This window comes from Artemia franciscana, chromosome 14, assembly GCF_032884065.1.
Source record: "Artemia franciscana chromosome 14, ASM3288406v1, whole genome shotgun sequence".
Taxonomy (NCBI): Eukaryota; Metazoa; Arthropoda; class Branchiopoda; order Anostraca; family Artemiidae; genus Artemia; species Artemia franciscana.
In genome coordinates, this window is record NC_088876.1 from 27,230,481 (window position 1) to 27,291,428 (window position 60,948).

General features: G+C 34.6%; 1 protein-coding gene across 1 annotated transcript; it reads right to left on the bottom strand.

The window, feature by feature from the left end:
• Positions 1–6,522: 6,522 nt before the first annotated feature.
• On the bottom strand, positions 6,523–59,985 carry LOC136035520 (cell division cycle protein 20 homolog). Its single transcript, XM_065717361.1, has 11 exons — positions 59,833–59,985; positions 40,654–40,787; positions 35,878–35,951; positions 33,419–33,565; positions 31,257–31,386; positions 27,859–28,055; positions 25,007–25,186; positions 18,123–18,244; positions 9,246–9,393; positions 8,260–8,361; positions 6,523–6,940 (listed from the first exon to the last, which is right to left on the bottom strand). The coding sequence occupies exons 1-11, from the start codon at positions 59,916–59,918 to the stop codon at positions 6,749–6,751; spliced, it is 1,512 nt and encodes a 503-aa protein (XP_065573433.1). The 5' UTR covers positions 59,919–59,985; the 3' UTR covers positions 6,523–6,748.
• Positions 59,986–60,948: the final 963 nt, after the last annotated feature.

Here is a 60,948-nt window from a genome sequence, read left to right on the forward strand (position 1 = left end):
CATTGTTCGGCCAGTGTTGAGCGCGGTTACTTACTGTCTCGAAGGATCCTCAGTGAGCAGAGTGCATCCATGAATGACCACACATTGAATTTCAAGCTTTTTGTTGCTGAGGGGTTGCGTCGAGTTTGTGGAATTGCTTAAAAGGGTTGTGTTGCTGAAGATTTTATAAAGCTTACCATGTCAGCGCGGAAGAGTTATGAAAAATATCTGGAACGGGAGAAAGAATTGGAAAAAAAAGGCGAAAAAGAACGGCACAAGTGGAAAAAAGAAGAACAGCAGCAGCAATCTCTGAGTGTCGACGAACAAAGAAATTATAAAGACTCTTGAGAAGACTTTGAAAGGGAAAAAAGAAGCATTCGGGACTAAGGAAAAAGCAATTGATCAGATGCTTCAATAAGCGAGAAGTCGACTGGAGAAAGGAATTCAGAAGAACAATTAGGTAGAAATCCAGCTTGCTCAGGCAATGTTAGACGGGTCATTAGCACACCCTGATGAACAAAATTAAATATGCTGATCTTGAAAGCACGCAGAGGCCAATCCAGAAGGAGAAGCAGCTTCTCATAACTAGTCTTTTGAAACAGTCAGAAAAGTGAGAAATGCGTTTTATCCAGTTTTTTTTTTTACATATATAACTGACATTACATATATATACAAAATCAAAATTAAAAATTGAATTAACGATTGAAAGGTGTTGTGGAAAGACAAATCTGCTCTATAACCCTTCTGGGATGTGATGAAATTCCAGGCGATCTATTTTTTTTTAGCATCCTTGGCCTCTGATCCTAGTTATCAAAGGGCATATGGTACATCTGTATTATAGGTTTGGTAATAACGGCCGTAGGTCCCTAAAAGTCCCTTTTCGGTTCCAAAAAGTCCCTATTTTCGTGCCGCAAAACCTGTGGCAGCCCTGAAAGAAAGAAAACGATCAATAATGCGGGTTTTTAAGGCCAAACGAGAATACTGAAAAAACACACAAAGTGAACATTTTGAGAGCACATCCACTTCTTTTCTTTAGCGAGAAGCAAAATAATATATTCAAGGAAAATACCGAAGAGAAAACCAACAAAACAGACGTGGGAAGTCGATGTGAAAAAATAAACATAGATCCCAAACTCCACTTGCTTAACTCTTTGGATCCAAAACTCAAAATTTACTCAGGAATCAGAGCTTCTTCCTTTCTTAGATGTTGTGATGCATCATAATGACGCATGTTTCGGGTTTGGGGTCTATAGATAGCCTACACATAGTGACCGTTACTTATATTATGCCTCCAATCATTCTCCTGTTGTTAAAAGAGAGGTAGTCTCTTCTCTAGTTGATAGAACATTGCAGGTTTGTTAACCAATTTCCTGGATTCTGAGCCGGACCACCTTTGGAATCTTTCATTTGTGATCTTGGGTTATCTAATGAGCTTATTAAATTTTGTGATTCAAAAACGTAATAAAAAGTTATTAGATAATAATACAGCATACACAGATCAAAGGGAAAATTCTGTTTATCTTGGTCTCTTCTACGTAAAAGGGGTTTTAGAAAACATTTCCAAAAATCTAAGGAAAAAATAACATTTACACTTATTATAGACCCTATAAAACTATTAGTCCTCAAACTTATCAAGGTATAGACCCTAACCCAAAGGTTGAAAACTCTGGTGTTTGTATAGAATTCCATGCTCGTGTGGTCTTTGGTATATCGGAAAAACTGTTCAGCGGCTTACGAATAGATCAACTCAGCGCTCTACCTCAATTAATAACATCTTAAGAAGCGATGAAAAAAAACTTTGACTCTGCCTTAGCAGAACACGTCTTTGACCATCCAGAGTATATTATTTTATTTAACCAAACTAGATTAATTTCACATGGATAAGCTCTTGTCAAATGAGTCATATTTTGGTTTTCTCAAAAGACAAGCCGATACTTTAGTAAACCTTGAACCACCTTCTCAGTCATATAACCAGACACGTCAACAATACCTTAGATCTCAAAGTATGTGCAAGGAATGCAATTATCAAAATCAGGAATCAGATGACATAATTATCCAACTTGTTTAATTGCTGGTTCGTTTTTTTTTGTAATAAATGAATATTTTCTCAGTTGTTCAATAATATCCGTTGATAGAAGTTCTAATTTTTTAGATTTTTGCAAATCGCTGATATTTGCAAATGACTCGCTTTATGATTGTTAGGTATTGAGCTTTTATGGCACTTGCCCGTCGGCCGAGTGCTATATAGCAATCCCAATTGATGTCCGTCTGTCAGTCGGTCCAGGTTTATTTCCCTCCCAATGTGCTGCCATATTTTTTATCTTAAGTTACAGATGGCACCACAACTGATTTATCACTTAAGTTACATTATGTTAAATGATTTAGAGAGTTTAAATCTACTAATTTATTATGAGGTAACAAACAGCGAATTTCATAGTGCCTTTCTTTTACAGATTTTGTTCTGACTTCACAGTTGATTTACGGGACTCAGAAATATATATATATATATATATATATATATATATATATATATATAGAGAGAGTGAGAGAGATGAGAGAGAGAGAGAGAGAGAGAGAGAGAGAGAGAGAGAGAGAGAGAGAGAGAGGAGAGAGAGAGAGAGAGAGGAGAGAGAGAGAGAGAGAGAGAGAGAGAGAGAGAGAGAGAGAGAGTGAGAGAGAGAGAGAGAGGAGAGAGAGAGAGGAGAGAGAGAGAGAGAGAGAGAGAGAGAGAGAGAGAGAGAAAGAAAGAAATAAAGAGAAAGAACGAAAGTTTACTTAAAAAGGGCACTAGCACTTTTAATTTCCATTAAAATGAGCCCTCTCACGACATTCTAGGACCATTGTCGATACGATCACCCCTTGAAAAACATTTAATGTAGTTTAAGCATTAGTAGTTCTCGAAGAGACGTGCAGAATGGGCAGCCCGCCTAGAAGTGCATCAAACAAACAACAACGATATTAATAGTACAATGTTCAAAAGTTTGTTTCATGATTCTTACAAGCCATGGAGCCTTAGGTGGGATTAGTGACTTTATTTATTAAATGATTTTTGTTTAGTTTGTAATATATCTTGTTTCATCTTCGAACTAGAAAAAAACATTTAAACAAATTCAGGGAAAAATGTTCAAAAGAAAACAGAAGGTGGTTTTTATTACAATCTACTAATCACCCGACGAAAATGAAAATCAAGCAATTTTATTTATGAATAGGGTGTGACTCTGTTTTTGTTTAAATTCATTCAAATTATATAAAAGAAAATTAATTGACGAAATTAAAATAAAATTTCAGTAAAAGTAATTAGCAGAAATTAAGATAATAATTAATGTGCAAACTATTAAGTATCTCTCAGTCAAAGTATTTCAGTCATTTTAGATATTGACATTTTTCTTTATTTAAACACAACATATAGATTTCTTTATTTAAACACAAAACGAAGAACAAAGTGAGTTCTTTCAATAGATTTATTACCTGGGTAGACACCAGACGATGTAAAAAAAAAAGTATTGCGAAAAGCTAGATGTGATAGTTTTTTTTGTGGAGATTATAATCGGTTAACACTCTTATAAGTTACACAAGCTCTTTGGTATAATCTTTCCTATTTCAACAATTTAAAAAATCACAACTATTCACAACATTAAACTATTCAAAAATTAGAAAGCTAGAACGGAGATGGGTATTCAATCTGTGATCAAGCGTGGAATGTCTTCTAGAAATTTATTTATTTATTGTCTGCTTACCAAGAAATTGAATTTTGTTGCTGCAATCTTTTGTCCATGGGGCATGGGTTCGATCCCAGGCGTAGCCAGTTATTTGGTTTGGGACGGGGGTCAGTGACGTGACTCTGTAAGCTCAGTCAGAGTCGATCTAGTTCTAAATGGGAACCTGGAGAAAACTGCAGAAGGTAAGCAGGAAGGGTGTGCGAAAGCACATGATGGTTGGCACCCAACCCTCCATTGCACTTCCTGGCTGAAGGGCCACGAAACGGAGATTAGCACCGCAGGTTTAGATTTTAAGGGTCTAGTGTCGTCTTACTTATTTACTTCGCTTATGATGAAATTTTGCTTAACCTAACACCAAGTTGCGCAATGTCGTCTAAAATTGTAAATAGAGCTCGACTCTACTTAGAGTCGACATTTTATCAACAAAATTTGATCAGTAAGATTACATTATGTAGCATAACCCCTTAGGTTATATTAGCTTGAAAGGTTTTACTCTACATTGCGAAAAACCATTTCGCTACAAGAAATAGAGCATATCATATTCACGCCTGAATCTGCCATTTAAGTTTATTCACCTATGCTACAATCTGATTCCAAGAAGCTTCATTAAATATTTAAACTCTTTAAAGGTCAAGTTTAGAGTGCGCAGATGAGTAAGGTTATTTTTATAAACCTGGAAATTAGATTAACAACTCATCCGGTCTCCGATGGTTGACCGATTTTTCCATGAGATTTTACACATGGCAGATAGCTCATATGAAGTTTTCAGTTTATGAATTTTGGAAGCAATTCTAGTAGCAAACAATCCAAATTTTTTTTAGCTCAAATTAAAAAAAAAGTTTATTTTCTCCCAACTAATTATGAAAATTTTAAATATACTTGACAAAAAATTAAATAGCACGAAATACCGCGGATTGTCTATTATAAAACTAATCTCAATTCTCTTGTACAATTTTTTGCTTCTTTCTTTCAAAGTCTTTCCGCAGGATGCAAAACTATATTCGCATAACAACAGATTTAACCCCCAAATTTCTTGTAAAGGGTAACCGGGGATAAAGTTGCAATCCGTTATACAACAATGGTAACATAAATTGTCTGTAATCTTTTTTTATTCGCTGGCTGTAAACAAAAATAATAACAATTAAATAATTATCGTCAACTATAACTGAGCTCTAAAACATGGTCCTTAAAGAAGTCTACCAAAGACTTTATAAGCTTCATGAAAGTATATGTAGTTTATTATCACCACAGTTATTGGTCTATAATACAAAAAGCAACTTGACAAGCTTTTCCTTTTACGAATATAGTCTACTAAAATCTTTATGTAACTACAAGATTTATCAGACTTACACCAAATTTGAAAATACATATTAGCAATACAGGATTGCCAAAAATTGTCAAAAATAAAATAACAAATCAAATTCATAGAATCAAGGGCCATTCTCAGACTCTGAATAAAATATAGGTCGAATTCTTTCCAAATGCCGAAAACTCGCATAAAAGTAAAACAAGCCTCTATTCTTGACTTAGTTAAAATATTTGATCTTTTTTGTTTGTAAATCGTCAAAAATTCGGCCCAAGTCAAGAAGTTCAGATATATTAGCGAAATTCAGACCGTGTGAGAATGGTACTCTGGTATCCATTTTGGTAGTCTATATCTAGATAGAAACTTGTTATAAGAAAAGAAGTAATACATCTCCAACACACGATTGCTGCACATTACGCAAATTTAACACATATCCTCTATTTTTTTTTACAAATAATATTAAAAATTACAACCGATTAAAAAGTAGGTAAATAAAACAAACTTTAAAACACAGTTTCACAGAAGAAGAGAAATCATAAAATAAAATAAAGAAATCATGAAAGGTTATTGAAAATAAATTGAATGAATATATACTTCTGGAATGTAATGGCTTCTTGAGTATAGCAAACAAAACAAAGAACTATGGCATATTTCTCCAGACATTGCTACATCATCTGTAAGAATCCGAAAGGTGCTATTTCCTATTTGTCGATCAACATAACATTCGTAACCATCGCCTGATCACACTAGTATCAACGGAAGATCACAAAAGAAAAATGTGATTCCTCAAATTACACGATTAAATTTTAAATGATGAAAAATTAGTAAAAACAAACTCATGTGGGACGGAGACTAAATATTTATAACCCCTACCCCAAGTAAAATTCGAGATCAAATAAGTCTCCTCCAACACCTCCTACCCTCAAAGGTTTCAGCTTGATCCCCAGAGCCGTTCACGAGATATTGTATAAAGACTAATACGATAACTTGGCAACACATATTGCCTTTTTATTGACCTTGCTATTTAATCTTGAATGGAACCAATTCTCATAGCGCTTTATAGTGCAAAAACTTTGAGTGGAAAGGTAAATACAAATTTTTAGTCCCCCCCCCCCACACACAAAACTTAAAGTCATCTTACCCCCTCTCCTCAACACTACCTGCCAAAGGCTTTATTCCAATGAAATTTAGCGGTAGGCTCAATCTCTTTCCCCGAATCTTATTTGACTTTTAAAATAGGTAAAAAAAATTCAAATCTCCTAATCTTCCCAGAAGCAGAAAAGCTTAGAAAATAGGCTTTGTAGTATTAAAAAAGTCTTTGCTGCATCTTTGATGTCTAGGCAAAGCTTCTAAGCACCAATACCACCTTGCTGGTAACAGAAAAAAAATTTATTACCCACTTAAAGCAAAAATTTTATTTTATATATATCGCTTACTGAATTGAGACTAACAAAATTTTATCTGAATAAAAAAAAATTGTAAATATATAGCAAAATCCTGAGAAAAAAGGGGTAAAAAACAAAGAAAGAAAGAAAACTAAAAATTGAATAGAAGAAAAAAAGACGTTACTAAAGAATGCTGGAGGTTGTCGTTAACTAATACGTTAATTGCGATACTTGGAAGAAAGCCTCTACAATTCCGATACCAAAATGGATAAATTTGATTCCGAGTCATAATGCAACTTAAAAAAAGCAAAAAACGGTCAAATTAACATTGTCAACTTAAAAAATACATGTATTTTTTTTTATCTGAGTGAAGCAGTGGCGACATTACGAACAGTTTTAGAAGCAATGTCCTTTTTCTTTTTTGTTGGATCAACGGTGAAACACTTCCAGAGACGCAGAGTTTCATCTGCAGCACCTGATGCAACAGTACTACCGTCGGGGGACATGGTCATATACAAAACACGTCCATTGTGTCCAGTAAGCTCGCTTACCTAATAACAAAAGAAAGTTACATACGAACATATCAATAAATATACATATCAAAACACATACAAACATATCAAGAACAATTTCTTATAAACATTTTAAAGAAAGAAAAAAATGTCTTGTTTTCTAAAGTATTGCAGAATTTCACACTATTTGTGCCCCCCCCTTTAATTAGGGGAACTTAAGTTAAATAAGACTATAAGCCAGTAAAAACCAGGAAAATACGTCCGATTGACATTTTTCAAAGATATCAAACAAACTCTCTTTTCCATGATAACAGGGCTCTACTTTGTGCTGAACCTAATTTACGGATCATTACCAGTCTGATAATTCCCCTCAATCTAGCAGCTAAACTTCTAAGGTCATGTATTTTTAATCTCCTCTTAGTTATATTCGACCTTCAGGAGTCTCTGATTTCCCCCGGTAGACAATATATAAAAATAAAATATTAAGGGGTATTGGAAAGGGATTATACGAGAGGGAATTTTGATGTTGTATTCCTGTACCGTCATTGATGGACATACATAGATAAAAGTAAGAAGCAATTTTACATTCAGAAGTGATCGAACAATGGCTCACAAATTTAACAAATTTATGTAACAAAGACACAAAAAAGTCACTGATTTGAAGAAAACGAGTTAATGATAAAAAAAACGCATAGAAAAGGTATACATATTTCATTTTTTTCTAAGGGAGGGTAACACTTTAGCTACTAAACAGAGCCGGGCTTGTATTGAGTATACCTTGCAGATTTTTTTACTTAGTTTGTATTTTTGTTCTCTATATATTTTAGTACCGTGACGAAAAACAAAATCACCATACTGCCAATTTTAAGAACTTTTTTTTAATATCAAGGACTTGATCATAATTCGCATAGCCTATTCTACTTGCTTAAAAAAAGAAAGAAAAAAGAAAAAAAGAAAAAAACTGGTTCTATGATTTTTCATTTAGACCAGTTTTCTAACATATTGGCCAATTTGTTTTAAAAACCTTGTGAAACGCCTTATTTAAAGACGGGGTATATCGAGAAAGTAGCTATAACAGTAGCTCGGAAACATAGAAAAACTTTAATAGATAAAACATACAATAAATCTTAATCTACATTCAATAACATACAAAATATATAAATCTTAAGCGTCTTTGTTGACCAGTAATTGTAACTTTTTGCTCAGCCTGTGAAATGAAGCAGGCCTCAAATCAAAACCACGAATGTAGCTTTTTTTATTCCCTCTGTAGTTTAATTTATAGAGTTAATCGTTTTGGTTTCTGAACTGGCTCAATAAATAAAGCCATCAATATTTGAGATAATAACAGTAAAACCTACCTTCGTCATTGTAGGATACTTCCATAAAATCAGTTGATTATTTGCATATCCATGTCCTGAAATAAGCTCCTTGTATTCGGTTGACCACAAGATTGAAGACACCTAAATAAAAATTCAATTTTTTTCATCTATATAGTATAAAAAATAACAATCCACTCTCTTAAATTCCCCATGATGCCTCTTTACACCCAATTGTGATATGTCCAGTTTCGAATTTGATGTATTACCTAAATCAAAATTTTCACAGCTTGTCATATTTGATCGGTTAAATACAGCCTAAACATCAGCTTAACCGCAAATTCAGTATGCAATTTGACAGTGGGATTAAAACATAAATTATGTACTAAGTATAAAAAAAAGCACGTAAAAATATTCTTAGCAAATTCCACTGCGAGTCATTCTTAGCATCTGTCATTATCATTAATTCCATTCTTAGTTCTAAGATTTACTTTCGAATTCTTCAAAACTTTTTGTAACTACGATAAACAACACCACACCTTGGCTAATCGATATTCTTTTTTTTATCTTCACTGCTTCAATCTTTCTAGGTCAGAGATGGCAAAACAAATTTTTGAGCAAATCCCAAAATAATTTCAAAAGAGGATAATTTAAATATCTTTTCATAAAAATGGTGCACTTGCTCGACTCAAACTCGAACACTACTTTCTTGCAATTTGCTTAGGCATCCATTTCCAACAGCCAGACTCAAGCTGTTATATTCATTTATACTCTGTAATTCATTCATACCGTGTACAAACAAGTATGCTATCATGCCACCTATAGTACCAGGGTATCTAAGGTGAATTAATGCAACTTTTAGTCGTTGCCGTTGGGTAGTAAATTAAGGACATCCACTAAAAGGAAACCTAAAATTAGATGACAATAACGTTTACATAGAAGAAGGGAATATCCAAAGGTTCCAGCTTTGTATATTCTTTTTTACAGCAAAAAATACGACTCATCTGTGAATAATCAACATTTCTTACCTGCGATCCAGTGTCAACTGTGTTAATACAAACACCATTATTTGTATTCCAAAACTTAATAGTTCGATCTGCAGTACCACCTCCCGTGGCCAACAAGCTAGACTGCCAGGGGCACCACGCCAAGCCCTTCACTGCAGCCTGATGTTCACTATATAAATGAGAACTAATCCATCAAAAGTAAAAACGACAAAAACCTTTTTTTTTATAAATAGGAGCGGAAAAAAAACGAAATATTACTTATAAAACATAAACAGCTATTTCAATAGTCAATTTTGTCGATAGGCACTGAAATACACTTGTTACCAAGTTCTTGTCCAGGAGAGGGCGAGTTGGTTTGACTCCCCCCCCCCTCGAGATGTAAATGTTTGTCCAGCTTGAAAAAACGTTATAAAAATGTATATAAACAAATTTTTGGTGCGTTTGAGAAAAAATCCCTCCACCAGAATAAAAAGTAACCTTGCAGGTTTTATCTTTCAAAAACATATAAGAAGAGTTGAGAGGGGTAAAAAAAGCTTGTTTTCATTGCCTAGTCGTCACTTAAACATACTTCGAATAACAATAAAGTACCAAGCTTCCCAGGACAATTTCGATGAAGGACAAGTACATATCAAATTAAAGTATATGTTAACATGAAATAACAAAAGGAAATAACTTCTGATTTAGACGAGGCACTAATAAAATTGGTCACGGACTGTAAAGTTGCCTTGAGAGCCATTTTGAAGAAAATCTTATTATTTGGCAGCAATCACGAGGTTCATTTTCATCAGGAAAAGGCTTTGATATTCATTTGTAATACAGGATTTTATGTATATTCGAGTGCGGTCAGCGACTTTTGTCCTTCTTACTTCGGTGATCGAATTTAAAGCTCATCACATAACTATAGAGCGCATCGAACTTCTTTCTCCTCTGATACGAGTTTGACTAGATCTCAAGGGGGTTTAGCTGTTGCTAAACCGCCTGAGATCTAGTTACTCAAAGGACTAAATGTCTAAAATCACAAAGGATAAAAAGATTAAGGAATTCATCAGGAACATTTAAGAAATTTCTTTAGTATCATGTTGTATTAACAAGAAATAACAAGAGGAAATAACTTCTGATTTAGACGAGGTACTAATAAAATTGGCCACGGAAAGTGCAATTGCCTTGAGAGCTATTTTTGAAGAAAATCTTATTATTTGGAAGCAATCAAGAGGTACGTCCTGCAAGATCTAATCACTAGGACGTAACTAAAAAAATCGAAAAATTCAGGGTATTTAACAAAAACACGAAGCAAATTTTTTGCTATATACCTACTAAGGTCTTACTTCTCTGCTCGAATTTCAAGCTCATCAGATAACTATGAAGCGAATCGAACTTCATTCTCTTCTGATACGAGTTTGCCTCTGACGAGTTTGACTAGATCTCAGGATGTTTAGCTGTTACTAAACCACCTGAGATCTAGTTACTCAAAGGACTAAATGTCTAAAATCACAAAAGGGTTTAAAGATAAAGGAATTCATCAGGAACATTTAAGGAATTTCTTTAGTGTTCAAATATCAAACTTCTTCAGGGATCTTTTGATTACAAAAGTGCCAAAGTTTTTGTCTCTTTAAGTTATTATGCCTTTGCTTTAGCAGTTTTTTGGAAAAGTATAAATTTAAGCCTCAATCAGGTGCTTTTCTGGAAAAACAAGACCAAAATATCGAATATTGAAAAGTTGATTTGCCTTTTAAATCTATATATATAAAAATAAGTTGTCTGTCTGTCTGTCAGGTGACGTCATGTTTCTGTGTCGACTGACGTCATGAAGTTAGTTGTCGTCATTTTTGCTATGACGGTGACGTCATTAAAGATATTTAAGACATATATGTTCACGTAGAAATCTATTAATGTTTAAGTTTAAAATGACTGATGAACTTACAATGACAAAAGCCGATGAAGATGCTCAAAGAGTCTATGCCAAAAAACTTGCTGCTGATAGAGAAAGTCAGAAAAGAAAGCGTGCCGAGGAATCAAAAGAACAGCAAGGAAACAGGCTTGAGGCTAAAGAACGCAAAACCGCACAGTTAGATGAAGATCCACCTGGACAGCGAGAGTCAAAACATATCAAAACTGAAATGATAGCGATGATGATTGGGTTTGGGATTTTGACTTGGATAAGGTCATCAATGCCTACCAGATTTTAAAAAAAACAAAGGTTCGGCGATGTGTATTTCATAGTGAAGCTGAAAAATAAAGAAGAAAAAGAAAACTGAAAAAATGTAAAAAACTAAAAAATACTAAAAAGAAAAAACACTCAAAGAGAAATTACAGACCGGGACACAAATGAGGACCGGGACAGAGGGAATATAAATAACGACCGGGACACTCAAAGAGAAATTACAGACTGGGATACCGGGACACAAATGACGACCGGGACACAGGGAATATAAATGACGACCAGGACACATGTATTTAAGAATATAGTTCAAAGACAAATTTTTAATTGTAAGAAGACCGTTGAAAGAGAAATTTCTAATTGTAAAATGATTGAAGAACCTACAATGGCAACACCCGAGGAAGCTGCTCAAAACGAATGTATTCAAGCCGAAGTAGCTGAGTTGGTAAAGCGTTATGTTTCAGGTTCTGGGTCCGAGAGGCTCCAGGTTTGAGCCTTGGCTTTAGCATTAATACAAAAGAAGAAAAAAACTAAAAAAGGTAAAAACTACAAAAAAACTAAAAAGAAAAAATATATATACTAGCTGTTGGGGTGGCGCTTCGCGCCACCCCAACACCTAGTTGGTGGGGGCGCTTCGCGCCCCCCCAAGCCCCCCCGCGCGCGTAAGTCGTTACGCGCCATAATAGTTACGCGCCATTGTAGTTGTGTCCCTATGTCCCACCTGTGAATATAGATAGATATATATATATATATATATATATATATATATATATTATATATATATATATATATATATATATATATATATATATATATATATATATATATATATATGGTTTTAACTACGTAAAACTTGCGAATATACAACATTCTTTGCTGTCCCATTGTCTTTGCATATAAATAGATTGTCAGGTTTACCGACTCTTGAACATGCAACATATAATGGTCCATGGGAAAACAATCTGTATTCAGATCTATACCTCATGATTCTAATGATTGCCCTTGAGCTTTGTTGATGGTGATTGCTAATCGACCATTCCCTGTCCCGGTGTCCCGGTCGTCATTTATATCCCCCTGTTTCCCCCGGTGTCCCCGTTGTAGTTGTGTCCCTGTGTCCCGGTCGTCATTTATATTCCCTGTGTCCCGGTCGTCATTTGTATCCCGGTGTCCCGGTCTGTATATACATTCGTTTTTTAGTTTTGTTTTTCTCCTTTTTTTTTCCTTTTTTTTTCTTTTTTAGTTTATTTAGATTTTTAGATTTTTTAGTTTTTTTATTAGTTTTTAGTTTTTTTTTCTTTTTTTTTTGTAGTTTTTACCTTCTTTTTAGTTTTGTTAGTTTTTTTTTTACTTATGTCCTGGTCGTCATTTATACTCCCTGTGTCCCGGTGCTTTGTTGATTGCTAATCGAACATTCCTTTTGTCCTGGTCACTTTCTCTTTGAGTGTCGTCATTTATTTTTTTCTTTTTTAGTTCTTTTAGTTTTTACCTTTTTTAGTTTTTTTTAGTTTTTTCCTTTTTTTCTTTTTAGTTTTTTATTGGTTTTTACCTTTATTTTAGCTTATTTTTCAGTTTTTTCCTTTTTTTAGTTTTTCTTTATTTTTTATTTTTTTTAGTTTTTTACCTTTTTTTAGTTTTTTTAGTTTTTTTAGTTTTTTAGCTTTTTTACTTTTTTAGTTTTTTTTTGTAGTTTTTGCCTTTTTTTTTAGTTTTTTCAGTTTTTTTTAGTTTTTTATTGGTTTTTACCTTTATTTTAGCTTATTTTTCAGTTTTTTCCTTTTTTTTAGTTTTTTTAGTTTTTAGTTTTTTTTTAGTTTTTTACCTTTTTTTAGTTTTTTTTAGTTTTTTAGCTTTTTTATTTTTTTTATTAGTTTTTAGTTTTTTTGTAGTTTTTGCCTTTTTTTAGTTTTTTTTTTAGCTTTTTTATTAGTTTTTAGTTTTTTTTGTAGTTTTTGCCTTTTTTTAGTTTTTTTTCTTTTTAGTTTTTTTGTAGTTTTTACCTTCTTTTTAGTTTTGTTAGTTTTTTTTTTACTTATGTCCTGGTCGTCATTTATACTCCCTGTGTCCCGGTGCTTTGTTGATTGCTAATCGAACATTCCTTTTGTCCTGGTCGCTTTCTCTTTGAGTGTCGTCATTTATTTTTTTCTTTTTTAGTTCTTTTAGTTTTTACCTTTTTTAGTTTTTTTTTAGTTTTTTAGATGAAAATTTTTTTTAGTTTTTTCGTTTTTTTCTTTTTAGTTTTTTATTGGTTTTTACCTTTATTTTAGCTTATTTTTCAGTTTTTTCCTTTTTTATTTTTTTTAGTTTTTTACCTTTTTTTAGTTTTTTTAGTTTTTTAGCTTTTTTACTTTTTTTATTAGTTTTTAGTTTTTTTTGTAGTTTTTGCCTTTTTTTAGTTTTTTCAGTTTTTTATTGGTTTTTACCTTTATTTTAGCTTATTTTTCAGTTTTTTCCTTTTTTTTAGTTTTTTTTAGTTTTTAGTTTTTTTAGTTTTTTACCTTTTTTTAGTTTTTTTAGTTTTTTAGCTTTTTTATTTTTTTGATTAGTTTTTAGTTTTTTTTTGTAGTTTTTGCCTTTTTTTAGTTTTTTCAGTTTTTTAGCTTTTTTATTAGTTTTTAGTTTTTTTTGTAGTTTTTGCCTTTTTTTAGTTTTTTTAGTTTTTTAGCTTTTTTATTTTTTTATTAGTTTTTAGTTTTTTTTTGTAGTTTTTGCCTTTTTTTTAGTTTTTTTCAGTTTTCAGTTTTGTCACCTGATCCAGTTTTTTCAGGTAACGTCACCTGATCCATCCACAGATCCACACACAGACAACTTATTTTTATATATATAGAAGATAGATATTTATATATATCTATCTATATATATAAAAATAAGTTGTCTGTCTGTGGATCTGTCAGGTGACGTCATGTTTCTGTGTCGACTGACGTCATGTTTTCAACTGACGAAATTACAGACCGGGACATCGGGACACAAATGACGACCGGGAGACCGGCACATAGGGAATATAAATGACGACCGGGACACAAGGAATGTTCGATTAGCAATCACCATCAACAAAGCACCGGGACACAAATGACGACCGGGACACAGGGAGTATAAATGACGACGAGGACATAAGTAAAAAAAAGTTAAAAACTAAAAAAAAGGTAAAAACTACAAAAAAACTAAAAAGAAAAAAAAACTAAAAACTAATAAAAAACTAAAAAAGCTAAAAAGCTAAAAAAAAACTAAAAAAGAAAATAAAATGAAAAAGGAAAAAAAAATGAAAAATAAAGGAGAAAAACAAAACTAAAAAAAAGAAAAAAAAAACTAAAAAAAGGTAAAAAACTAAAACCTAAAAAAAGACCAATTCAAAAACGAATGTATATACAGACCGGGACACAAATGACGACCGGGACACAGGGACACAACTACAACAGGGACGCCGGGGGGCGTATATATATATCTATATCTATATATAAAAATAAGTTGTCTGTCTCTCAGGTGACGTCATGTTTCTGTGTCGACTGACGTCATGAAGTTAGTTGTCGTCATTTTTGCTATGACGATGACGTCATTAACGGTATTTAAGACATTTGTTCACGGAAAAATGTTTAATTGTAAAATGACTGAAGAACCTACAATGGCAACAACCGAGGAAGCTGCTCAAAGAGTTTATGCCAAAAAACTTGCTGCTGATAGAGAAAGTAAGAAAAGAAAGCGTTCCGAGGAATCACAAGAACAGCAAGAAAACAGGCTTGCAGCTGATAGAGAAAGTAAGAAAAGAAAGCGTGCCGGGGAATCACAAGAACAGCAAGAAAACAGGCTTGCGGCTAAAGAACGCAAAACCGCGCAGTTAGATGAAAATCCACCTGGACAGCGAGAGTCAAAACATATCAAAACTGAAAATGATAGCGATGATGATTGGGTTTGGGATTTTGACTTGGATAAGGTCATCAATGCCTACCAGATTTAAGTTAAAAAAACAAAGGTTCGTCGATATGTACTTCATAGTGACGCTGAAAAATAAAGAAGAAAAAGAAAACTGAAAAAAGGTAAAAAACTAAAAAAAACTAAAAAGAAAAAACACTCAAAGAGAAATTACAGACCGGGACACAAATGACGACCGAGACAGAGGGAATATAAGTGACGACCGGGAACCTCAAAGAGAAATTACAGACTGGGACACCCGGACACAAATCACGACCGGGACACAGGGAATATAAATGACGACCGGGACACAGGGACACATCATTAGAATAATGAGGTAAAGATCTGAATACGGATTGTTTTTCCCATGGACAATTATATGTTGCATCTTCAAGAGTCAGTAAACCTGACAATCTATTTATATGCACAGACAATGGGACAGCGAAGAATGTTGTATATTCGCATGTTTTACGTAGTTAAAAACGTATATTTATATCTATCTCTATTCACAGGTGGGACACAGGGACACAACTACAATGGCGCGTAACTAATATGGCGCGTAACGACTTACGCGCGCGGGGGGGGGGCTTGGGGGGGGGCGCGAAGCGCCACCCCAACAGCTAGTATCTATATATATTAAAATAAGTTGTCTGTGTGTGTGCGTGTGTGTCGAGTGACGTCATATTTGTGTGTCGACTGACGTCATGTTTGTCGACTGGCGTCATTATAAGGATTGAGGTGTATGCGTCATGAAGTTGTTTGTCGACTGACGTCATGTTTGTCAACTGATGAAATTACATACCGGGACACAAATGAAGACCGGAACACAGGGAATATAAATGACGACCGGGACATAGGGACACAACTACAACGGGGACGCCGGGGCACAGGCGGGATAGGCTATATAAATGACGACCGGGACACAGGGATTGTTCGAATAGAAATTACAGACACTCAAAGAGAAATTACAAACTGGGATACCGGGACACAAATGACGACCGGGACACAGGGAATATAAATGACGACCGGGACACAGGGACACATCATTAGAATAATGAGGTATAGATCTGAATACAGATTGTTTTTCCATGGACAATTATATGTTGCATGTTCAAGAGTCAGTAAACCTGACAATCTATTATATGCACAGACAATGGGACAGCGAAGAATGTTGTATATTCGCATGTTTTACGTAGTTAAAAACATATATATATATATATATATATATATATATATATATATATATATATATATATATATATATATATATATATATATATATCTATTCACAGGTGGGACACAGGGACACAACTACAATGGCGCGTAACGACTTACGTGCGCTGGGGGGCTTGGGGGGCACGAGGCGCCATGCCAACTAGGTGTTGGGGTGGCGCGAAGCGCCACCCCAACAGCTAGTATATATATAAATAAGTTGCCTGTGTTTCTGTGTGTCGAGTGACGTCATGTTTGTGTGTCGACTGACGTCATATTTGTCGACTGACGAAATTACAGACCGGGACATCGGGACACAAATGACGACCGGAACACCGAGACATAGGGAATATAAACGACGACCGGGACACTCAAAGAGAAAGCGACCGGGACACAAGGTATGTTCGATTAGCAATCACCATCAACAAAGCACCGGGACACAAATGACGACCGGGACACAGGGAATATAAATGACGACCAGGACACTCAAAGAGAAATTACAGACCGGAACACAAATGACGACCGGGACACCGGGACACAAGGAATATAAATGACGACCACGACAATCAAGAGAAATTACAGACTGGGACACCGGGACACAAATGACGACCGGGACACAGGGAAACAACAACAACGGGGACGCCAGGGGATATATAAATGACGACGGGGACACAGGAATGTTCGATTAGCAATCACCATCAACAAAGCTCAAGGGCAATCATTAGAATAATGAGGTATAGATCTGAATACAGATTGTTTTTCCCATGGACAATTATATGTTACATGTTCATGAGTCGGTAAACTTGATAATATATTTATATGCACAGACGATGGGACAACCAAGAATGTTGTATATTCGCAAGTTTTACGTAGTTAAACATATATATATATATATATATATATATATATATATATAAATATATATATATATATATATATATATATATATATATATATATATATATATATATCTATATTCATAGGTGGGACACAGGGACACAACTACAATGGCGCATAACGACTTACACGCGCGGGGGAGGGGCTTGGGGGGGGGGGGGTGAAGCGCCCCCACCAACTAGGTGTTGGGGTGGCGCTTTGAGCCACCCCAACAGCTAGTATCTTATAATTATTACATTATAATATTATAATTATTATACACTTATATAGAAGAATACTTAGAAGAGAAATAGAAGAATAATTTGGAGAAGATTACAGCTGTAGAGACATACAAGTTAATAACTAATTTCATTATGACAATAATTTAACAGTAATCGTTTTTAACTAGCCGATAGCCATACCTAAGGTCTCCAATCTTAATCTGTAAAAACATTTAAAAAAGAATGAATTTCCAAACGCATATAATATTTTTATCAAGTTTAGTTCTTTTTTTAATTAATTAACTACAATTAACGCATTCACTTACTTATTTCTATTAATTTGTTTTTACAATTTTACTTAATCTATTTAAGTTTTCTACACTTCATTCAATGTCTATATATAACATCTTAAAATATACAATATTATAACAAAACTATGCAATGAAAAATTGTCCAATTGTTTTCATTCTTGAGGTCTGAATATACGTTCAGCCCAGGAAGGTAAAAGATATTAAATAAGAGACTCACTTGAGAATCTGAAGAGGTTGGACATTTGAATGACCCAAGGTCAAGTCCCAAATATTGGCTAAGTTATCGTTACCCCCACTAGCTAGGAAACGACCGTCAGGGGACCAAAACAGGCTGCACACCTAAATAAATATACATCAATCAAAATTTAAATTACACTTCGATAAAAATAGATTATGGCATATCGATCATAACTGCACATGGGGGTGGGGGTACATTAAGTTTACCCATAATTGGTATCAAAGACACTCCCTTCCAAAAGAATTGCCTTCCTTTTACATATCTTCTTTTTTTCACCCCCCCCCCCCCCCCCCCCATATCTGGTTATCTTACATTGATTTTAGCACTGTCCTGCATAATTAATGCAAAGGTCTTAAGATCTGGAAAAAAACTGTTACCCAAAGGTATCCAGTCCACCCTCCACACCCCTTCCCATGGAGTATGTACGTTTCTAAAACGCAACTAATGTACACAGATCAGTTAGATGGTAGTTTTAACTTTTAGTCCTCATTTTGAAAATGACGCCTATGGACTTTCGGCAAGATAATATGTAATAGACGAAATTAAAAATAACAGAATGGACGGAGATACTTTATAGCCTTATAGAAACATCCCAAAGAGAGTTAGAATTAAAAACTGTAAATGTATATAAATGTAATGGTCTTTACTTCAATCGAACGGAATGCCAACCTTCACTCCTCAAGAATGAGGCTTTACTTTCGGCCTTACTTTTTTGGGGAGTTTTGACTCTTGAAGAACGTGTACGCTTCCATCTTCTCACTTTGCTCCCTATGGTTGGCAGCTTCGACTTAAGACCTTTACTAGAGCCATCGCATCGTTTGGGTCGCTCTATTTACAGAGAGATGGTTTAAAGCAGAATATCACAAACAATTGCAAAAGAAGAATGATATGCTAAATTTTACACAAATAATTATTTCGCAGACTTTTTGGCTTAAAAAAACGACTTTTCAGACTTTGTTTCACGTTCCTGAGCTTACTAAAACCAGTAGCTCAGGTTCTGAGCCTTCTCAAATGGTACTTATTTCACTTAGAGGATTCGGGCCTTCGTCTCTCGCATACTGGCTCTTGCTTCAGTCTTTTCCCTTCGATAATGGTGATCAGATGATTTTTCCTTCCTTTCTCTGCAGATATTTACACCTATAACGGGCTCCTCTAAAACAATTCCTGGGGGAGGGGGTTGAAAACCAACGAGTTGTTTTTTAAGTTTGTTCACTATTAATTACAGTTAAAAATTTCGCATGTAAATATAAAGTAAACAGGTCTGCATACAGTTTAAAGTTGAGATGCTGTTACCATTTTGTTTTATTGACGGAAATGTAAAGTACACAATATATATATTCACTTAAAAACAGTTATTTTCTCATTACACTTACATTATAACATTCTTATATTATATCCTTAGGGGCATTACATACATGGTCTTTTCCTTCTTTTTTTATTTCAGTAAAACATGAAATGACTTAAAATTTCAAATATTCACCAGCAAAAATTTTTTTTTAAAGATTTAGACTTTTTCAATCACTGATATAATTTGCAAAATTTTAATCAAACAGTTCGTAATAACGAACTGTAAGTAAGGAACGACACAGCTCAATAATACTCGAAACTCTAAAAACCGGAATTATGATACCAACAGATACATCAAAAGAATCGAACTTTTATGCTGATTTGAAATATATAAGTTTCATCCAGTTTAGTCTTATCCATCAAAAATTGCAAGCCTGAGAAAATGTGGCTTATTTTCGAAAAAAGAGGGAAACACCCCCTAAAATTCATAGAATCTTAAATTAAAAAGTTCTAGTGTCCTTTTTAACTGACCGGTCGGTGACTTTCCCAAAGTCACCGACCAAAATTTTGAGATATCCATTTTGTTCAGCGTAGTCGAAAAACCTAATAACTATGTTTTAGAGGATGACCTAACCCCCCACAGTCCCCAGGGGAAGTGCTGAAAGTTATGAACTTTGCCCATTGTCTACACATAGTATTGGTTATTGGGAAGTATACAGACGTCTTCGGGCAGGGGGGGGGTCTTCTGGGGGGATGGGGGAGTTTCGTGAGAGGATCTTTCCATCAAGGAATTTTTTATGGGTGAAGGGGTGTTCCATTAAGGGAGCGTTGGGTTTCCCAGCATTATTTAAAAAATAATCAGAAATTAAATTAAAAATCAAGTTTTTTCAACTAAAAGCAAGGAGCAACATTAAAACTTAGAACGAACAGACACTATTACGTATATGAGGGGGTTCACCCCTTCGTCAATATCTCGCTCTTGACGCTAAAGTTTTTTTTTAGTACTTTCAAAAGAGCTATTTATTCTGATTAAACGGCCTTTGTGATTCAGGGGTCATTCTTAAAGAATTGGAACAAAATCGAACTTTAGCGTGAAGAGCGAGGTATTGACGAGGGGACAAACCCCCTCATATACGTAATTATTTCTGTTCGTTATAAATTTTTATGCTTCTCCTTACTTTCAACTGAAAAAAACTTTTTTTATTTAATCAGGGATAGATTTAATCTGTTTATTAAATTGATTTGGATTGAGTTTGATTATGATCATTGAACGATACTAAATTACGGTCATTTATCATGATTGCTTATGAGATTCTCGAGTTGATTATTAAACTGAATGTCATTGGTCTAGTTTACATTTTCTAATCAGCTAATATGGTTTTCAAGCTTAAAAAGATTTAAAAATTAAAACTTAGCTTCAAAAGCTCAATTCCTAAGGCCCAATCGGCTTTCTTTATACGAGTTTGCGTCTGCCCACTTACAAAAATGGAAAAAAGCGGAATACTGATAAGAAAAAAAGAAGAAAGCACACATACAACCAACTGACAAAGAGCAAAATATAGTAATGCTAGATTAATTAGCAGACTATCCGAGGGCATGATAAGGGCCCTTATGCGTGGTCAACTCTCAACTAATTTTAATATTTGGTTGAAAAACCCTACAATACGCAAAGCTCCGTATTGGACTAGCGTAGCGTTAAACCGAGTAAAAAGTTAGCATAATTAATTGTAACACAGTGTACGTAACTTCCTCTGCATGTACGTCAGTGATAGAAACTAGATCTACGTTGCATGGGCAACGTGAGGTGTTGCGGCAACCTTTGCTCGGCTTCGCCGAGTAAAGTGTTGCGAGAGCAACACTTTGGTTTTGTTTCCTCGCTGCGACTAAACGCTGAAGTTGTTAATCTGTAAGGATGCTAAAATACATACTAGGTACACCAACTCACAAAAGTTGCAAACTCCTCATTGCTAAAGATGATTGTAGCCTTACAGCCGATTATTACTTACAAGTCCCCTACATGTCTTACCACTGGAACCAAATTGGTCTTACCATCAAATACAACGGAAACAAAAAATAGGTACACCAACTAGTAAGAGTTGCGAACCCCTCATTGCCGAGAATGATTATGAGCTAACAGCCGACTGTTGCTTACAACTCCCCTATATGTCTCACAATTGGTATCGGCCTATTTTTGGTTTCAGTGTGTACCTTACTACTGAAGTTGTCAACCCCTTTAAACTTTCAAACTGGTATATCTCATGAAGGAATTTTTGTACAAAAAAATGGATGACATATACTTTGATCAGCTCATCAAAAGCTATCGACTGCCGTCGAAAAAAAAATCTATCTGTCTTAGTTCAAAAGTTGACTTTTTTGCCGTATGCCAACTTTCTAACGTCATCACTTAGAAAGGAGCAAAGGATAAACTCTAATTTCTTTAGCAATGAGAGAACTTTTAAAGTTTAAGAGGCACATCTGATACCATTTCTCTACCGCAATCCCAAGTGCGAAAAACCGAATGATAAACTCAGCCGAAATCACGGCAGCACTTTCGGACCCGTGGGAAAATGCCGCTTTTTTGCTTATCTAAATTTTTCTATTTATCACTCAAAGAAGATATATTGGCTGCGGGGCAGGGTAACTGTCGCATATATTTAACACTTATAGATTTTAGTCCATCTTCAATTTGAAACTGGTGCCTGCCTGCTTGCCTGCTAGAACGGAGCTTTCCACTCGAAAGCAGAAACATGGTTTGATGAAACGAAAGCTTGGCTGCATAACTTCAGATAGTCCTCTCTGACATAGGCTATACAACTCCTCTTCACTTCAAACACTATAGGCTCTGGCTCAAGGACAAGCAAAAACCATCCTTTTGGCCCCAGGCAAGAGTTCTACGAAGCTTTCCAAAATGTAAAGTCATATTCATCAATCCGGCCTAAGGTCCACACTTTCCGTAAAAACCGCAGAGGTTAGACCCTTACCACTTTCTAGCAATAAGCTGAAATCGGGGTGCTAGGAACAAAAAAAAAAAAAAAAAAAAAACACGACAAAACCAAAGTGTTGCTCTCGCAACACAATAATCAGCCACAAAGGTGACAAGTAAGGAACATTAAATGCGAAAACAATATTAAATACACAAGCAAGAACATATCTCTTTATGTTATGTTTACGAGAAAACACTTTGCTATAACCTTCACTAATTGCACTAGACTAGAATATGATTTATTGGCTAAAATAGCACACAAGCTAGCATAAGCACGTCTGAACAGTTACAATGGTAAAACAGATGTTAGGGGATAAACATAATCAGATTTGAATCAATTATTAAAATACAAAACAAAATAGGGAACAAAAGAGTTTTTGTACCTCATGGTCAACATTTGGGAACACAAGTCAAGTTGGGTATTTGGAGCTCTACGAGTCTTGTATTAGGAAGAATTGGAGGATTTTCTTTGAAGGGGGGGGGAAAGATATAAATGATAGTCAGAACTAAGGCACTTGTGACCAAAGTTCATGGTAAGGATGTGACGTCGTGATTCTTATGTACTAAGCTCAAGTCTAGCCAAACCTTCATCGTATGTAGCACAGGACGTTCCCAGGACGTTATTGCTCTTTTTTTTAATGCTTTCAATTTTAGAACATTAGTCTTTGGTCAACCCAGGGTGCCAGACAGGACAAGCAAATTCAAGACAGCGTCTTATATAAGAACAATGAATGATTTTAAGGTTCTGGATTGATATGGAGAACAGTTCGAGAAGGGAGAAAGATTTAGGGAGAAAACTACTAGATTTAAATAAATGAAAAGTGTGGGACTTCCATTTAAGGTCATTGTCCAACTGCACACTAAGCAGTTTAACCGTATTTACATTTGGTATGCAAAGGTAATTATTGATAGGGGGTATATTTAAAAAAAAGGAGAATAGAATTTAACTGATTTTGAGTATGCTTAGGTTGAGTTTAACATTGTCAAGATCATTCTTTAAATTGTTAATGAGCGAGTCAAGTTTAACGTCCAAAGTATTAGAGGTTTGACAAAGGTCAAGTAATGTCGAATCATCCGCAAATTTAGAAGTGTTATCAAAACGTGTTAAAACATGATTAAAAATACGTAAAAATGCTAAATGACCTAATTTAGGCCCTTGAGGAGCTCTACAGGAAATTAAGGTAAAACCTGATGAATCTCCGTTAGGGAGGACTACAAATTGCTCACGACAAGACAAAAAAATAGCTACCATTTGTAAAACAAAATCTTTGGCACCTAAAGCCTTTGCACTATCGATAACTGTCTGATGATCCAAGTTGTCAAAGGCTTTGACAACTCATCAGCAAAAACAGCCTCAACATAGGAATTATTTAACTCAAGATGTTTGAAAACAGTGTGTAGTATATAAATTGAGCAATGTGTGGTGCTATGATTTGGCCTAAAGCCAAACTGATTCGGGTTGATTTTATCTTGAATATCATCAAAGAGAAAATTGTAAATAAAACTTTCAAAAATGTTAGAGAAAATAGAGGTTTTCAATACTGGTCCTAAGTAAGAGGGAACTTTTGGGGTCTTATTTTTCGGTATAGGTGATATAATAGCTCGTTCAAAACACACTGGAAAAATACTATCTACAAAACATTGGTTGACAATTGCAGTTATAGGTACACTTAAATACTGGGCACATTTCACAATCAATTATATACTTAGTTCTTAGTTCGTATATATAATTATATACGTAGTTCGTCTAGCGTGTTGCTGAGCAATGTAAGCTGAGAAATGCTGCTGAGAAATGTTGCTGAGAAAATACGGCAAAATCCTAGCAAACATTTTGTAGCATCTTCAAGAAGCTACGGCCTGATATTAGAAGCGGTATCTTCCGCCAATGAATACTTGAGTACTTTTCCAACACTTCATGGAACACATCGTTGTTTGTGTTTTCCAGTCTTCTTTAATATATCGATAAGGCTGAGGAGAGGTAATTTGGTTTGACTGAGTACCTTAGAGGTATTAAATGATCGCAGGCCTTATTCCTAAGGGATTGTAACACGTCGACTCACAATCCACCATAATAGTTAGGGAAGGAGTTAGGGGAATATTTGTGAAGAAGTGCTCTAGGTTTGAGATTGAAGTGTTGCACTGCGGATAAAGATAAAGCTTTCTAATTTAAGCACAATATCGGCAGGATCTGGGGGACAGGAGAATGATATAACGAAGAAACTGTCAGATAAAAACGTATTGCATTTAAAATCACTAAAAAATACGTATCACTAATAAATCACTAAACCCTTCTTTTGGTGTATATCAAGCAACATCCATAGTCTGTAGCACATCAAGGTGAATCTCTTCTCAGACACCAAAGTCCTGTAACTAGTCGACAGATAGACCAAGACTACATGAAAAGCACACATTTTAACAAGTTCCAATCCAAGTTTTTCAACACCAATTATCATTATTCCGTATTTGGTCCCCCTATTCCAGCTCAATGACATTAAACAGCGTTACTAAATAACATTAGCAATGACAATCCAAACACATTTAATTTTTTTTTATATAAATTAATGAACTTATGAATGAATCCGTAAACTTTTACCTCTTGAGTATGTCCTGAAAGAGTTGCCACGTGATGGTTTGCAACTCGAACATCATGATGGTGGATGTTGCCAGAACGAGATCCACTGCTAAGAATGTGCTCATTCCACGAGAGACAACCAACTCGTGCATTATGACCAGCCATCATCCGCAAACGACGGGAAGCTTCAATATCCCATAGCTGAAAAAAAAAACAACAAAAAAACAATAACAAAGCTTAAATTGAAAGATGTAAAATTCCAAGTATGAGAAGGAAATCGCTCTTCCTTAAGAGGAATATAAACTCCAAATTGTCAAACGGGATGTCAATGAAAACTCACCATCAGTAAGTCCGTTTTTTTATTCAGAAATTCACAGTGCCAGATAATTTAAAATATATGATTTACCACTAATCTTTTCCCTGGTTCCATTTCTCTCGCCACTTAATTAACATTGCCACTTAAGAGTGGCCGTTAATGGTAAATTTTTTGTTTAATTTATATGTTTTGGATGAAAATAAAAAATGTCTATGTCTATGTCTCGTTCAGATCGTTCCGAGTCGAAATGCACCGTCGAGCAAACTGTTTTCAAGGGTTCTGTTCTTAGCGAGCCAACCTTAAAACAATTCGGTCAAGCTGTATGCCTTCGTGTCTGTGTTTTGGATGAACAATATACGAGAAAGAAGAAAAAGGAGGATGAATTCATGTACTTGCAAGAGACATCTATCTAGGAGCTATGTATAACCTTTCACTAAATACTGGAGAGAGAGTCATGGGTAGCGATTGAACATGCCCTATTAGCACTGTTCTTGTTGTTCATGTACGAGTCCAATAGCACTTTCGAAGCATCAGCATACATCGATATTTAGTGAAAGGTCCGATACAAGAATTATAAAATGGAATGATTGAGTTGGAAAGCTTTAGCAGCGATCCCCAAATTTTGTTGCGTAGGAAGTTCTCATCCGATCGAGTTGAGTATTTCATAAGGTATTTGTGGATAAGTTCATCGAAGGCGAAAACAAAACTAGGAGTCGAAGCTCGTCGACTCTCATAATAGTTGCAATCTTGGAGATGTAGTTGGGTTGTGTGCGTGGCACTTTATATCAGGAGATCTGAAACTTTTTACTTTGCTAGGAGTATAAAACTTCATTTTAATCTTTATACTTCGATTCGGCGAAAAACTAAAGGGCCATATATTCCTGGACTGGTTTGCAGAGGCTAAAAATGCGAATTGAAAATCAGCAAAAATACAAGAAACTTAACATTCGAAACTGCAAAACTAATGTAGTGTTTGATTTCGGACATAAATTCTTCATACCAAACATTTGACGCACTGATCATTGAAGAGTTCGTTCAATTTCAAGCTGCACTAGTCCAACACTAACAGATGATGTAGCAAAATCTAACCTGCGTGTATGGTATATACATTTATAGACTGCTTATGAATTTTAGGTAATGCTCACAACAGTTATTAACAAGGCTCAAACATCAAGAATCCGATCAAAACAAAAAAGAAAATCAAATCAAAAAAGAAAAGAAAAAAAAACTAAAGTATAAGCAAAGATGAAAAAAAATCAAAACAAAAAAGAAAAGAAAAAAAAAACTAAAGTATAAGCAAAGATGAAAAAAAAAATATACATTAAGAAATAAAAAAATTAAACCTTCAAATCTTATACAAACTTTCTCTAGTTCAAAGTACTGGGAAAGCAAATCAAAATAGCTCCTCTTTATAGGAAAACCGTACAATTTGAATAGACCGGTACTGGAAGGTAATTTAATTTGGGTCTAACCTCTTATAGACCCCTGACTTGAGCTCCAATTTCAGGACCTTAACTTTAAATGCGGAATTTTATTATAGCTTCAAATTAGTCAATAGTTTTTCTGCGGCCACACTGTATAGCTAGTTTTCCTTTACACATCCCAAAATGTACAAAAATCTATATTTTTATATCAATCAGCAATTTTAAAATGGTTTCGCTGGTTGAAGGTTCAAGAAATACAGATGGAAGAGAGGGATTTTTTTTCTCGTTTTGATATAAGTATAACAATAAACTTATGAAGATGATTATACTAGGGACGTACTACGCGGTTGTCCCAACCCACTGAAAAGAACTCCTTTTTCATGCCACCCTTTCAAAACCCGTACTTACATCCACGTATATCAGGTCAGGTTTGAGCAGGAACGTCAGTTGAGGGATGGGAAATTTCCATCGTTCTGCTTATTTTTGACCAGTTTTGAAAAAAATCTTTTATTGAGGTTTTTCATTTAAAAATTTTATTTCTTGTATTTAAAAGTAACCACATCCTCCCCATTCCCAAACATTTTGAAAAAAGTGCGTTTTGCACAACCCCTTCCCCCTATAATTTCGAGAATTTATACCGACGGGAATAATCAACCTCCTCTCTCTACAGGCATCGTAATTAAAAATACCATTTTTTTTTTTTTTTTTTTTTTTTTTTTTTTAGGATCCCGATTTTCTTATTATAACCTCAGCATAAGTTTTACCAAAAAACACAAATATTATCTTTAAAAGACCAGTTATTGATTGCACATATTATTCATGTTATTCAATGAAACGTTAAAGAAATACTTTGACCGTGAGGACAGGGGTTCAAACCCTGGTGTCGCTGGCTATTTGGTTTGTAACAGGGATCAGTTGCGTGACTCGCTATGCTCAACTAGAGTAGATTGAACTCTAAATGGGTACCTGGAGAAATCTGGGGAAGATAAACAGGAAGTGCGTTCGAATGCACAAGACTTCCTGTACTTTTGTACCTCCTGGCAGAAAGGCCATGAAACAGAAACCAGCACCACCAGTAGGGACTGTAAAGTCCAATGCCGCATTCTTTACCTTTTTTACCTAATGTTTATTACCTGAACAACCCCTTCAGCCGTCCCAACAGCAAGAAGATTTCCTTCTTTGATCCAGTTTACTGAGCAAATATAGTCTTCATCGCCATCAGTTTCCATTATTTGAGAAATGTCACCGGTTGCTGCATTCCAAATATAAAGTTGTTTTGAAAGTGCAACAGCTAAATGATTGTTTTTGCTCCAATGAATCAAGTTCAGATCTATAAACAATCAATAAAACAAAATCAAGATACAACCATAGAGAAACAGAGAGATCATTTTTTTAAATCATTGACTCAAAAACTTTTTGTTTCTTCTGCTGGCTTAATATTCCCTACAACACAACCAATCAGGCTTTTGTCTGTCTGTTCTATAAAATCTCATGTGGGCGAATCGGAGAAACATTCAGGTTGTTAAAAAGGCAATGTTATTTTGTTTCCTTTTCTGACATGCGCTTTAGGAGTAATATGACTTGGCTTATTATAAATACGTCATACCAATGAAGCTAAAGCACACTTTATCTATCTCTCTGGTTGCTTTTTAAGCAGTAAATGGAAAACAAGTAATTAAAAACAAAATCAAGAATGGGAAAAAGGGGAAATTATAAATAGAATCCAAAACAGGTATTTAGATCAGAATTTCAGTTATAACTGGAAATAAAATAACAGGAGAATTGGCAAAAAAACTAAATCTAAGAGAACAATTTAAAATAGAGAATTCAGTCAGCCTATTAAATCTATGTAAATACGAACTGAACCCGCTTTTAAAGCAGAAACTGAAAAAAAAAGTTTAATACCTTTGAATCTAAGAGGAGAACATAAATGGCTGATTGAGACCGACCTTCTAGGTGTCAAGGCAATGATAGGACAGAAGTAAAAAAGAAACAAAAATTCTGAGAGAAGAATGTAAAATGTTAATTTAAAAAACGATGAAGGTTACAATGTACTTAAGAAAGCATCTACAACCAGGAAAAAAGTGAATATGTATTTCGTTTAGGATTTTTTTAGATATACATTTTTAATGTTTCCAAATAAAAATGCAAAACAAGCTTATTTTCAAAAGCTAATACAAAAAAAATCATAAAAAGTAGAAACAATAGTTTCCAGAAACAATTTTTTTTACCTATACGAATAGAAACACACATTTTACATTCCAAAACACACACACACACACAAGCGTGTGATATGAAAATAGAAAGTAATACCAAAAAGAGTAGCGAAGCACCATACAAAAAGTGGGGTAGTACAGTAGCAATGCTACTTGGCATTTTTCATAGCCTAGTGAAATTTGTTGGCAGATTTTGTCTGAAAGCACCATTTTTCATATAAAAATACTTTTTGCCAAAAGAAAAACTCTCAAAACTTAAGTTGTGCTGCTAAAGTGTCATCAGCTTTTGGAATTCTTTCAGATTCAGCTATTGACAGCTTTGGAACTTTTTCCCTAACTGGTAGCAAATCTCTTGAAAAAATCAAAAGTGATAACTCACTTTTGACTTTATGAATATCAGAGGTATAGATTATCTAAATGAAATAGTAAAGCTGCAACATAAAAGATATACATACTATCAAGCGTCAAATTATTCGTAATTCTTACAATACCAAACTAGATATAACAAAAGAAAAACAAAAACAAGTCAAACAGCCAGTTAGAACATCCGCGAATAGAGATTAATAAAATGTGCAGATGTACTCTAATGAAGACAGACCTGCACAAATTTAAAAAAGGAACATTGTCCTCCGAACCTTAGTAACAGCTCTGGAGGGATGCAGTATAAATACAGTTATACTGTGCAGATTTTCTTAAAAATAGTGCAGAAACAAAATAACTACATGTCTTTCACTCCCCATAAACAAAAAATGTTTGTGCTTCAGGATTTGAAAAATGAATATTATAGGGATGAGCAAGATAAACTTCAGTGAATACTCTAATCTTTTTCAAATCTTCTGTATACAAGCAGGGTAAAAAAAAAAAAAAAAAAAAAAAAAAACAGAATAAGGCTCCATTTTTAGGTCCTTAGGATCAGGGCCGCTTTTAAAGTTGGTGGCACTCAGGGTAAAATTAATTAAGGAGTCTCCCCAACCGACTCAAAACTAAATAAAAAAAAGTCCCAGAAGCCCCAGCTAAGGCGTTCCCCCAAGCCACGGTATCCGACGCAGCTTGTCCTGGTCATCCTTCTCTTTGAACGACCCTGTTTAGGATTGCAGTCAGCCTTCCTGGGTGACTGCAACTTTTTTTTTTTTTCTTTTACATGGCCCACAAATTTATTATTCATCTCTGAAATAGCCAGAAAAATCTGCCAAAACCACCAGAAAAAATAAGCCATAATTATATGTGGCCCACAGATACTTTATTCATTTCCTAAGTGGCCAGCAAAATCATTTGACTTGGTTACCTCTGGTTTAAGTAGATGGATAGATACATTTAATTTCAAAAATACAAATCATAGAATAATCAATAACTCAACTGCCAAAAATGGAGAGACAAGCCAAAATACAAAGCAATGAAACCAAACAACACTTATCCTCGTATATATATAAGGAACAAACTATTTAAACAATAAAATACATCAAGATGAACAATCTATTAAAAAATGAGGCAAAAAAAATCCAGACAACTTTTATCAGTCGTTATTGAATGCAGATGTCTATTGCAAGGCAGTTGCAATTGCAGCCTCTTCTTGAAAGGAACAATTCAGCAAAACCTCAGATTTAATCAAAGAATATTTATTTGCTACTGACAGAATTATATGACGGAGGTCGAGATGGGGTCTTTCATGTTCTAAACGAGCGAATTTATATGTATGAATACACTTAGTTAATGATGAGATCCGTGGTTTAGTCAATATATTATGCTTAACGTAAAGATCATTTGTATAATTTGTATGGAGTAGGGAGTCTTTGAATGTTGCGTTGGGCAAAGGAGCTAAAATATTTTCCCTCAGTCCTTAAGGTGAGTACACACTACGATTTTTTCTTTTTATCCCTTTCAGCCTACAGGCTAGTCATTATTATATCAATTTTAATATTATTATACATAATACATAAAGAAAAAAAAATATTTGCGTGATTATCGCAAACTAATCAAATTTAGGATCATGAACTTTAAATGTTGTGATGAGCGAAGGGTCTAAAATGTTTTTTTCCAAGTCCTCAAGAAGAGTTCGCATGATGATGGATTAATATTGGTTTAAGACTTAGGACAGTGTTTCCATTTTCCATCATTTGAAATTTTTAGGCAATTTTGACATTGTTTACAGTAATCATTCAAAATCTGTAGTATCGGTAAAACAGGAATAAAACTGTGTGGCATGTCAACAATGACAAAGAAAATAACCTTGAAGACAGAAATGCATCATAAATAATTTTCTTGTTAAAAAGAGACAGTTTATAGAGACTCCTTATAAAACTTTAGATGGTGCTTACAGTAATCATCAACAAGATCGGGGGCGTCCAGAATTCTCTCAGGTGATTGAGGGATATGCCTTGTTGTCTTTTTCACAGTCGCTGGTGTCTTCGAGTTATGGTACAAAACCTTCAGCCGATTGACATGACCCTGAAATAAATTAGAAAAATTAACTCGCAATGGACGATTCGAAATTTACGAACCTCAATTAGAAAATTTGAAGAAATTTCAATGTTCCAAACAAATCTGTTTTCGTCTTATTCTATTAGCTTTGTGTATTAGGATAAAACCATTTATTTTAAGATCACTTCCAAAGTGTAAAAAAACTTCCCATTCTTTTCTGTGTCATTTCCTGTAACTTCATCATGGTTTAGCAAATTCTCAAAACGTTCCGCCTATCTCTCTTTAAATCTTTTCTTGTTACTAATTGGAGGCCCATTCTTGTCTTCAACTTGGAATAGTCCAGATTGACCAATCTCACTGAAATTTTTAACATGCCAATTTACTATTTCACAATTATGCCACATCTTCCAGATGCGGCATTTTTCTAGCTGCATGTTCCAGATCTTCAGCAATTTTATCCATGACCTCCACATCACACCTCCTTAATTCATATTCTAGTGCTTTTTCTACTTTCGTTACATTTCTCTTATTTTCATGTGATCTCTCAATCACACAATTCTTGTACAAGCCCCTCCTCTTCTCTACCAGACTTCAAACGTTTCCACTAATGTTCCTATCCATGTTTCTAATTTTCCTCTCTAAGACACGATCTGCTGCTTCATAAGTTATTTTTCAAATTATTCCATCCATCTTCTACATTGTCAAATTTTAGACTCTCTAGCTTAATATTGAACTGTTCCTGGAAAGTTTCTCTCAAATTCTCATCATGTAGTCTACCAACGTCATAGCATCCCGAAAAGTAGTTACCTAAATTTCAGCTTTAAATTAGCTTTAGACTAGACGGTGATCTTTACTTTAAACGTCAATAACAGCACTCCTATATACCCTAGTATTATAGACTCGGGAAAAGGAATGGTCCGGCACCACTGCAGGACAGGGACTAATACACCTTTTCAAGTCTACACGAAGTGTTTAAGCTGGCTTAGAACCGGACAGCAAGAAGTCCCTGGGACCTCCAGTATGAATGGCGGCTTTGTGCAATCTAGGGCCAATTTTGGTCACAACACGGATTTCCAAAAATTGGTAATGTTCTTTCATCATTAGGATTGAAAATCCTGAACAAGCAGTCCCACGCCTATTATCTCCGGCTCATTTTGTATTAATACCTACAAATGTTATACTGCTATGGCGAGGCAGCCCATAAGGTATAATTTAGCTAGGAGGAATAACAATAATGAAAATTATGAGTATGAAATTTGGTAAAGGGGAAGAACCTTGTCATTTTGGAATAATTTTAATCACTGATATAAGTTAGCTGATAGCTGATGTCAATATAATCAATACATCAATATAATTAGCTGATAGCTGATATCAATATAATCAATATATCAATATAATTAGCTGATAGCTGATATCAATATATCAATATAATTAGCTGATAGCTGATATCAATATAATCAATATATCAATATAATTAGCTGATAGCTGATATCAATATAATCAATATAATTAGCTGATAAACCCAATTTTCTCTTACTTAACAACAGTTTTATAATATATTATATGGAAAAAAAATCATGTTAAAATTTAACTTTTGGTGTGTATTTTAAACATTTAACAATATAGTTTAGAGTTTTTTTTCTTTATTTCCTTATTTTTAGTGCAACAAAAATGGACACTGGGAAACATGCCTCGGTCAGTATAGCCGGGACACTCGAGAGCAAAAAAAATATAGCGGGGAATAGTTGTTTTTTTTTGCAATTTTTCAATAAAAATACCAAAAAAGATATTTTAGAATGAAATAACCGAAAAAAAACACTTTTCTAATCTAGGGGAAGGGGCAAAATATCCTCTTGCTCTCCTCCTCCCATTTATGCCTCTGGTCTTCGAAGTAGAAAAGTTACGAGACCAAAATATGACCTTTTATATTGCATAATTAAGAGAAGATATATACTTGAAAATTTATTCCGGGGGAGAAAACTGGGGTTCGAACAAGATTGTTGCGTACATAGCCTACTTAGATACATTCCTAGCTTTGAAAAAAGGTTTGATATACTACCTCTGGAGCGGCAGGTGGTTTCGTAGCATATGACAAAATTTTGACTTTATTCATCTCGTTGCAATTCAAAACTTCTCCAATTAGCCGCTGCTGTTCTAATGTTGATGGGCTCAAAAGCTGGGAGTCAGTCTGGTTTTCTTGAAGGATCTAGACAAGAAAATAATAATAATTATGACTACAAAATTAAAAATTTCAATCAAGAAACAGAACAACTTATCTTTTGTCACCAACCAAAAAAATAGAAATTTTTGTTCAGAATAAAAGGATATTTGTAGTAAGAGAAAAGGTGACTGCTTTCGGTAAACCAGCAAAAAGGAAGACAAACAGACAAATTATAGATTAAAACACAGGTTATCTTAAAAGCCAGTGTATCCAATTAACAAAGATTAACCTACTATCTAGTGGAGATTAGATGGTTTTTTCTCGTAGATAGGCTGGATGGGTAACAATCTTAAAAACAACAACAATAAAAACAACAGTAAAGAACAGGAGCCAAAATACCTAAGCGATAAACTTTTTAAACACGTAGTATCTCTGCATTTTTTCCATAAGTTCAGGGTTGCGACTTGATAAAACAAAACTCCTATTTTACAACCGAAAAAAAAAACTATATTACCTTTTTAGAGCCTAATAGTATTCTTACAGCTTATCACATTTTATCTTTTTATTTAACAAAAAAACGTTTTTCCAACTGGAAGTAAGAAGCGACATGACATTCAGTAAAAAAAAACCAAAGAGAAATTACTCGTATATGAAAGGGGCTGCAATACCTCGCTCTTTACGCTAAAGTTTAGCTCTATGTCACAACTGTACTTTTTAATTAATAAAAAACTTCAGCGTAAAGAGCAAGGTGTTCTTTTGATGTATTATTGGTATAAACATTTTGTTTTTTAGACATTTGGCTACTATTGAACCGCATCGCTTGTTACTGCAGTTCGTTACCTCTAACTATTTGATTCTCTCGTATTGTAATTTGCGCAGTACCAACAGTTCCAACTAGTGGCGTGAACTAAGAGAGGGCCTTTATCCCCTAAATTTTTTCGCATCTCCCCCCTAGATATTGAAAAAAACTTTTCTGTGGGGGGGGGGGGCATTTTCATTGAAAGACAGTTTCTTTTCGATATTTTACATTGAAGAAATGAATAAAAAGACAAATTTGACTCCTCCTGATATTGAAAAATACATTATTCCCCCCTAAATTTTTTTGAATAGACACCATTACTTCCAATCTCTGTATCCTTCTTACAATACCCATTCTTCGATGTCTTTTTTATCAGAGCAGCCTTTTGGTTACTACAGACAATAAATATTCCTATTTTCCCAAACAGGACAAAGTGAAAAATTTGAACAAGAAACGTTTCAAAGTTTGGAAAATAGATAAACTAGTAAATATGGGAAGTATAACACATATTCCTAAACACTTGAGGGGAGACGGGGTATTCCCTCAAACCTTTCGTCATTAACAATGGATTTTTTAAAGTTCTCTTAATACCTACAAAATAGTAGCAACTAGGATAATAGGAAAATGACTACATTTGATGCCAGAATCAAAAGACGAAGTGACTACGTGACATAATCATTGGATAATGATTCCCTACTTTTCTAGATCTGGAGACATTACTTAAGGTTAAAAATTAAAAGCATTCCTCTTTGCGTTCTGCAAAGAAGCTTCAATTTCCCTTACATCTTCCCTTAAAGCCTTCTCTCACCCCACTCGAGGACGACCTCCTTTTTGTTTGGCCACAGATGGTGGACCGGAAAGGACGATTTTCGACAATGGGTAATTAAAAACTTACACAACCAATTTACAAAAGTAGGAAAAATTTGGATTTCAATTTATAATGAAGGACCTCAATATGTAGTTACACAGTTTTTGGCTATCGAACTTAAAAGATAGCTAAAAAGAGAGAATTAAAATAAAGAGAACTAGTTGGCAGCGAACTAAAAAAAGGAGAAACGTGGGTAAAAATCAGCAAAAAATATGCTAAAAACGAATGGCAACTCACTGCCAAAGAAGAAGTAGCTTTCATTTGCAGGTGTTGTCGTCTTTCGGAACCAACAATTTGGATGAAAAGCGTTACAAAAATTTAAATAATTAATTGTACTTATTTAGTTTGCAGGGTTCAATTTGGCAACACTGACGAGAATGTGGCACTGACCTAAGAACTACACGATTTTGAAACAACCAAAAGAAAAATATTTGAAAATCACTGTTTTTCCATGTGCTAGAAAGGTACCTCCGCAAATACACATGCTTAGCTGAGGATCTAACATAGGCTACATCCTAGTCTAAATACTTTTGCTGAATAACAACCCTTGATATTAAAAGAGAAAGAAGAATCAGTTGCTAAGTTCCGAATAGTAGGGAAAAAAACTGACTAACCGACGTCATAAAAACCTAACGGTTAAAGCATAAATGCAGTAGATACTAATTTCAAAAAAGGAGAGGAAAAAATTACCAAAGCATGTGCAATATCGTATTGAGAGCCAATTCTGCTTGGAATAAATCTGTCACCAGTAATCCCATCTCGACCTGAAAGTTAAGCAAATTAAAGAGTAAATATTCAAACATAAAAGACAAATTCGGTCGATCTGCTGTCGTTCCAGAAGCATTATAAATGATGAACATTCATTGCTTCTGTTCTACAAAACCCTAATGTACTTAAGCCCCATCCGTCCTCAAAGATTTTTTTTGGCTTGTTCATTCAATATATTATTTGTCTTCAGCCAGGCAGGGAATTTGCGACAGTTTAAGTGCAGAGAGGTTGTCTTTCCATCTCTTCGGGGGCAACCTCTGGGACGATAACCATGCACATGACCATCGAAGTCTATTTTTTGTAGACCATGATTTTCTACCCGTTGGGTGTAGCCTAGCCACCTGTTCGCCAGCAATATGGCTAGGCAAATTTGTTTCAAATACTGCTAGGCGACGTTAATCGTCTGCTTCGAGGGCCCGTGACTCACACACGTATATGGGAGAGGATATAATCAGTCTTTTGAAGTCTTTTTTTTCAGTGGTGACGACAAATTTTTGCTCTTCAAGATAGACATCAAGGCTTTAAAACTGGAGTTGGTAAGCGCCAAACGTCTCTTAATATTCTTCCGAGTTCTGTGGAATACCAAAGCGAAGAAGGCAGTGCCACGGACCTTCTATTTATGTAACGTCAAAAGCTTACTTCAATCGAAAATTTTTTTCGAAAAAGTTTTAATCGAAAAAGTTTTAATATAGACTATGAATTGGTAACTTAAATACATGAGAGCCAGAACAAAGGTAGGATAAGCTTGTTTTGGTGTTACTTGGTTGTTCTACATTTGTTTGTTTTTTCATAGGCATATGTTTTGGGGTGATACCTAACACGGGGATACCATGGGGAATTTATGGTAGGCACGCCACTTGCCTGGGTAGAGAATTTAAAGTGCCGAAACCCTATAGGCAAGTGTGTATTCTCCTGGTGAGTCCTTGTGTTAGGTTGTTGCCTCTGAATTATTTGTCTGTTGTTTTTATTGTTTGGTAAATGACGACTTATACTTATTTATGACACGACTGCCTGTCCATGGATTATTCTTTATGGTTGATTGCGTATGGCTATGCTGTTTGACCTATGTGATTGTATGGATGAGTAGGGTTAAGGCCTCATTCAAGTGTTGATATATATTAATCACTAATATAGGAAAACAGTCTTCCTTTTCTCCTTCTGTCTTCCTTTTTTTTAAATGTGTTTGTGCTGTTGCATTGGTGATTTCTCTTTTCATTATATATATATATATATATATATATATATATATATATATATATATATATATATATATATATATATATATATATATATATATATATATATATATATATGTATATATTATACGAGTGCTATTTGTGAAGTAAAATTTAAAGTCGGCAACCATGCTGTGAAACATATTTTTAAATTAAGTTCTATTCTACATACTACTAAATTTATGCTTTACATTAATTAAGCCGCAATTCCAGTCAAATTTGAAACTATTTGCCTTTTAAATTAATGCTAAGTTTTATCTGACACAGTTTGTATTAATAATTTAGGTTTGGCATTTAAGAAATTTCATGATTATCGGATAAAGTTAAAAAATATTAATTTGCAAAAAAGCATATATTTATCTCGAGGGTTTGTCAAAACGTCAAAACTTTCATGGGTTTCAGTTCTTGAGGTGAGTGCATCTTGGTTTTAAAAGTTCTGGAATATTTTAAACATGTATGCAGAGGCGCCATTTGGGCCAAATCTTTGGGTAGGCATGAACTCCAGTTTGGCCCCCCCCCAAACTTTCACGTAAGAAAAAATGCGAGTTTTGGCAGCACATCGATCGAATATTCTAAGTAAAAACTCATTTTCAGCACCCGTGTGTTGCATGGAAATGTACTGTAACCCAATGTGGAACTCAGCCATGCTGACCTCTAAGATTAATTATAACATCAAAGATCATAATCAACGAGGTTGAGTGATTAAACTGAAGTGGAAAATTCAACCAGACTAAAGGCTGGCCCTCCTCAGCGAGAAACTTTCTTATTTAAGTAAACAATGAGTTGGTGAAAGTAATAGGCGTGCAGTAATTTCAAATCAATTGGACAGAATGAATTATATTGGACATAATGGATTATTATGACTGGCAAAGGGCCCTTTGTGGTGGAAGCTTGGGCCCCCTGAAAAATCTGGGGTGGGCATTTACCCACCCCTGACCCCCCCCCCCCCAAATGGCGCCTCTGCCTGTATGATGATGAATCGCGATGCTACTTTTAATTATTCCATTCCAGGTGATAGTATGAAAACATTAAAAAGAAAATTTATCAAACAGTTCGTGGTAACGAACTGTAAATAAGGAGCGACCCGGCTCAATAGTAAACGAAACTCTAAAAAACGGAATTTTGATGCTAAAAGATACATCAAAAGAATCGAATTTTTATGCTGATTCTAGATATATAAGTTTCATCAAATTTAATCTTTGTCATCAAAAGTTACGAGCCTGAGAAAATGTGCCTTATTTTGGAAAATAGGGGGAAACACCCCCTAAAAGTCACAGAATCTTAACGAAAATCACACCATCGTGTTCAGCGTATAAGAGAACCCTATAGCGAAAATGTCAAGCTCCTATCTACAAAAATGTGGAATTTCGTATTTTTTGCCAGAAGACAGATCACGGGTGGGTGTTTATTTGTTTTTTTGTTGTTTTTTTTTTTCCCCAGGGGTCATCGTATCGACCAAGTGGTCCTAGAATCTCGCAAGAGGGCTCATTCTAACGGAAATGAAAAGTTCTAGTGCCCTTTTTAAGTGACCAAAAAATTGGAGGGCGCCTATGCCCCCTCCCACGCTCATTTTTTTCCCCAAGTCAACGGATCCAAATTTTGAGATAGCCATTTTGTTCTGCATAGTCGGAAACCATATTAACTATGTCTTTGGAATGACTCACTCCCCCACAGTCCGTGGGGGAGGGGCTGCAGTTTACAAACTTTGTCCAGTGTTTACATACAGTAATGGTTATTGGGAAGTGTACAGACGTTTTCAGGGGGATTTTTTTGGTTTGGGGTGGGGTTGAGGGGAGGAGGCTATGTGGGAGGATCTTATCTTGGAGGAACATGTCATGGGGGAAGAGAAATTCAATGAAAAGGGCGCGGGATTTTCTAGCATTACTATAAAAAAACAATGAAATTATAAACACGAAAAAGTTTTTCAACTGAAAGTAAAGAGTAGCATTAAAACTTAAAACTAACAGAGATTATTACGCATATGAGGGGTTCTAAAAATTCTTTAGCATAAAGAGCGAGGTATTTAGGAGGAGATAAATACCTTGCTCTTTATGATAAGTGTTTTTAGTAATTTCAACTACTTATTCCACGGCCTTTTTGATTCAGGGGTCATTCTTAAAGAATTGGGACAAAACTTAAGATTTAGTGTAAAAGGCGAGGTATTAACGAGGGGACAAACCCCCTCATATACATAATAAAAAATATAAGAGCATCAAAGTTTGTTACGTAAGTTAATTCTTAAGTTACGTACATTTTTTACTAATAAAAAGTTTCGTTAAAAATTAAAAGTTCTAGTTGCCTTTTTAAGTAACCGAAAAATTGGAGGGCAACTAGGACTCCTTCCCCACCCCTTATTTCTCAAAATCGTCTGATCAAAACTAAGAGAAAGCCGTTTAGCCAAAAAAAAATTAATATGCAAATTTCATTTTACTAATTAATGTGCGGAGAGCCATGCTACAGTTTCAGTTGTAAGCAAAAATCCCATCGTGCTTATTATCAAAAATGTCTGCTCAAGGTTAAAATTATAAAGGATTCTGAAACTAAAAGTCTCCCTCTAGAAAATTCTTTAACGTGACTACAATACAACGTTTTGACCATATATCTATTACACTAAAAGAATCCAGATAGCATAGAAAAAGGGTTAAAATACGTTACCGGTTAAACAACCACCAATCATCAAACAGTCAATGAAATAGAGACCTAGTGTTTACTTTCCATCCCTGTGAAAACAGCTGTTTATTTAATAAAAATTTATTTTTAATCAATTAAATAAATTTTAAACAGAAATTAAATAAAAGAATTTTATTATTTTAGTTAATCTTCCTAATCAATTATTAACTTTAAAAAAATTATTTTAATTAATTTCAATTTAATTATTTTAATTATTTTTTAATTAAAAATAAATTTAATTTATTTCAAATAAAAATAAAATTTATTTTTAATTTTATTTATTTAATAGAAAGGTGGATTCATTTTCCTCATCCAGTTCTATTCTGGTCGTAAGGCAGAATTCAACTAGAGTTGTTCATTAAGTTCAATAATAGAAGGATGAAAAGAAGATGAAAGCAAAAACGTACTTTCAGCGAGGAAATCCAGCACGAAACTGCAAATGAACATTGATGGGTGACTTCCATCCACCTCCCATTCTCCTGATAATATTTGTTTAATGTGTATGTTATGAAAGTATGTTAAGCCTCTAACCTCCTCTCGTCGATATCTTGTTGAACTTGAAGAGCTCTAGCTAAACTCTGCCTTACGATTGAAGTAGAGCTGGATGGAGAAACGTATGTTTTCAAAGAAGAAATTGTTGCTTTTATGAGGATGGGAGGTGAACATGAGTTCAACTACCGTCCTTTTGAAAATAGGCACGTTGCTCATGGCATGGAAGAAAAAGTCAAAGGAGCTTGCATAAGCACATACTGTCTACGGTCAAATGCCAGTTTACACTTTTTTAATAGCTTACTTGGTGATTTCCTTGGAGTTTTTGATGGTGTTTTATGTTTTCCATCATCTCCTTTTTTGTTTGGTGTCTTTGATGGCGCAATATTAGCTACATTACGACTTATATTCAGTGATGTATTGATTGAATTGTTGAATCTGAAAAAAAAAATATATAAACTTATATACTGGAAAATACCAAGCTTCTACCAAACTGAAATAAGTTTTATTGCAAAGCACTACAGCACTACTATACATATCTTGCACAAGATAAATAAAACAAAGCATTAAAATAAAAGATTATGTGTAACTAGAAGTAAAGTCTATAAGACAACAAGCATAAAAAGAAGAAATACATTTTTTCACCCTGAAAAGATTATGGTATCTATATGTGTACCTTCTAACGACAAAAAAACATCAAGTGCGGGGCCTGGATTTAAGATCCTATGATACACTCTACCAACTGAATTAAATAAATTAAAAAATTCAACTGAAAATAAGGAGCAACAATAAAACTAAGACAAGCAGATATTATCTCCTATAGGAGAGGATGCCCCCCTCCTCAACCACTAGCAATCACTACTCTATTTTTTTTTTTTAGTTTAAAAAACCTTCTTATCTAACTTGGTAGCCCTGTGCTTCAGCAATTGTTCTTAAAGAACTGGAATAAAAATCAAAACTCAGCTTAAAGAGCAAGAAATTGAGGAGGGGATAGTCCCTCTTTTATACAGAATAGTCTCTATTCGTTTTAAGTTTTAGTGTTGCTCCTTAATTTCAGTTGAAAAAAAAACTTTTCATTCTATTTGATTTCTGATTATTTACATATCATGCCCAGGCCTAACCAAGTTTTAACTCCGTCATAGATGGTCTCAGGCCTCCGTTGAAAAATGAGGAGGGAACCCGTTGGTTAAATAAATTCCTATGAGAAATCAATGAAGAATTGAGCGCTCAAAAAAATATTCTGCCTGCTACAGCATCCCCAGTTTCAAGTGACAGGATCCTGCTCAGTAAAATAGTGGTGAGATCGACAAGTGAACATGTTATTCCCTGTGAAATACAGAGGGATAAATTCCAAATTTGTTGCTGGAATTTAAGGTTGGTGAAGCAAGAATAATCAAGACTAGTTATGGCTATGGAAATGAATCGTAACAAAGAAGACGCTCTTTGTCTACCAGAGACAAAATTTAATGGACTTGTAAAGAAGCCATACTAGTTCATGACTCCAACAACTTGAACTTATTCTTCAACTCTGATGCATATGTTAGATCCGGCAACCATGGGGCCTGCTTTATGATTGGCTGTCATGCAAAAAAAAAAAAAAAATCTTCTTTGCATGGGATCCAGTGAACCCCATAATAGCCAGACTATGATTGAAAGGCAGACCACCCAAACATTTCTATCATTGCTGTCTACAAATGGATACTAATAAGGACTCCTTCTACAATGATCTAGAAATTACAATGCAGAGATGCCCCAAACGAGTTTCCTGATTTTATCGGGTGATTGAAACTCCCACATTTGGCCCAACAGATCTCAATGTTCGTGATATTGTTGTTCTGTTCATTTACGGCCAGCAGTGCTTAAATGGGGATAGACTGCTCCAGTTCACAAGATCCCATAACCTAACCACCCCCAACAGTGTTTTCTAGCAAAAACTCTCTCAAAAATTAATTTTTTTCAGCTGCCCAAATTGACTAAATATTGATCTGTCAGCGTTGGCACTCCTCAGTCATCGATTCTCAAGCAGACGGAGGAGCATACTCAGGATCAAAATCTGGAAGTGATCATATGCTTGTAGGTGCAAAAATGCTTCTGAAGCTGAGCGTAAAGACGATACAATCCCCAAAAAGGAATATAGACGTCGAGTAACTGAAAATTCAGACATTGAAAAAGACTTCTGCCTGAAGTTACAGAGCCAGTTTTCAAGCCTGGAAAACTGTGATGAAGACCCCCCACTCTATAGAAACTGACACCACTGAACAAATGGACGCTGAAGTTATCGGCTATGCTCCTGCAAAGTTGAGGAAAAATAACATCTCAGAGAAAACTGTGAAACTAAGTTAAGGCTAGATAACAGGCATCAAATGCATCAACCACAGCAAAAAAAAAAAAAAAACATTACATAAATAGGCTAAAATCAGCTTATATCAGGACCACCAACAATCCTGGGGTGGATTTGCTTGAGACAGATAAAATGAAAAGGATACTATTAACATAGAACTAAGGCCAAAAAGCCTAAACTAGTGGTTTTCAGCCATACTCCTTTTTAATAACCCAAGAAAATCATTCTTAGCTTCCATATCACTGATATTGTCACCTTTTTCTTTGTTTTGCTGGAAAAGAGTGATCTCCAAAAATTATTTTGCTCTTTATTTGGTTTTAGCTAAGAAAAACCTGTGAAGTCTTTTTCTTGTCTGTGATATGTATATTAATATTTTTCGTAAATGTCTATATAAAACTTTGTAAATTTTTCTGGTTTGCATTCCTTTTACACTTATTGTACATCATATACTTTTTGCACCACAAATACGATCTTGGACAAACATTTGAACTCAAATGCAACTTTTATAAGAATAGACAATAGGCTCTAGATCTTTTCCCATGATGTAGATAGTTTCCGATATTAGGGACAGGCTGGTGGCTGGGCCTGGGCCAGTAAATTCCACATTTTTGTAGATAGGAGCTTGACATTTTCGCTATAGGGTTCTCTTATACGCTGAACACGATGGTGTGATTTTCGTTAAGATTCTATGACTTTTAGGGGGTGTTTCCCCCTATTTTCCAAAATAAGGCACATTTTCTCAGGCTCGTAACTTTTGATGACAAAGATTAAATTTGATGAAACTTATATATCTAGAATCAGCATAAAAATTCGATTCTTTTGATGTATCTTTTAGCATCAAAATTCCACTTTTTTAGAGTTTCGTTTACTATTGAGCCGGGTCGCTCCTTATTTACAGTTCGTTACCACGAACTGTTTGATTACCACGAACTGTTTGATAAATTTTCTTTTTAATGTTTTCATACTATCACCTGGAATGGAATAATTAAAAGTAGCATCGCGATTCATCATCATACAGGCAGAGGCGCCATTTGGGGGGGGGGGGGGGTCTTTACCCATGAAAATGTTTCATGGAAGTATCCCATCAATGTTTTTTGTCCAAAAGCATCACATGGAATCGGTATTATGAACTAGTGCAAAAATTTAATTTCTTACTCTGCACAGGGGCGGATCCAGGATTCTTTTTAGCGAAAGGCACATCTTATATTGCTTTGATAAACTTGCGAACAAAGAAATATCAGCAATTTAAAGGGAACTTTAACAATTATGCGTCGTAGGTAGATAGTAAAAAAGGTTTTAAATTTAACCTAAAATCTGGTAAGGGTTAAAGTTCTAATAAATATGTTGAAATTGAAATGATACAAAAATATTGATACTAAAAATAGTAAGTTGTAAAAATCACACCACCAGAAAAGAATAAAAAGCTGTTTTTTCACCATACATAAAAAACATGATGTTTAAAACTTTCTGTATAATTTTTCGCCTTTTGCACTTCTGATCACTATAGCGAGTGATTGTAGCTTTGTATTGTCAAAAATATTTGGTCTTGAACCTTCTTTTGGGGTCATGCATTTTTGCCAATATTTGTATAGGTCAAACCATTTAGCATGTCGCCTGACTTAGAATAGAATATTATCTTATTAACGAGCAAACTCTCACAGCATAAAAAACTGCCGAACTTGTTGCTTTCTGTCAGCTATTCTACATTGTATATATATATATATATATATATATATATATATATATATATATATATATATATATATATATATATATATATATATATATATATATATATATATATATATATATATATATATATATATATATATATATATATATATATATATATATATATATATATATATATATATATATATATATATATATATATATATATATATATATATACAATATAAAAACATACAGCAATGAACCCAACTGGCCTCTCAAATAAAAAGCCGTACAATAAATAAAAATGAGTACATAAGTATCCAAACATTAGTACATAAGTAAAATATAATTAACATAAGTAAATGTAAGAAGTAAGTAGCATAAGTAAAAGTAAGAAGTAAGTAACATGAGTAAAAATGGGTACATAAGTATATTATAAAAACCTACAACAATGAACCCACCTGACCTGTCAAGTACTAAATGAAACAAACAAACTAACACATTTACAATACACATGATATATTTTTATGATACATTGCAATTTCCATTTATTTATGATTTCAATGAATGCTGGCACAAAGCTCTTTCTGTAATGCTCGGTTCTTGCATTAACAGGATTTAGAGCAGGGATTTTTGTGTTTTTAATTGGGATAAACAGGGCTTTGGAGGGTAATGAGGGGCTGGGAGTATGCATTGAAAGTTTGGGTTACAATATACATTATTTCCAAAATTAGTACAAAGAGAAACACTTTGGGATGCAACGGTGGGAAGGCAGAATTCCTTGAGGAGGAGAAGGTAAGGTACTTTATCCTGACTGTAAATAATTCTCAGGGCTCTCTTCTGAAGAATATCTAGCCTATTGGACTGATCCACCTTAAGGCCAAAATGCCACACCGGGCAAGCATACTCAAAGTTGTGGATGGATAAAAGATATATAAAGATGGAGGATATGTGCTTTTAGGCATGAAAATTTAGCAAATAGTTTAAGGAGATATGGAGATGCACTAGCCTGTTTAACAATAAGGCAAATGGGGGCCTCCCACTTCAAATTACTAGTCAGTGTGACCCCTAAGAGTGTAGTTTTTGTTGTAATTATTTCATTAGGCATTGAGGTTGTAAATGATGGCTTTGATTTAAGAAAACTGAAACTCATAATATTAGATTTATGGGAATTCACTTTCATTTTTGACTGGGCTGCTTCACTTGCAACGTCTTTGATAATTTCCATTGCTCTCAATATTTCTTCTGCACTTTTCGAGCAATGAGACGTCACCCACAAACTTCCATCAATTGGCTGATTCATAAGCAAGAGTGTTAATCATTACCAAAAATAGTAAAGGACCTAAAAGCATACCCTGCAGAACTCCATAAGAAATTGGGAGTAAATCAGAATAAACATTTTTGTATTTAACATCTTGACTCCTATTTGACAGAAAAGATGCAATAATATTGACTAAATTCATTCAGCAATTTTTCAACTAAAACCTTATGACTAACCAGATTAAAAGCCTTTTGGAGGTAAATTAAAAGGAGATTGAGCGAGGTATCTGGCTTGTCGAGTAGTTTATATGCAGTATTCAGAAGACTGACCAGGTAATGGGACATTGATAAGCCTTTCACGTTTTCAAAATTGTTGCTCATCAATAATTTCAAGGGTTGTCTTTTTAAGCCAATCTGTTGCAAAGTTCTCATAGAACTTAGAGAATATTTATGATAAGGTAATTGGTTGGACTCCATAAATATCCAAACTAACACCTTTCTTCTGTATGGGTGAAATGTATCCTTTTTTCCAGAACTTGGGGAATGAACCACTTCTTGTTATTGTATTGAAAATATTTGATACAGTTTTTGATAACTTATCAGGAGATGTTTTCACTAAATCAATTGAAATATCAAGGGGCCATACTGAAGTTCTCTTTAGTTTACGTGTTTTTGCCTCAACATCAACAGGTTGTACTACAGGGATATCGTGGTCTGGTGCTGGGGGGAAGGGAATATTACATGAGAGAGGAGGGAGGGATTGTGCAATAGTGGCAAGGTGTTTCTTTAGTGAATTAGTATTATTATGATAATTAAGAAGAGTAGGAAATGAAGATTAGGATACACCTTGTATATTTGTAAAAGATGTAATAAACATTAAATACTAGTTCGTTTAGGTATGAGACAAAAAAATTAACAAAGAGATAGAAATACATAGAAGACAGTTAAAACAAGGGTTCTAAGTATAGGCAATTAAGCATTAACTAATCACTATTCATTTTTTAAAATAGTGTTTTAGAAAACAGTACCAAATTTGACAAAATCTCAAAAATTTACTCATCAAAATTTCATTTTTCATAATAACGTAGTGTTTCTTTTCACTTTTTAAAGTTTGATATATTTTGCTTAAGTTACAGAATTCACAATTTTATAAGAAACAGTCAATTTTTTTTTATTTATACTCCCGCCATATTAATTTATTACATGGTCGATGTCTACCTCAAAATTTTGATGAACGTTTATAAAGGCTAGTCATGTCAGTTTAGAGCTCTTTGTTAGTATTTCCTCTTCTTTTCATCCTAAAATATAAAAAAAGACCAAAATCGCCAGAAAAACATGAACTCTAATAAAGACACATGTAAGTATGTGCTTCAAACTAAGTATATCAGTCGAAATATTCTTTCAAAAGCAAACAGATATGCGTTTTGTTATTTTTGTATTCGATAGGTGTAGATTGGTGATTTAAATCCTCAGGGTTTCAAGCTGTGGTAGTTTTTTTTTTTTTTTTTTTTTAAGTCTCAAGATTTTCAAATATTCAATTCAAGTCTTAATATATCTGTTGAGCATAATTTTTTTTTTAATTCTGCTCAGATTTAGCGTTAATAAGAGAATTTTCTTCTAAAATTTTGATTTATAAACAACCAATAGTGGAAATATGGTTGGATGGCATGTATCATTTAGCATTTTATATAATTTTATGGACAAATATATGGGAACCCTACACAAAAGCATAACTATATTTTATGACTTGGTACTGAGAAGGAGACAAATATTGAAATATTATTGTAGTTGCAATAAGAGGTGTGAATTTTCACTTTTTTTGACATTTTCATTGGCAAATGTTTGGAAAAAATCGATACCATACTACTGATTTGAATTGAGAAATTCAGAGACCTATCTATAAACAAAATAAACACATAATTATTTGTCTTTTTTTATTGATAATTTTAAAAAAATGTATTTTTCTTAAATGATTACTCTAACCTTTGAAGGAGTATTTCAACTCATATACTTAGTGTTAAGTGTATACTTGTTCAAAACTTTATTAAAGTTCAGATATTTCTATAGAGTTTGGCCTTTATTTTAATGTGTTAGGATGAACAGAGGAGGTGACATGTCATATAATGCAGAGCTTTAAATAGATGAAAATGGACAGTAGAGTGGCCACTATTTACTCACCAAAATCTAAAACGTAAATTGATAATATCTTTGCGCTTATTATATATTTATTTCTATGTTACAATTCCCCTAAAAAACAACAATGCTGTATAAACCACCCTGTTCTGCAAAAAAAGGCAAACCCAAATTTTATGACAGCCACAAAAAGTAATAGTATCAATCTCTTTACCTCTCTACAATAGCAGGACTCGAAAACAAATTTTTGACAACAAAAATAAGTTAAAATATTAAGTTTTTCAGCCTTTACTGACAGCACAATCCTGAGATATCATTTTGACAGCCTAAAGAATAAAGAGTTCTATGTCTCCCTTTGTTGTTATTAAGAAATGAAGATTTTCGCCCCCCAGTTGGCTTTTGTGGTAATTTGGACAGATTCCCTAGATAAATCAAAATTTAATTAAATACTTGTAGGCAGTATGCATCATCAGTAAAATCTAACAGATACCACACATAGTAACTGGAACTTTCTTTGAAACTTGTTTGCAAAAAGAAATAGTCTTAACAATTTAAAACTTATTAATAACTCAACTATTGAAAACCAAATACAAAAATGTAACTTTCATCCCAACCAGAGCAAGCAGTTCCAACCCCACATCCGCCACTACATTAGGGGGAGGTGCTCCCCACCTGGATCTGCCATTGACTCTGCACTTAAGTCCTTTAATTTTACTTTAATACAAATGCATTTTGATCATGCAGAATTGGTTCGCCTATATTCTTTTCACTCTAATCTTGTTCCACTTCAAATGATACAAACAAGGCAGCTCATATCCTTAAGTCCTTTCTAGCATATCCTTCCATTATACCAAATAAATCAGCAACATTATCATCACATAATTGTGGATATTCTCCTGGGAGACTTAATTTCCAGGTCTGTGTATTTTTGCTGAGTTAAAATTGACCATTGAGCTCTTTCAAATATCTTTATTGAATGAAACTTGGTTCGTTATGTCCCAAAACACCTCTTTACTTTCATTTCAAGTTTATGTCCCAAAAACTTGGAAAAATCTGCCTAATCTTGTACATAGAATTGTAAAGTTAGAGCAATATATCTAAATCATAGACATACTCTAACTCTATTATGGGTACATTGAATAACTGTATCTAAACAGGCTAGAATGTAAGGGTGACTTTTGCTGAAACTTAAATGTTAACAAGAGCTAAGAGCTCAAATGGCACTTGTGACGAGGCGAGAAGAGCTAAGAGCCAAGATATCATATGGTATGAGCTCTAAAAAAATTCTATGAATCAATAGATTGATTTAAAAAGGAAAATAAGAGGCTTAATGCCGGTCAGGATTTAAAATAAGAGCTCTGAGTCACGATGTCCTTCTAAATATCAAAATTCATTAAGATCCGATCACCCACTTGTAAGTTATAAATGCCTCGTTTTTTCTATTTTTCCTCTCCCTTTAGCCCCCCAGATGGTCGAATCTGGGAAAACGACTTTATCAAGTCAAATTGTGCACCTCCCTGACACGCCTACCAATTTTCATCGTCCTAGCACGTCCAGAAGCACCAAACTCGCCAAATCACTGACCCCTCCCCCCAACTCCTCCAAAGAGAGCGAATCCAGTACGATTCTGTCAATCACGTATCAAGGACATTTGTTTATTCTATCCACCAAACTTCATCCCGATTCCTCCACTCCAAGTGTTTTTCCAAGATTTCCCCCTCCAACTCCCCCCAATGTCAAAAGATCTGGTCGGGATTTGAAATAAGAGCTCTGATACATGAATTTCATTAAGATCCGATCATCTATTCGTAAGATAAAATACACCAATTTTCACATTTTCCAAGAATTCCGGTTTCCCCCTCCAACTCCCCCAATGTCACAGGATCTGGTCGGAATTTAGAATTAGAACTTTAAAGCACAAGATCCTTCTAAATATCAAATTTCATTAAGATCTGGTCACCCTTTCGTAAGTTACAAATACCTCAATTTTCAAAATTACCCCCCCCCCCAATTCCACCAAAGAGAGCAGATCCGGTCCGGTTATGTCAGTCACGTATCTTAGACGGGTTTCTATTCTTCCCATCCAGTTTCATCCAGATCTCACCACTTTAAGTATTTTCTAAGATTTCCGGTCCCCCAACTGCCCCCCCCCCCCCAAATTACGCTTAATCCAGTTGAGATTTAAAATAAGAGATCTGAGTTACGAGGTCCTTCTAAATATGAAGTTTCATGAAGATCCGATCACTCCTTCGTAAGTTAAAAATACGTCATTTTTTCTTATTTTTCAGAATTAACCCCCCCCCCCAATAGAGCGAATCCGTTCCAATTATGTAAATCATGTATGTAAGACTTCTGCTTATTTTTCCCACCAAGTTTCATCCCAATCCCTCCAATCTAAGCGTTTTCCATGATTTTAGGTTCCCCCACCCCAAACTTCCCCCAATATCACCAGATCCGGTCAGGATTTAAAATAAGAGCTTTGAGACACGATATCCTTCTAAATATCAAATTTCATTGAGATCCGATCACCCGTTCGTAAGTTAAAAATACTTCATTTTTTCTATTTTTTTAGAATTAACCCCTCCCCCAACTACCCCAAAGAGAGCGGATCCGTTCCGGTTATGTCAATCATGTATCTAGGACTTGTGCTTATTTTTCCCACCAAGTTTCATCCCGATCCCTCCACTCTAAGTATTTTCCAAGTTTTAGGTTTCCCCCTCCCAACTCCCCCCCAATGTCACCAGATCCGGTCGGGTTTAAAATAAGAGCTCTGAGACACGATATCCTTCTAAATATCAAATTTCATTGAGATCCGATCACCCGTCCGTAAGTTAAAAATACCTCATTTTTTCTAATTTTTCAGAAATAACCCCCCCCCCCACCCCCAACTACCCCAAAGAAAGCAGATCCGTTCCGTTTATGTCAGTCATGTATCTAGGACTTGTGTTTATTTTTCCCACCAAGTTTCATCCTGATCCCTCCACTCTAAGTGTTTTCCAAGTTTTAGGTTTCCCTCTCCCAACCCCCCCCCCCAACGTCACCAGATCCGGTCGGGATTTAAAATAAGAGCTCTAAGACACGATATCCTTCTACATATCAAATTTCATTGAGATCCAATCACTCGTTCATAAGTTAAAAATACCTCATTTTTTCTAATTTTTCAGAACTACCCCCCCCCCCCCAACTATTCCAAAGAGAGCGGATCCGTTCCGATTATGTCAATCATGTATCTGGGACTTGTGCTTATTTTTCCCATCAAGTTTCATCCCAATCCCTCCACTCTAAGTGTTTTCCAAGATTTTAGGTTTCCCCCTTCCACTCTCCACCCAATGTCATCAGATCCGGTCGGGATTTAAAATAAGAGATCTGAGACACAATATTATTCCAAACATCAAATTTCATTAGGATCCCATCACCCGCTCATAAGTTAAAATACTTCATTTTTTCTATTTTTTCCAAATTAACCGGCCCCCCACGCCCCCCCCCCAGATGGTCAAATCGGGAAAACGCTTATTTCTAATTTAATCTGGTCCGGTCCCTGATACACTTGCCAAATTTCATCGTCCTAGCTTACCTGGAAGTGCCTAAAGTAGCAAAACCAGGACCAACAGACAGACCGACAGAATTTGCGATTGCTATATGTCACTTGGTTAATACCAAATGCCATAAAAACTGTTCTTTTAGACTAGTCAGCCAGTCCTATCATGCCCAGTCTCAACCATGTGTGCAAAAAAAATTGTTGAGTTCTGCTATTGACAGGTTTGAAACATTTGCACACCTGGTCCTCACCATCAGCATAAGCATTTACATCACATCCAAAAATAGAAGCTTTCTATTAATGTTTATGAAAGATAAATTGGTAAAAGTCTATATTTTTAGTTTTTGTTAATCTAGGGATGTGGTCGGGTTAGGCAAATGATATCCTCAAGAATGGATGCAGACCCTTGATGACTCTCAGGAAGGTATTTGAACTACCTATCTCTACTCCTTCCCTCTCCAAATGACAATGACCTTTTACAAACTTTGTCTTATAGAAGTGAAACCCTTGAAAAATAGATCTACTGCTCAAATGAGGCACAAAGAAAGTCTTTAGACCTACAACCTGTCATGTTTGCAATCTTGGAAGCCCTAGAAATAAAGAAAAAGGTAGGCACAGCAGCTTGGCCATAACTTTCTAGATTGAATTTAAGGTCCTGGATTTATTTTTAGTATGTTTAATTGGCATAACTCAACCACTTCCCAAGATAGCCTTGTCTCTCCCAATGTCATTCCATTCTATTAAGTTACTTTTCGATAATATAATTTCATTTGATTCTGTCAGATTAAAAAATTACACTATTTATCCTGCATAATCCCTTTTTATGTATCTTTTCTTTTGTTAATTACTCTGCTTGTATGGTTTTAAGTGGGTAAAAAAAATTATGATTATTATTAATTTTGAGAAATACTATGGGCACACAAAGTTTTTGGCTGATCCACAAAAAAACACACCATTTCTGAAATGTTTGTAAATGTATTACAAATCTGATTTTCAAACAGCTTCATTTTTCAAATCTGATAGCTGTGTTTCAAATAAATTACATTATCAAAAAACAATTTAGATACATGGATAAAATAGAAAAAAAGGTGTTTATGTGATTAACTGGAACTTGTGTCATATTACCCCTTTTAATCTTTTTCTTTTTTCTTCTTCATATTTTTATAGGATTTTACAAAAATCCTTGCTCTATTCTGCAATTTAAGATAATTTAAGGTATAGCCCAGGGCTATATATAAAATCATGAGGAGGAGGAATTTTTGATGAATTGCCAAAAACATTACAAAATTATGAAAATTAGCTATCTAAAAAGACTTCTCTTCTTATTCTAGCATATCTTGTTCTGGAGAACCACTAACCTTTTCCATAGCTTCACCAAAAACACTATAAAATTTTGGAAACCAATTCAAGCCATTATAATTTATTCATTTACATTACATAATTTTCAAAGGTCAAATTCCTGACAAGCTATTTTTTGCTATCTTGGAAAGCCGTTTGGTTACAAAAATAAAACTTTCAGGGATAGATCTACAGACTAAATTATGGTATGTCCTGGGAATGTATTTTTTAACCTCTGCTCCTTCTCCCTCTAGAGGGCACTGATCTGTGATGACCTTAAAAAATCTCTGTTTTATAAAAGTGAAACCTTACAAAATCTCATGCTCAAATGAAGTTCAAGAAAAATATTTTCAGCTTAACAGCTTTGCTCAATCAGTTCTGAGGTTTCAAAGATCTACAAATACATTTCCTAAATTTGTAAAAAACAAGAGCTAAGAGCTCATATGACACTTGTGACCAGAGATCATATCTAATCTGGTCATGTCAATCATGCATTTAGAACTTGTGCATATTCTTGAACTTGCCAAAGCACTAGAAATCCCCTCAACTTCCCCAAAGAGATTGGATCTAATCCAATTATGTCAATGACGTATCTAGAACTTGTGCTTATTCTTCCATCAAGTTTCATCCCAATCTCTCCACTCAAAGCATTTTCCAAGATTTCTGGTTTCCAAGATTTCCATTTCCCCCCTTCTCTCCCTAATGTCCCCAGATCCAATCCGAATTGAAGACGGAGCGTCTGAGACATGATATCTTTCTATATATCAAGTTTCAGTAAGATCCAATCACTCATTTGTGAGAAAAGAAAACTAGTTTTTTTTTTACTGAAGGTAAGGAGCAACGTTAAAACTTAAAACAGACAGAAACTACTCCATGTATGCAAGGTGCTGTTCCCTTCTCAACACCTCACTCTTTACACTAAAATTTGACTCTTTCTCTCAATTCTGCTTTATTAAACAGTAAAAAACTTTAGCGTAAAGAGCAGGACATTGAGAAGGGAACAGCCCCTTTCATACACAGAGTAATTTCTGTTCATTTTAAGTTTTAATATTGCTCCTTACTTAGAGTAAAAAAAAATAGTTTTTTTATTTAATTTCTGAAGTCTTTGAATTAATGCATGTTTGATTTTGGCTCTCTGCACATAAATTATTAAAGTGAAATTTGTGTACTAATTCTTTTTTTGGCTAAATGGCTTTCTATTAGTTTTGATCAGATGATTTTGAGAAAAAAGGAATGGGGGAGGAGGCCTAGTTGCCCTCCAATTTTTCAGTTACTTAAAAAGGCAACTAGAACTTTTAGCTTTCAACAAACTTTTTTATATAATACCTTGCTCTTTACACTAAAGCTCAAATTTTTTTTCCAATTCTTTAAGAATGACCTGTGAATCAGAAAGGTCATAGAATAAATAGTTTAGCGTAATAACTTTAATGCTAATTTAACGTAAATACTTTAGCGTAAAGAGCAAGGTATCTAGGAGGAGAAGAACCCCCTCATAATCTCTATTTGTTTTAAGTTCTAATACTGCTCCTTACTTTCAGTTGAAAAAAACTTTTTCATATTTATTTTTTATTGTTGTTTATTATAATAATGCTAGAAAATCCTGTACCCCCTTCATTGAATTTCTCTTCCCCCATGACATATTCCTCCAAGGAAAGATCCTCCCACATAGCCCCCCTTTCAAACCAAAAAATCCCCTGAAAATGTCTGTATTCTTCCCAATAACCATTACTGTATACAAACACTGGTCAAAGTTTTTAGCTTAAAACCCCTCCCCCAGGGACTGTTGGGGAGCAAGTCATCGCCAAAGACATAGTTATTATGTTTCTTGACTTTGCTAAACAAAACGGCTATCTAAAAATTTTAATCCATTGACTTTAGGAAACAAATAAGTGTGGGAGGGGGACTAGGTGCCCTCAAATTTTTATGGTCACTTAAAAAGGGCACTAGAACTTTTCATTTCTGTTAGAATGAGCCTTTTTGCAACATTCTAGGACCACTTGGTTGATACAATGACCCCTGGGAAAAAAAAAAAACAAATAAACATGCACCTGTGATTGGTTTTCTGGCAAAAAATATGGAGCCACACATTTTTGTAGATAGGAGCTTGAAACTTCTACTGTGGAGTTCTTTGATATGCTGAATGGGATGGTGTGATTTTTGTTAAGATTCTATGAATTTTAGGGGGTACTTCCCACTATTTTCCAAAATGAGGCAAATTTTCTCAGGCTTGTAACTTTTAATGAGCAAGACTAAATTTGATCAAACTTATATATTTAAAATCAGCATAAAAATATAATCCTTTTAATGTAGCTTTTAGTATCAAAATTCTGTTTTTTTTTAGAGTTTCATCTACTATTGAGCTGGGTGACTCCTTACTATAGTTTGTTACCATGAACTAAGCAAGAACTAAGCATGCACCCTAGGCAAGAATCATACCACTAGACCAACAAGCCACAGTTAAGAACAATAACCATTTGTTTTATCAGCAAATAAAATTTTCCTCAAATATCTTGTTTGCTGCCCCCCCCCCAGATGGTTCAATTGGGAAAGCGACTATTTCTAATTTAATTTGGTCTGGTCCCTGATACACCTGCCAACTTTCACCATCCTAGCTTATCTGGAAGTACTCAAACTGCAAAACTAGGACCAAGTTGAAATTGCTAAATGGCACTTGGTAAATACCAAGTGCCATAAAAAAGACCATTGATATGGCTTAAAATTTTACCCAAATAACAGGAACTGCATTTCCAAAACTAAAACCAAAGAGAAAACTGCAAACTTGAAATTAAGGTATAATATTGTTTTGTCTAAATTCCAATAGCCAGGCCTATAGATCTATCAAGTAGTTAATGTTAAACTTCATACTACTTTTTGGAATCTTGGAGTGTTGTTAGGTTAGGAAAATAAAACTTTCAGCAATGAATCTAGGATCAAAAAAATACTCTAGGAAGGGATTTCTAATCTACTATGTTAACCCTCTTCTGATTTCTATGTCTTAGAAATTGGCCTACTTGATAGGTCAATATACATATCTATAGGAATTTAGACAAAACAACATTATACCTTAATTTTTAGTTAAGTTCTATTTAGCTACTTTTTGCTATCTTAGAAAGAGGTTAGGTTAGGAAAATGAAACTTATAGTAATCAATTAAGGTATAGTAATGATTGGGACAGATGTGAAACTAAAAACAGTTTTGTCATAGCCTACTCTATTTAAGCAGAAGATCTATTTTGTAGGGTTCCAGGGTAAAATTTTGGTTGAGTGACTTCTTGCTATCTCAGAAAGGGGTTGAGTTAGGAAAATGAAACTTTCAGGGATGGGTCTACAGGCTAAAGTATATCTTGGGAAGGCATTTTAAAGTACCCATCACCATTGCTTCTCCCTCTAGAGAGCCCTAAAATTTGCTTACATGACAGGTCTATACGTACTGAAATATTGAAAAAACAACATTTTACCTTAATTTTCAGTTACCAGTTGCTTTTTCTTACCCTTTAGTTCTGAAAATGCAATTCCTGTTATTTGAGTAGAAATCTGCATCATATCAATGTTTTTTTTTTATTATTTAGGAAATGTATTTGCATATCTTTAAAACCTTATAAATTGGGATTGAGCAAAGTTGAGAAGCTAAAAACAATTTTGTTGTACTTTATTCAAGCAGAAGATCCATTTTGCAAGGTTTCACTTTTATAACACACATATTTTTGAAGGTCATCACCCCTTTCTGAGATAGCAAGAAGTCAATCAACTAGAATTCTATTGGTTCCAGTTTTATAACACAAAGATTTTCAAAGGGTCCTTAATTTTCATTCAAAACTTTCTGTTTCTTTGATTTTAGTTCTGAAATGCAATTCTTGTTATTTGAGTAAAATTTTCAGCCATATTAATGTTTTTTTTTCCAAATTTATGAAATGCAGGCTAATAGGAGATTTTTGAAACTTCATAGATTGGGATTCAGCAAGTTGTGAAGCTGAAAACGGTTCTGTTACTTCATTTAAGCAGAAGATCTATTTTGTCAGGTTTCACTTTGGTCAATGTTGATATTATCTGAACAATTGTTTTGGGTCATTAAACTATTGCTTATAGATGCATTTTGACTTTTTGAACATCTTTTCCCTCTTGCAAAACTACTGCAAACTCACCATTATGGAGTTATTCCAGCCCAAATATTCTGTATTTACACATATAGAATTGCAATCATTTCCATTTTTGTTGATTGGATATTTGAAATTGTAAATCTGTAATAGTTTAGAAACAAATTTGGGCTACGTATTTGCACATCAGGAGGGCGGGGGTAAAGCATCGTTTTTCTGCCCAAAAGTCTTGGTTTATGATTGCAAGTTCACTTGCATAAGAGTCAAGGCAGATAGGAGGCCCTTGTAGGCTTTGGATTGGTTCTCTAAATTTCTATCCATATTCAGTTTTTCTGGCGGTAATCAATCCCTAAACATAGACCAACAATATAGTTCCTTTTTCATGCCCATGTTCATTGCTCAAAAGCACGGAGGCCTTCAAGCTGTGGCTAGAGTTTGAGTGTTGCTGCTCTGGCAGTAACCCTCCGCTATGCATGTACCAACAATATATTTACTTTTTCATGTCAAACTCCATCAGGACCATGATCACAGCTTAAGGCACAGATGCTTAAAGCCATTGAATGTTTAGCCTATTTCTCTAGCAGTAATCAATTGCTAACCATATACCAACAATCGCCCCCCCCCCAAGCCCCCCTGCGCGCATAAGTCGTTACGCGCCATTGTAGTTGTGTCCCTATGTCCCACCTGTGAATATAGTTATTGCCTGTGTCCCGGTCATCATTTGTGTCCCGGTATCCCAGTCTGTAATTTCTCCTTGAGTGTCCTGGTTGTTATTTATATTCCCTCTGTCCCGGTCGTCATTTGTGTCCCAGTCTGTAATTTCTCTTTGAGTGTTTTTTCTTTTTAATATTTTTTAGTTTTTTACATTTTTTCTTTTTTCAGTTTTCTTTTTCTTCTTTATTTTTCAGCTTCACTATGAAATACATATCGCCAAACCTTTCTTTTTTTAACTAAAATCTGGTAGGCATTGATAACCTTATCCAAGTCAAGATCCCAAACCCACTCATCATTGCTATCATTTTCAATTTTGATATGTTTTAACTCTTGCTGTCCAGGTGGATCTTCATCTAACTGCGCGGTTTTGCGTTCTTTAGCCTCAAGCCTGTTTCCTTGCTGTTCTTTTGATTCCTTGGCATGCTTTCTTTTCTGACTTTCTCTATCAGCAGCAAGTTTTTTGGCATAGACTCTTTGAGCATCTTCATCGGCTTTTGCCATTGTAAGTTCATCAGTCATTTTAAACTTAAACATTAATAGATTTCTACGTGAACATATATGTCTTAAATATCTTTAATGACGTCACCGTCATAGCAAAAATGATGACAACTAACTTCATGATGCCAGTCGACACAGAAACATGACGTCACCAGATCCACAGACAGACAACTTATTTTTATATATATAGATAGATATAATTCTAAAATTGTCAGGTAATTTTCTATTTTGAAATAAAAACTAAAAATTATTGCTCAGACAACATAAATATTTTTGATATTTACAAAATAGCTTTAGTGGTTCTGGACTGAAAACTAAATATGCTAATCAAATTGGAAATTGCAATCTTTTAGGTTGAAAAGGCAGATCCATTGGAATCATGAGAATGCATGGAATAAGAAAAGCCTCACCCTCAAAAGGCCCTGTCAAGATTGTTGCCTCTATTACGTTATAACAGACATAACATGTCATTTGTGTCCCGGTCTGTAGTTTTGTTAGTTGACAAACATGACGTCAGACGACAAACAACTTCATGATGACATACAGCTAAATCCTTATAATGACATCAGTCGACAAACATGACGTCAGTCGACACACAAACATGACATCAGTCGACAGACAGACAAAGAACTTATTTTGATATATATAGATATATATATATATATATATATATATATATATATATATATATATATATATATATATATATATATATATAAACAATTTGCCTTCATCAGTTATAATCAACAATTGTTAATTTGGCAATTATAATTGCAAAAAAGGCAAGGTAGAACCTCAACAGGTTGACTCTAGTTCAGGATTGTGGAGTGACATGCATGAGAGGTGTAGCATAAGTGGATGACAGTGACAACCAGCAATTAAAGGGATAAAATTAACCTTGCACTTGATGCCCATTTAATTAGACTATCTGTCTTGGCTTTTTTCTACAATTGGCCATGACTTGACTTTTCCCACAACTATTCCCTTTTCAATTCAACTGGTACTGGGACACTTTGATCACCCTGCCTATTCTGGGACAGAATCTTTGATTAGATTACAGCATGTCCAATACTAGGACAAAAGACTTAAATCTTGGACACCCAATCCATACATTTTTCTGGGTCACTTCCAAAAAGCCTGTTGTCTTTTGTTCCAGTATTGGACATGTTGCAATTCAACCAAAGATTCTGTCCCAGAATAGGCAGAGTGATTGATGTTTCCCAGTACTGGTTCTCTTACCCTAGCATATACTAAATATGTAAACTAAGCATTGCTGTATTTAATATAGGCCTATGCTGTGCTTTACCCCCCCCCTAATGTGCAAATATATAATAACTCCATAATGGCGAGTTTGCAGTAATATTACAAGAGAGAAAAGATGTTCAAAAAGTCAAAATGTATCTATTAACAATAGTTTCATGACCAAACAATTGTTCAGGTAATATCAACATTGACCTTCACTTTTATAACACAGATTTTCAAAGGTCACTGCCCTCTAGAGGGAGAAGGAGTGGAGGTAGGTACTTCAAAAACACCTTCCCAGGACATACTTTAGTATGTAGATACATCCCTGAAAGTTTCATTTTTCCATACCCAACCTCTTTCCAAGATAGAAAAAATTAGCTAAACTAGAATTTTATCCTCTTTTTACTACTCTGCTTACTAATTTTGTAGAGAATTTTTCAACAAACTATTTGTCTAGCCTTACAAAAAGCCTAGGCTATCATCTATAGTTTTGGATTCAACTACTTTCCTAGAGAGAAAAAGCCCGTCTTCTATACTTTCACTATCTAATAAAGTTTAATCTAGGTCAAACAAGCTGGAACTTCATACAGGAATCTGCAAACTAGGCTAATTTCAAATAGGTCAAGATAAGCTTCAGCAGAAAATTTACCCTAATGCAGTAGCAGCTGGTTCTCCATGTTTCCTCCATCTTGCAGTTAACTGATTTTCTGTATTTTCTTGCGACTTTTTCATCATATACTTCCTCAATTGGCTTAAATAACTGTCGAAATTTGAATGGGCAAATTTGAAATTTTAAAGGGATTCTTCTCCTAGAAATTACAGATGGCATGGCTATTGAAATCCAAAGTCATAGAAAACACTTGATTACTTCATATCGTTAGTGGACACACCCAAGCAAAAAAAAAATACAGCTGAACATCTAAATACCAGTTTCAAAAGGAAATTACCTTCTCTTTACTAGGTTGCAACTATTGTTTCCATTATTATTCAGATACTACTGCCAGGATCTCTCGAAAAGACCTACCCCTTCTTGATTGCAGGCAATTTCAATGCCCAGATTTTTGACTGGTTGAATGACTCAGTTCACAGCTGGCAATTATAGCTAGAGTGAAATGTGCATAAGAAAACAGACTGATTTTATTTACAATCCGTTCTAAAAATATATAGTTAAAAAATGGGGATCTTGCATGAATTATAGCCACTGTTCCAAAAGCTTTGGAGGGGCATGTGATCTCTCAAGGAATATTTATTCTACCTCATAACAATATTTGTAAGGAAATGACTGCCTCAAAATTTTGATCAAGCACCTTTGAGAGTTAGGCAGCTTTTAGCCAGAAGGGGCTTGGGATGGGGACTGGTTGTTTTATAATTTCTCTTTACTTTAAAATGGGTACTAGTGCTTTCAAATTGGGTACTTTTCAAATGTCAAAATGGGTACTAGGGCAAGTGAAATGGTCTAGTAAAAAAAAGAATTCATGGATGTCAAAATACTTTCTAGTTAAGCAGTGCTTCTTCACTGTTTATGATAACCCTTTTTTCCAGCGGTTTATTTGGGAAACAAGGCAAACCTTAAAAAAAACAGCTAGCCTTATTATTATGACTCTTGGTCTAATTTGTTTGATTACGCTCCAAACCTATGAACTGGTGGCCGATGACACCATTTCATCAATCACAAAATTTTGAACATTTAAATCATGTGTAATTGAAAACATATTTCCTGTCTTGATTTATAATTACCATGACTATGAATGGGAGGCTACGGCAG

What these genes read in the sequence shown, in the direction of transcription:
- LOC136035520 (XM_065717361.1), bottom strand. Translation starts at nt 59,918, where the DNA reads ATGATGAAAAAGTCGCAAGAAAATACAGAAAATCAGTTAACTGCAAGA. An exon ending in ACGATATTGCACATGCTTTG is followed by an intron (nt 33,566 to 35,877) that starts GTAATTTTTTCC and finishes TTTCTTGTCTAG; the next exon opens with ATCCTTCAAGAAAACCAGAC. An exon ending in CGGCTGAAGGGGTTGTTCAG is followed by an intron (nt 25,187 to 27,858) that starts GTAATAAACATT and finishes TTTTTTTTTCAG; the next exon opens with CTATGGGATATTGAAGCTTC.